Source organism: Sciurus vulgaris (genome assembly GCF_902686455.1).
Source record: "Sciurus vulgaris genome assembly, chromosome: 2".
In the NCBI taxonomy this organism is placed as follows: Eukaryota; Metazoa; Chordata; class Mammalia; order Rodentia; family Sciuridae; genus Sciurus; species Sciurus vulgaris.
The window spans coordinates 183,789,737-183,853,034 of NC_136462.1; the positions used below are offsets into that span (position 1 = coordinate 183,789,737).

At 56.6% G+C, this 63,298-nt stretch overlaps 1 protein-coding gene across 1 annotated transcript; it reads right to left on the reverse strand.

The window, feature by feature from the left end:
* Window positions 1-2,228: 2,228 nt before the first annotated feature.
* TGM2 (transglutaminase 2) lies at window positions 2,229-32,582 on the reverse strand. Its single transcript, XM_079128199.1, has 13 exons — window positions 32,425-32,582; window positions 28,508-28,687; window positions 24,036-24,278; window positions 20,529-20,647; window positions 17,992-18,120; window positions 17,033-17,210; window positions 14,013-14,148; window positions 13,305-13,408; window positions 11,758-12,000; window positions 10,089-10,370; window positions 5,798-5,958; window positions 4,529-4,665; window positions 2,229-3,958 (listed from the first exon to the last, which is right to left on the reverse strand). Exons 1-13 carry the CDS (start codon window positions 32,432-32,434, stop codon window positions 3,808-3,810), a joined length of 2,073 nt encoding a protein of 690 aa, XP_078984325.1. The 5' UTR covers window positions 32,435-32,582; the 3' UTR covers window positions 2,229-3,807.
* Window positions 32,583-63,298: the final 30,716 nt, after the last annotated feature.

Here is a 63,298-nt window from a genome sequence, read left to right on the forward strand (position 1 = left end):
GGCTAGGCTAGCCTGCTGAGAGCAGGCTGCCTGCGTCAAATCCCTGCGCTGCAGCCTACCAGCTGTGTGACTTTGGGCAACTTGCTTAACCCCTCTGTGTCTTCGCCCTCTTATCTATAGAATGAGGGAGAGGCTCTATTTCTCTGCTGTGTTATAAATCTTTTGGGTTTTGAGCAGGGAGTGGATGTGCTTTTGAACCATTTCTATCTTGAAGAGTTTATTTTTCCCACGCAAACAAGGTAGGTTTGGGGGCTGGGTCAGAAGAGAGCCCTGCATCTGCCTGGCTTTGGCAGACCTGGTGGGGAGCCCTACGCCTTCCTTTTAGTGGGGAGTCACTGGGGCCTGGAGCAGGAGCTGGCAGGCTTGAGCTTGCTCAGTGCCCCTTGCTGTCGTGTGCCGTGGCTCTTGACAGCCAGGGCCCTTGGACGCTTGATAGCATGGGGCAGCACACAGATGACCGCTTCCCGCCCGGGTTGCCAAGTGTTCGTTGGAAAGGGCTTTCTAAGCCCCGTGGTGGGGTCCCAGGGCCTGGAGCATTTGCTGCAGTCCAGGAAGGCTCCCCAGAGGAGGCCTCCTTGCTTTGAGACTGAGCAGGGTGGGGAAGGCTGAGCCGGAGTCCCTCGGGTGGGGACAATGTAGCAGTGTGGCAGCAGAGGGAGCGGGAGTGGGTGCCGCTGCCTCCGCCCCTGCCCCTGCCCCTGCCTGGCCGTCTCTCTTGGAAAGTAACATTTTCCAGAGCCTTTGCCAGTTGGTTTCTGGTGCGGATCTGCCAGGGGGAGAAGGCAGGAGGAGGAGAGGATGTGACCCGCCCCTGGTTCTGGGCACAGCCAACTTGCGCCTGCTGGACGTAGTTCCCAGCAGCTATGCTGGGCCCGCGCCACCGTGGCGTGCCTCCCCCATGGAGGTGGGACACCTCACAGCCAGCTCTCCGGCTTTCTGGGTCACACAGTCTCCTACAGCTGTTCCTCCCTGGACGCCTTTGGCATCAGCTTCCTTGTGAACTCCACGTCTGTCTGAAGTAGCCAAGTGGGCCGGGTCTGGCCCGTCACTAGGTGACACCATGCTCGGTGTTCAGGGAGCAGGATTCGGCCCCCGGAGAGTGACACTGGGTTCTTACTAAATTATGTTTTGTGTGTATGTCATGTCCTTCCACTTAAGGCCCGAGGGTGGGGACTGTTCCCACCCTCTGTCCCTCCAGCATTCATCTGCCTGGCGGGTGGGGAACAAGGCGAATCACAGTGGAGGCTCCAACGTGGTGGCCCCGGCCACCTGCAGCTGGTGAGCACTGGATGCAGCTAGTTCCAGTGGAGACGGGCTGGGCTGTCTGTGCAAAATACACACCGCATTTCAAAGATGCTAGTGTGAGAATCCGAAAGTTAAATATCTCACTGGTAATGTTTATATTGATGACAGGTTGCAAGACAATATTGAGTTCAGTAGAACATTGTTTAAACCGATTTCTCCTGTTCCTTTTCTACTCTTTAATGTGAAAAATTCTACTACAAAATGTTTTGTTTGTGTTTAAGAGATGGGGTCTGTGTTGTCCAAGCTGGTCCCAGACTCTTGGGCTCAAGGACATCCTCTGGCCTCAGCCTCCCTACAGACCTGCACCACCACATTCAGCTCTAGAAAATTTAAAGCTATGTACGTGGTTTACATTTGTCACATATGTTGTTTCTCTGGGGCAACACTGGTTTTGAAACACACCAATTTACCAGACCAGATCAGAGTGGTTATTTGTAAAGATCCTTGGTCCCTGCTTCGAGGACTTCAGATAAGCTGGGAAAGGGGATGGACATGCCAACATGGAACCAAAGTGCACTGTGATGAATACTGGAGTTGGTCCACATTGTGCAGGACACTGGAGGCCTGAGGAGAAATCAAGGAAGGCTTCACAGAAGAGGTGACTTTGGTATTGAACACTGTAGGATGAGTAGGAGTTTGCCGAACAGGAAAGGAAGAGGAAGGACTCTCCGGGCTCAGGCATCCACCATTACAAAAGCCGAGAGGTAGACGAGAGCACTGGTGTCCGTGGAAAAGGCCCAAACGAGAGGTGGCGGCGGAAGGACTGGAGATGGAGCAGGGCTCTGCAGATGCGGACGACGGTGAAATGGGCAGGCAGGGCTGGGGCTGGGGAGCGTCTCCCCTGCAGGAGGCCGTTGGTACCGCCGAGGGCAGCGCGCCGTACACCACCCTCAAAAGTTCATGAAACATGAGGCCAGTCTTCGTTTGAGTGTGAAAAATAGACTTTTATTTCGGTGCTTGCGCCTTGTGGTTGGAAAGCACGCCCGCTGCCTGCTTAGGACCCCAAGCTTTCATGGCACCGTAGAGAAGCAGAGCTGTATTCATACAGGACCCGCGGCAGCTCTTTGGCGAGTCTTCCCTTTGCAAAGCAAAAAGTTTTAAATACATCAGTGTGATTTCCCCCAAGTCCTTCTCTGGGATTTTGGGGGCCCTAGAGGCTGTGACCTCCCCTCCAGTAGAGACCCTTCCCCCTGAAGGAGGCCCAGTCATGGAGAAGCAGCCAAGATAAACCCTGAGGTGACGACTCATGGGCAAGCTTCCTCGGGGTGCTGGCCCTGCCAAGGGGCGGCTAAGGCACTGACTGGGCTGGTTAGTGGCCAGCATGGGCAGTTCAGGCTCCCTGGAGTCCAGGCGGGCAAGTTCATGGGTGGGGCAGGGCGGCCAGGATTCTTCTCTCCTAGAACTGGGACTTGGGCAGGTGGGGAACTAGGCTCAGAGAACAGGGCTGAGGACAGGATGGTAGCATGGTCAGAGACATCTGGGGCCTGGGCCTGAGCTTTGTGGGGCAGGGAGTGGCCCTTTGGTCATCCGCGAGGCAGGACCACGTGGGCATCCAATGCACAGGGCTCAGAGGCCCGTGGAGATGAGCTGTTCAGTTACTGATCAATGAGGAACCTGAGGCCCAGGAAGAGGAAGTCTAGCCAGACGAGCTTGAAATAAGGGCTCTGATCCCAGCTCCCTAGCCCCGGGGACCCTCCCCTCCTCCTCTCTCCACCTGGGCCCTTAGGATCGGTTCCCACGGAGCCCCACTGGCACTCCCGGGTCAGGGCTGGTGGCACCATGGGGTGCTGGGCTCCAAGTCACAGGACTCAGACTCTGGTCCAGGCCCCGCATCCCCAGCCTCACACGTGACCACGAGCTGGCCGGGACTGAGTGGACCACCTCCCTGTTGGACCCTCAGTCTCCTCATCCCGAAGGCAGCTCCCACTCTGCAGCTGCTCGTGGTGACTAAATGGGTGCTGGCCTCGTGGCACCAGGGAGCACAGAGCAGGTGCCTTGCGATGGGCATGCAGGACTGCGGGGTGTGGGCCTGGCCTGACTGTTCCCTGCCTGACCCCGGCTCTCCCAGGAGCCCTGGGAGCCTGGGTGCAGCCGGGGGAAGAGGGGCAGGACAGGAAGCCCAGTTCCTCGGTCCACCCGGCAGGCACACCATCCCTTTTTTGCCTGCTCCGAGAAACTAGGGAGTAGATCGAACAATATGGTGGGTGGTCAGTGACTTTCCAAAAGGCGTCTGGGTAGGGAGGTGCGAGACCCCCTCTCTCACTCCAGCTCCTCGGCCAGGCCAGGATTCCCACTGTGCTGGTGCAGAGCATCCCTCACAGCTAAGGGGAATGGGTGGGTGGGGACTAGGCTCAGAGGGACCAGGAGGGCCAGGCATACATTCCATTCCAGAAGCCCCACTGCGGCCGCCCTGCCCTAAGGGGCAAAGTTTGCTCATTAGCTTGGGACAGACAGTCAAGTTGAGGGCTCTCAGCAGGCTGAGGTGGGGCTGGGCAGGGGGCCCTAGGGGCCGCCAATGATGACATTCCGGTAGCCCTTCACGGCCTTCAGCTTGTCACACTGGAAGTTCACCACCAGCTTGTGAAGGCCCACGTCGATGGGCAGCAGGTCCACCCTCACCTTGACTACCTCCCCCGGTTCCACGGGGTCCGGGCTGCAGAGAGAGAAGAGGAGAGTGAGGAGAGGGTCCCTAGGCCTGCTCCCCCATGGTGGGGTCAGGTCAGGGTGACATGTGACTACTGAGCATATGCCAACACCACCGGGGCCCCCCCTGCTCTCTGCAGACCTGGGTCATCTGTGTGTGTGGTGTGTGTGCTCAGAGCTCCCGGTGCACTCTGGGGGTCACAGCAGGCAGGCCCGGGGGCGCCCGAGTGACAAAGCATTGAGCTGTACCTACAGGATTCAGGTGGTAAAAAGTAAAAGCCAAGCGGTGCCCTCCTGTGCAGGTGGGTGCGCAGATGGTACCTGGGAGGACACCCACACCTGCCTGTTTGCACGCTCGCGCCCAGACACTCAGTGAGCACCTGGGTGCCTGAAGGAGGTGGCACGCGCTCCTTGTGGGCGGCACGTGACGTGGCGCGATGACAGGCGGGGTGTCCTGGTTGAGGGCGCAGGTGTCGGGGGGAGACTGGGGGTTATGGGCGAGAGTGGCACCTGAGGACAGCCACCGCCCTCTGCACCCGCCCTCCTCCTGGGCCCTCCAGCTGTGGTGACCAGCACTTACACCTCCACAGACTTCTGCTGCTTCGTCAGGCCGGCCCCCTCCACGGTGAAGGTGCAGTCCAGCAGAGGCACGGTGAGCGGGTTCCTTAGGGACACCTCGGCCACCAGCTTGCGGTTCTGCTTGGGCTCTCCCAGGATCTGAAAGAAGGTATGGGCAGAGGTCATGGGCAGGCAGGGTCCAGGCTGGGCTGCCTCTGCATTCGCTCTAATCTGGCCCAGCGGTTGCTGAACGGAGCCATGCCTAGCTCCGCCTCTCACTTCCCACCTCTGGGCCTCGGTCTCCTCATCTGAAAAACACCTAAAGAGCCACTGACCCAGGTCTCTTTCAAGGAGCTGCTGTGAGAGCCCATGTGACCTTGGGGGTCGATGTACAGAGCCTCTTCCTTGTTCTAGGGTCTGGAGCAGATAGTTCACAGGCTTTGGAGCCAGATGGATCTCTGCCCCTTCTTCACTGTGTGACCCTGAGGAAGTTTCAACCCTCTCTGAGCCTTGGCTTGTTCACGGAAGGGAAACGCCTGCCTGAGGCCTCTCGTGAGCATTAATGAGCTAAGAAGTGCGAGTCTGGCACACGATGGTCACTGCCTGTCCCTCTGCTTATTAGTCATTTGTTTGCTACATTTGGGGGTCCCGGGCCCTGGCTCCCGTGCGGTGAGGGACACAGCTCATACGGAGCCCTCCCAGTGCTGTGTGTGGTTCTGGGTCCTTCCTGTGGAAGTGCACCCTGCACCTAGCAGCATTAACCCCGCCTTACAGATGAAGGAACCGAGGCACAGGTGGCTGGCCTTAATCTCAGGGCCACCCAGGCACACACCCTTCCTGTGCCCTTCGCCCTCCCTGCCCCCAGTATCACCAAGGGCCGGGCGGTCCAGTCTCAGGAATTTAAGGATTAAACTAGCAATTCAAGGATTCACGATTCCAGGATCCCTGAATCCCACGACCCTACAGCACTGGGATTCTAAGATTCCTTCCTAGAGGCTACCGGCCCGAATTCTTTCATCTTTGTGATGCTTTTCTTGGATGAGGCTAGGATTCCAGGACCCTGAGGCTCCAAGGCCTTGAGGTTGGGATGCAGGTGTGTGCGTGGGCCGTTGCCCTCTCTCCCGCCCTGGGCTGTCCTGGGACCAGCCCGTCCTTACGGGGATCTTTTTTTTTTGGTAGCATGCCTTTGTTTTGTTTGTTTATTTTTTTATGCGGTGCTGAGGATCAAACCCAGTGCCTCCCACATGCCAGGCAAGCGCTCTACCACCGAGCCACACCCGGCCCCGCTTACCCGGATCTTGATTTCTGGATTCTCCAGGTAGAGGTCCCTCTGGGCCAGCAGGTAGCTGTTGGCCGCGGGCTCGATGAGGAGGCCCTGCACCTTGATGAGGTTGGACTCGGTCAGGAAGTCCCGGTACTTCTCATACAGGATGGGCAGGGGGACGCTTTTCTCTGCAGGAGGGGACGGGAAGGGAGCATGTAAGGACTGGGTCACCACTGACTCTCCGAGCCCAGGGAGGGGAAGGAATGTGCCTGAGGTCACAGTCGATGCCAGGCCTTCCCCAACCGGCACGACTCCCAGGCTCCCAGGGAGGAGCGGGGGAGGGAGGCGGAGCAGCGGGGGGTGGGGGGGGCCCAGCGCCACCTCTGCCCCCTCGCTGGTGACCTGGGAGAGCACGGGGGTGGGGAGCAGAGCCACGTGGCGGTGGACGGTGGCCACTTTCTCAACGTTGTCCCATTCACCTTCCCCAAGAGGAAGTGCCCAGCTGACAGGAGGAGACGGGCTTGGGCAGGAGTCACACCGCCACAGGCCACGCAGCTAGGGGCCAGGCAGGGATCCGGAGCAACCATTTGGGTTGAGAGTCCCCAAGCCCAGCTTGCACCCTGAAGGCGCCACTCATGGCAATGGCGCCGTCCCCGCGAGGCCATGGGATCAGACCTATCTTACAGACGAGGAAGGCCTTTCCCAGCAAACGTCTGGGCCAGGAGGGCCACTCCCGACCCCGCTCATCCACTCACGCTGTGTGAGCCGGGGAAGATGAACTCTCCTCTCTGTTCCCGGGGATGTTCAGTACCTGCTACGCAGAGCTGTGACCAACAGTCACCTCACAGCAAAACCGCAAGGGGACAGGAAAGGAGCTGCAGGGCCGGCCCTTCCCACCACAGCGTCAAGTCGTGAGGCCGGGTCGAGGCCCGTGCCTCTGACAAGGACACTGAGGCCTGGCGCTGCAGGCCCTGCTGGCCATCACTCAGAGACCCCGGCCAATCCCTGGTGCTGCTGGGCCTCCCCTGTCAATGGGGTGCTGTGGGGCCACCCTCAGCCACCACCAGGTGCCCAGCCAGCTTCTTGTGTAGTCCGCCAGGCTGGAGCCAGCCAGAACCCTCCGTCCCCTCTGTCCCCTCGCCAGACCCATATGCACAAACATGCTCTCAACTTTTTGACTTTTTTTTTTTGCTTAGGGAAATTTTTTCATCATTAATTGCAGTAAACTAGTCTGACTTACCATAAGCAGAAAGTCACTTGGTAAAAATTAAAACAAGCAAACAAAAGTCAGAATTCCACTCTGACTAGATGCTGTTGACCTGCCTGGGGCTGAATCGCCTCTAAGGAGGAGAAGAGCAAGGGTTAGGGACCCAAAGCACCTCGGAAGCCTCTCCCTGAGGCCCTCTGGGGGACGGAGGGGACCCTGGAACACAGTCACACCCTGTGGGGTCGAGGTCCATGCCTGACCCTGCGGCTGGGGGGCCGAGAGCTGGGTGCCCTCTGGCAAGTGCCGCCCGGCTGGCCCTGCGCTCCCATCCCTGGCTGGATGTGTCCTTGTCATCAGATGACGTGATCCGGGGGCGCGAAGCAAACTCTGAGCCAAGGAGGACAAAAGGGAGTGGAGGGACTTCAAGGCCTGGTGGGGCAGCGCGGAGACTGACCAGCTCCACGGGAAATGAGGCACACACTGCCCTCCAGGACCCGGGGTGAAACCTGGGCTTTCCCAGGAGGCTGAGGCCAGGCAAGGGCTGGACCTGCGAGAGCCGCCAATCACAGGCCCATGGCCTCGGCCTGGCCTTGGGCCTCAGGCTGGCTGGGAGGAAGACGTGTTCATGGTCAGTCTCAACCATTCCTTGGACGATAGGCCCTGCTCTGGACGGTGTCCTGGGCATGGTCACCGAGGCCACACTGGCTACATTCCAGGTGACCCACTGGACGGGTGAGGGAGAGAAGGGTGGGGATATAGGGAGGGAAGAGGCACAGCAGAACAAGGAGGCAGGGCCGGGGCAGCGGGGCTGGCTCCATCCTGGGCCTGGCTTCCTGTCCATTAGCACATGGAAATCCCCGATCTTATCATCAAAGAGCAACGAACTGCTCCCCAAGCGTGGAGTGTGGGGCTCCGGGGGACAGTCCAGCTTAGGCTAACCTGACCTTGGAGGCCCCAAGGGGGCATCTTGGACGGGCTCCACCTTCCAGCCAGAGAACAACACGGGGCCTCTGCCCTCTCCCTGTCCCGGCAGGCGTGTCGGCCCCGGCCTCCAGCTGGAGGGCTGCCCGCTGTCCTGAGCACATGGTCAGGATGAAGAGCCCTTGGAACAATCCCGCACGCGCTGCGCTCGATGCTATCTAGGAGGCAGAGCGCAGAGGGTGACTGAGCCAGGCCTGGGAGGAACGCGCTTTGGCATTTGAGACCTGGCCTGCACTTCACCTCATGCCACACGTTCCGGGAGAGGCACTTCCTCCCCTCAGAAGGCTCTGAGCTGGGCTGGCCCTGCTGGGCGCGCCCTCAGGAAGAAGAGGCTGAGGACCCAAGAGGTGGGCCAGCCCCGCCTGGAGTGCAGAAGAGAAATGCCCAGGGCCGCAGCCAGCGGCAGACGGCAGGGACAGAACCTGGGTCCCGAGCACCCCTCGCGCCTATAGGAATGGAGCCTGCCCGATTCCTGGGGGTAGAGTCGGAGGTGACCGTGTCCCACACCACCGAGCGGCCCAACAGCAGAGGTCCTGGGGCTTCTCAGTCTCCCTGGCTCCTTCCCACTTCCTCCCAGTGGGGAGTGAGGGACAACATATGTCAACACGGGGTGCGCTTTCTAGATGTTTCTGGAGCACACCTCTTCCCGCCCCCCAGTCCTCACAGCTGCCCCATTTAGCAGGCAGGTGTGACCTGAGCTCCAAGCGCACCTGCCCCTCCCCGCAGGCCACTGCCTTTGGAATGTGTCTTTCGGCAGCACAGGGGTGGCCCACGGCTCTGCCCCAAAGGGCTGGGACCCTGCGGAGGCCCTGAGAGGTGGTGTTCGCTGAGCCAGTGGGCCCGGGGAGAAGAGCCACCCGGCGACTCCCAGTACGCAGAGCTTGGCGGGACTGGCAGGCTGAGGCCTGCATGCGGCCCTGGGTCAAGGGTGGGCAGAGGGAAGGGGGCCAGGGGAGGAGACAGGGAGGGCAGCGGACGGAGGCCATAAAGGCAGAGCGTCCCGCCTGGATCTCACCCTCTGGCCACCCTGTTGGACTGTCACACAGGCGCCAGGGCAGAGTCCGCTGCCGACAGTCAGGGTATGAGTCCCTTGGGCTGCGTGGAGACCCTGAGGTTTGGAGAGGAGGCCTTCACTCAGCGTCAGGGACAATGGTCCACGTGGTCACAGTGCCCCTCGGGATGGCCAGGCCTCACACCCAGCTCCCGGCCTCCCAGCTCCAAGACCCTCTGTCCTCCTTGCTATCTGCCAGGCTCTCACGGGAGAAAATGGCCTGGGCCTCCAGAGGAGGGCAGAGCCCCCGCCAGCCTGCCCCTCTGCCGCTGCCTCACAAGGGCCTCTGGGCCCTGGCACAGGGACACTGCGGGAGCCCAGGGGCCCAAGGGGACCACTGTGCAGAAGTCTGGCCCCAAGCCTGAGCCACACGGGCTCTGCCAGGGCCAAGACGGGCCTGTCCAGGGGCGGCCTCTGCCTGACAGGCAGGGGCGCTGAGCGGCTGGAGGCCAGGACGGGGCCGCTGTGTCAGACGTGCAGCTTCTGGGCACAGGCGCTACCTCACTTCCAATAACATCGGAAGTTCCCTTCTGCAGCTGCCGCGTTTCAAGCGCCCAGTGACCACATGGAGCTGACGGCCACCTCCTAGACAGCCCGGATGCAGATCTCCACCCTTGCTGAGAGTCCTATGGGCAGTGCTCACTGCAGCCTCCTCTCTCTGAGGCCAACAGCACCCAGGGCAATGGAGACCTTCGGTAGGGCAGCTGGAGGCTCCTGCCACTGGAGGCAGAGGCAAGAAAGTAGCTAGAAGAGGGGAACAGAGGGTCCCAGGAAGACAACAGGAAACAAAAAGAGAATAATACAGTAATAATACGGGTTCAAACTGTCCTCACTGTGTGACTTGGGAAAGTCACTCAACCTCTCTGTGCCTCCGTTTCCTCATCTGGAAAACAGGTGGCAATGATCAAACCTGCGTCCCTTTTGTCATAAGACTGGATGGGTGGACATTTATAAAGTGCTCAGGACAGGGTGCAACCAGAGTGGGAGCTTTGTGTCTGTGAGGTCAGTGACATATGCTAAGCACACAGGGTCCTACGGGGCACACCGGCTGCCAGTGGTCACTCGACACAGATCCTCACCTGAGAAGGGCTCCAGGGTCAGATCGGGCAGGTTCTTGGAGCCACACTCAGGCCCCAGGACCCCGTTGTAGCTGACCGTGCGGGCGCAGAGCAGGAGGCGGCACTCGCGGTTCTCGGGGGTGTTGTTGGTGATGTGGGCGAAGACGTCGAAGTCACTGCCCATGTTCATGCTCTGGCCCACGCGGATCCGCATGGCCACCTCGGTCTCCTTCGCCGCCTCCTTCTCGGCTAGTTTGTTCAGGTGGTTGGCCTTCGTGAAGGCTTCCCTCTCCTCTGGGGAGCCTGCAGGGATAGGGAAGGGAGCCCCAGTCCCAGCTGGAATTTCTTTGCCAGGAGAAAAGTGTCCTGTGTTCCATAACGAACTCCTACACATCCCTTAAAACCCAACACCCCACAACCCCTCCTCCAGGAAGTTTCTCTGGCCACTCCTTCCCCAGGCTGTTGATGTGCTTATCCCCTGGAGCTGACCAAGGCCGAATCTGGGTTTCAGATTTATCTTTATGTCATACCCAGGAACTGTAACGACTTGGTGCATCTCCGGCACAAACAGAATGCACATTTTCTCTCCTCCAATCATCTGCGTAAAGATTACTGCTCCCTGCAGTCCCGTCCCTCCTCTTCTCTACCTCGAGCTCCAGGGAAACGGCTGATCCTTTCTTTAGGTCCCACTTACCTCTCCCAGGTGGCTTTATTTCCCTCCCCCAGTCTCGCTGGGTGCCTATCTGTTTTTCTACCAAACCATCGGCTCTGAGCTTTTCAAAGGCCAGGGAAAGCACTTTTCCTGGTCTTACCCTCTCCGGTTAGAGCATGGCCATCTCACACCCACCTCGGTCAGCCCCAGAAAGTCAGTGGAGTCAGACCAGGGCAGGGACTGTAACTGCTGGGTCACCTCGGTGAGCCCTGCTGAGTCAGGCACAGGTGACACTTAGAAACAGCTCTGTCACATCGAGGTGGCAGGTGGAGGTGCCCAGAGCAGTTTCAACAAGTGCTTTATTCCCTACCGACTTAACTCGAGCAGCAGGAGACCCTCGTCCCGTGCTGGACAGAACCCACCTTGTCTTGGGGCTCCTCTCGGCCCACTTCTCCTGAACCTGCCCCGTCCTCCTCCCCGCCCTCTCTCCCAGCTGTCTGTCACCGTTCCAGGAGGCGATCCTCTGTGGCTGCTCAGGACCTTCAAGCCCCTCCAATACAAATGCACTGCAGCAAAAAAAGCATGGAAGTGTCCCGCTGTGGCTGGGGACCCTGCTCTTGATGTGATCACGTTGACACTAAGCAACACGGTGAGGTGTGTCCTCTGCTTCCCCGTGGAGATGCGTGCCTGGCCTTTGCCACCGCATCCCCTTCCAGGCCAGGGCTGGAGAGCACCCGGGTGCAGAGCACTTGCCTGGCACATGCAAGGTCCAAAAAAATAAAACCACAAAAATAAGAGTTGAACTGTTCAAAAAAGCAAGGCCACAAAAACAGAGGGAGTCGTTCTGCGGAATCCAGGGTTACAGAGCTATTTTCCTAAAGGAATTCTCCTTTCCTACTTGTTTCTAAGAAGGTTCTCAACGGAATGTGGCCACAGGTGGCTGCCAGGCGTAGGTGCTAAGGACAGCACAACGGGCGTGAGGCTGCCGGGCTGGTAAAGCCAGACGCTTATTTGCAAGGCTGCGATCAAGGCGCCTACCCTCTGGGTATTTGTAGGTGTGGGTGATGTCCTCCCGCTCGTCCCGGCCCACGCTCTTCGTGCTGATCTTCAGCCCCACCACCAAGGAATGGTTGACGGACTTGTGCAAGGACCCGTCTTCCTGCCGGATCCAGTCCACCACGTCGGCGTTGACCTCGGCAAAGACGAAAGGGGCGTCGTACTTGGTGTTCAGGTCACCCTCCTTGATGGCACGCACTGGGACGGGGCCGCAGCAGTACGTCCCTGTTTGGGGGCAGGAGGGAGGGAGAGGAGGGCTCAGAGCAAGGACACGAGAGCCCAGCACGCAGGGTCCCCAGCCCCGTTCGGCTCTGGTCAGCTTGTGGCTGTGCCAGTCATCGCGTCTCCAAGCTGCAGTTTCATTTTTAATATTTGCACTCGTGAGTGACACAGATGGACGGCCCTGGGCGCCCGCTGATTGCTGGGCAGGTGTCTGATGGAGGAGATGGAAACACATTCCAAGCATCCTGAGCCTACGCCAGACGGAGCCGGGGCAGAAGTCAGAGGGACGCGGCCGTCACCCTGCCTCTGCCGCTCAGAGCCCAAGGCAGAGTTGCCCACCCGCCCGGCAGGGTTGGCTGCCTGGACGGTGCCCACATTTGTGCCAGAGTGGTTTATAACCCCGCACACCAGCCACACCTAGATGTGGGCTCTAACAACATGTTAAAACGTGTCTGGGCGGACATGTTTCAGCACATCCACGTGATGAAACAGTAACGCTGAATTAAAATCCAAATCACAGAGGGAGAATGTCACAGAAACGGTGACAGCTGGACAGGCCTGGCTGTTGCTGGAGTCCCTGAGCCAGGTCCTCGGACCCCCAAGTGCTCGCAGCACAGCTCAGGGGGCCGGGAACTTGGATGTGGGGAAAAGGTCCTCTTTAACCCAACCCCCTTTGGCAGCACACCCTTCCACGGCAAGCAGGTGACGGAACTTGGTGACGCCTCACCCCTAAGAACCACAGACCTTCCCAAATCACCGTGGGTGGTCCCCGATCACAGCAGGGGGCGCGAGTCTCATCTCAGCTGTTGTGTGACGGAACTGACTGCCCTACCACTAGGTCTTCTGATACTAAAAAAGCAGTTATTATTATACCATAACTTTGTTTTTTCAGAAATTTTAATAACTTAGGTTTTCTTTGTAACCATATGCATCATAAAATATTGAGAGAGGGTCCATAATGCTTTGCCAAATCTCACGTCAGCACACTCTCTGCACGGTGCACACATGCAGGTATCTGATTTGAAACCGCCGGAAGCCACATGCAAAGGATGAGGGTGCCTATCTGGGGAGAGTATGAAGGTGTTCTTTGGCCTTTTCTCTGTGCTTTGTCATATTTCTGTTTCCCACAATGCTGTGCACATTACTTTTCAAATCATAAAAGAAGTCTATTGGGAGAAGGTCAGTGAGCCCCGCCCTTGCGTGGCCCAGTTGGTGGGCTTGGTGGGAACCCCAGCTCAGCTCGGTGCCCCCCACCCGAGGCCCGGCTCCCAAGCCCCTCCCGCCAGGGGGAGGCCGCGCCCACCCACCTTCGCTCTTCTCCTGGGGCGTCGGGTCCAGCGCCTGCCACCCCTCGTAGCCGGCCTCCAGGTCTGGCCTGGTCATCCACGACTCCACCCAGCAGTGGAAGTTCCTGGTGGGGACGGAGGTGGGAGTGGACAACCTCAGCACCGCTTCCCAGCATGGCCCAGAGGCACCCGCGCCTTGTCCCACTGAACCCAGCAAGTCCCTAGACCCGTCTGCGCCTGCTCCTGGGGTCTGAGCTGGGGGCACGCTGCTGTCCCTGGGGCCTCCTCGCCGCCTCCCTGCCCCTCCGCCTCCTCATTTCTTGCCTCTTTCCCTTCTTTTCCTGCCCAAAGGCTCCGCCCAGGTTCAGACCTCGTCACTGCCACGCGGACACCCCCTGCCCTGGGCACCCAAGCTCTGGCCTTCCCGCCTTCTGACTCCTGGTCCACAGCGGTCACGGCAGGCCCCTGGCACCCTGACGTTGCGAGCAACAACCCACTGCCCTTGGACACAGGCCTAGGCCCCTCTCCCTACGTCCCGACTCCCGGCCACCTTCCTGCATCCTCCTCCCTGACACCCCTTCCGGTGCTGTGGTCACCCCCGCCCAGGCCTCTGCACAGGCCGCCTTGTGCCCGCTTCCGCTGCCCCTGCTCCACTCTCAGGACCCAGCTCAACGCCCGCTCCCGAGGTGCCCCCAGGGCCGCCTGCAGGCCTCCCCGGCCGGGCCTCACCAGATCATCTCGCTCTTGTCACTCTCCAGCTCCCCGAACTCGTTGCGGAAGTACTCGATGAGCAGGTTGCTGTTCTGGTCGTGGGCTGAGTTGTAGTTGGTGACCACCCGGGTGGGGATGCCGAGGCAGCGCAGCACTGGGGACGCAGGGACACTCAGCAGGCCCGCCGGGCGGGGGCTGGCCTGCCCCAGGCCTCCAGGCCCCGTTCCCACGCCAGGGCACGGTGCACCCGCCGTCCAGGTGGGAGGGAGCACTCCAGCCCTTCGCCTGGAGGACGGGGCTCAGCTCACTGGCCACCCCGCATCCCCTGTGACCTCTCGGCATCGACCCTCCCCTGACAGGTCCTCAGTGGCTCCCCAAGGCCCTGAAGGCCAAGGCCAGACTCCCACCACTGGCCCTTGGCCCTGCACACCTTGGTCCAGCCACACCGACCTCCAGCCCCCGCTGGCTCGGGGCACCGGCACATGCTGTCCCCCTGGAGGGCCAGCCTGCCGGGCCTGGGGTGCCGCCTCTGGATCTGCATTCACAGCACGGCTGGGGTCCATCCCCATCGCCCAAACACAGACTGTGGCGGCAAGCGACCCGTAAAACAGCGTCACAGAGCAGGTCAGGGTCCTCAGCTTGCGGGAGGGCCTGCGTCCAGGCCAAAGCCCTGTCCACCGGGACAAGGGCTGAGGCTGCAGCGACCAGCTGAAGGGGCCGGGTATTAAGTGGCATCATCGGGCCAGCTGGACTGCAAGGCCCGGCAGGGGAGGAAGGCCCCACGCGGGTCCTGCCCAGAGGGTGGCGCTAGGCGCGGCCACGGGTGAGGTCACAGGTGCCCTTGCGCCCCGTTTCATTTAAGCAAGACTGTAGAAGTGACTGAAGGGAAGGACAGAAAGGTGAAAGGTGAAACGAAGCAGAAGCGAAGCAGGGTCGCCTGGGGACCTGGGCGTTACTTTTAGTTTTGGTTGAAGTTGAACGTTCGGGGGCGGGCAGGGATGTGACCTTTGCCCTGTGCCCAGTGGCCAGGCCGAGTGCTTCCCGGATGACCCTGGATTCCGGCCCAGGGGCGCTTGGGCACTCCGAGCAGGGAGCAGCTGTAACGCTGGACCTCTTGCCTGGTTCCCGCGCCCTGCGCTCTGGACGGAGGCCAGGCCTGCTGCTGCCCTGTCACCGCGGGTATCCCAACCTCGCAATGGATCTGAGCACAGAGGCTGGGGGAGGCCTGCCTCCGCTGCCAGGGAGCTGGCACCACTCCTGCCTCCGGGATCACGTCCCAAGAGGCCTCACTGTCACATCCTAAGGCCAGGCGGCTGCCCCAGAAGTAGGCCCATCTGGTCGGAGTCTGACTCCGCCATCATCAGCTGTGTGACCTTGGGAAAGCCACTTCCCCTCTCTGAACCTCCGTTTCCCGGGGTAAGAAGAGTTCAGAATAGCAGCTTGTCCGGATGTCATGGTGACTCAGAGAAAGGCCACGGCGTGGGCAGGCCTTGTCTGCCCAGTGCCCAGGGCAGGACCGAGGAGGCACTTGGGGACAGTGAAGTGTGTCACATGCTTCTCGAGGCAAACACCAGTCTGGTCGGTGTCCTCTGGCTCGCAGGCCTGGGGAAAAGGCCCAGGGAGCCACCGGAGAACATAGGACCAGCGTCCCTGCAAACCCAGACGCAGGCCTCGCCTGAGCCAGCGGCTGCGCTAAGTGACATCTCCCAGTCCCAGGAGCTACCAAGGGCCTAGGCCCATCGCCCTGTCTCCATCCTCCAGGTGACAAGACCGAGGCTTGGGGACACCAGCTCTCTTGCCCAAGTCCACCCGGCACTGAAGGCCAGCTGGAGTCACACTGCTCGGCCCAGCTCCAGAGCCCGTGGGCTCAACAGAGCCTCGCAGAGAGGACAGCGTGGGGACACCCGCTGCCAGACCTTTAGGTGACAATGGCAAGTGCAGGCGAGCCTGGGGACACAGGCCACCACTGTGGGGTTTCTCCAGGAAAATCCAGGGGGTGCACTGGGGAGATGCAGTCTCGTCTATCAGAAGGCGGGGTTTCCACGAGAAAGGGGAATTCAGAGGTCATGAGGGAAAAGGCTGAGGGGTCGGGGAGGCCAGGAGGCAGGGAGGTCAGGATTGGACGGGCCAGGCCAGGCCACCCCACCCAGCCTGCCGGTGTGGAGGACATGCTGGAGACCCTCATCTGGGCAAGAGCACTGGTTTTTGAGACAAAAAATCTGGGCACTGCATATCAGCCTGTTAGAGTCCCTGAGCCCAGTGAGATCAATAGTAATGAGCAGCAGCTCTATGTAAGTATTTGCTGTTATGTGCCTGGAATCCTTGGAGCACCTCACGCAGACTAACTCGTTTAACCCTGGCGGGTATCCCAGGATAAAGGTTCTATTTTTATGCACATTTTATGTATGATGAAACTGAGGCTCAGAGGAGTTAAGTGATTTCCCCAAGGACACACAGCTGGTGTGAAGTAGGCTGTGTTCTTAACCCGCATGTGATGCTATTGAGCCTCTTCTCTGACGCACCATCACAGCCTTAGAACAACCATCAACATTTTCTGGGCTTAAATCTTCAAAAGCTTTTAAAATCCATTTGACATTTTTGGTTTCCAATTGCTTGACCTTTCCCGTCTGTATCTGAGAACCTCTTTCTCTTTCTTGACATTGACCTTCCTTTCCTCATCGAGTTACCAGAAGCCCGCGTTTGCTGAGAGCTGCCCTGGGCCGGGTTCAGTGCTATGAGCTTTGCATCACCTCCACCCCAACTAGGTGGGTGGCGTTGTCCCCATTCCACACACGGGGACACCGGGGCTCGGCAAGAAGTCATTTGCCTGCAGATTTCTAACTCGGGTGCGCTGGGCACCAGGTCCACATTCTCAACCCTGAGCCCACGCTGACCCCCAGGGAACCCCCTTGAGCCTGGAAGCCACCAGAGGTATTCTGGGAAGGGGACCAGAGGGGCGGCCACCAGCTCCCGGCCGCTCTGCCTCCGACTCCCGCTCGGGCTCCCTGCCGTGCTCCCGGGCCCTGCGCGCGGCTCACCTGTGCAGGCCACGGCGGCGAAGACCCAGCACTGGCCGTACTTGACGTGCTGGCAGCCGTGGCTCTTCCAGCGCCGCAGGATGTCCACGCTGCCGATCCAGAACATGGGGCTGACGCCGTCCCCGTAGTTGTTATCCCAGCGTCCCAGAAGCACGCCCTGGTCATCATTGCAGTTGACCTGCAACCAGGGGGCATCATGGGGACGGAGCCTGGTGACCTGTGGGAGACGGCTGGGGCCTGGGGCCTCCGGGAGTGCGGGACATAGAAGAGGGAAGGGAGGAGGCGGGCGGGGCGGCCCTCAGTGGCGTCCTGGGGAGCCAGGGTTTGCTCCGACACACGGGGGTGAACTGAGCTTTACAAACACCTACTCTGGACCCCACCAAGACTTCGCCTTCTCCCCTCAAACCCCATTACCTGCAGCATAAAATGCAGCCTCCTGCCACGGCCCACCAGCCTGCTGCCTGACCCCCACCCACCTCGGCAGCTCCCAGCTCCCCTTTGCTCACTCTGTGCCAATCACACTGGTCTCTGTTCTGTTCAGGTCCTTCTCTCCTCAGGGCCTTTGCACAAGCTGTAGCCCCTTCTCCTAGCTATGACATCACCCTCTCTGTGGCTGGGCCCCGTGGTCACACACTCCAGGTCCTTCGGGTGTGCGTGGTAATTTATGCTTGTGCGCTCAGTCACGTGACATTGTGGTTACAGTCTGCCCACTGGAACGTAAGCTCTATGAAGCGAGGCACCATACCTGTTTTATACCCAGCTGCTGTATCCCCAGTGCCCAGGACATAGGTGGCCCTGGAGAGATATTTGCTGAATGAATGAGTTGCTCTGGGGTATCTGGTGGTATCGCCCTCATTTGTCTAAACCTTGTCTTCCTTGCAGCGATGTCCCCATGTCCTGGGCCCCTGGCACACAGCCTGGCCTGTGACATCACCGGGAGGGAGAAACCTGCCACTCACCATGCGGCTCACCACCCGGCCCACATAGACGGGGTTCTTCCGGCGCGAGCAGTCACGGCCGGCGTTCTTCAGGAACTTGGGGTTGATATCCAACAGCATCAGGCAGATGTCCAGGATCCCATCTTCAAACTGTCAGAGGAAACAAGAGAAGGATGAGGAGCCCAGAAGCCACCTCCTCCAGGAAGCTCGCCTTGAGGTCTCAGCGGCCACAGCCCCAGACCCCTTCTCTCACAGCAGATGAAGCTCCAGCTTGGGATGCCAGCTGCTCCTGACCCAGGAGGGACGGGTGTGGGGATACCAGCCAGATTCAAGGGTGTGAAGAGAGGGGCACCTGCAGCCGGGACCCGGCTGGGGAGATGGAGATCTGGAGTAGAGTCCCTGGCCTTGGAGTCCCCTCGCCCTGCCACTGCCTCCTTTCCCTCTGCTCTTCTGAATCTCCATTTCCCTGAGGGCCTGACTCACGCAGCAGACCCAGTGAGTCTCCTTCTCCCCCGAGCAGGCCCATACACTGCTGACTGGAACCGAGGTAGGTTACATTTCAGCCGCACCCAGAGTGAGATCCAGACTTCTCCCCGCAATCCCTGCACTCACCGACTGTCTGACCTCAGGTCTTGCCACTCCCACCCACGCTCGCTCCACCCACACTCGCTGCCTCAGGGCCTTTGCACTTGCCTTTTCATTTGCCTGGAATGCTCTTCCTGCCACTCTTTGTATGACTTACACTTTCTCCTTCTTGCAATTCGACTGTCACCTTTATCGGAAGCAGGACCTCCCCCTTGTCACCTTCCATGGACCACCCATCTGACACATCAGGGTTCCTCCTGCCTGCTCCCTGCTCCCCTTATTGTGTTCCTACTCTGGATCGGGCCTTGTCACGGGTCACCTTCCACACTGCAGAACAAGCCTGCTGTGGCCTGGACGAGGTGCCCCCAGAAGCTCCTGTGGGAATGCAGCACGTTCAGAGGCAGAGTGATCGGACTGTGAGCGCTGGAACCTACTCAGTCCGTCCTCGTTTGAATGACGGGGTGGTCACTGCAGGCAGGTGGAGTATGGCTGGAGGAGGCCACTGGGCGTGCCCTGGGAGGGCGCATCTGCCCTGCGGCCCCTGCCCTCTCTTTCCCTCCCTCTCTGCTTCCTGACCCCAGCAGGAGCTGAGTGCTTTCCTCCACTGGCCTTTCCCCTGACGAGCTGCCTCCCCTGGGCCCAGAGCCAGGGCCTCAGCCATCTCTGGACTGAACCTCAGGAACTCGGGGCCCCCAGTCAGCTTTCCCGCCTCTGAGCCGCGTGGCTCCCTGGCCTCCACTTCCCACGTGGCCGACTCCTAACTCTTCTTCCCTCCTTCCTCCTTCTAGGAGCCCCTCCTGACCCCCCCCCCGCCACCTCCCCCTCCTCCAGGGCCTTGTGTCCTGGCCCGTGACCCTTCCTGAAGCCACGGGGGACCATTTCTCACAGCCCAGCACAAGCCCTGGCATGGAACAGGACCTCAGGAAATTAAAAGGAAGGACTTGATTTGTTCTGTTTCTCAGGAGAGAATCAAAAGCCCTGGGAAACAGGAGCCCACTCATTTCCTGGCGTATTTTGTGCACCTCAGTCCACCATGGTCTCTTCACAGCCACAGCGGCCTACAAGGCTGCTGGGCAGATATTTTTGCAATGGTGATCCCTAATATTCAGAAGAGGAAATGGCCGTCAGCTCAAGACGGAGACCACAGGAGGACTTCCCATGGCCCCAGGGAAGGACTCTGCGGGCCTGGACACAGGGCCTGAGGCAGAGGCTGCTGGGAGAACAGCAGGGCGAACCCCACCCTGGGAGACCAACATCCTCTTGGACACCAGGAGGCTGAGTGTTAGGGGCGTCCTGGTTCTGGCTTTATGAATTTTCTCTGCAGGGTCTCAAGTTTTCACGGACAGCCGGCGACAGAGCCCTGGTTTGGAGAAGCAGCCCAGGCCGGGGAACGACAGGGCGCAGAGAAGCTGTGTACCCGAGCCCAGCCCTGCCCATGCTGGACAGCCCCGCCCAGCTGGACAGCGTCTCTGTTTCAGGCTTGCTACTGAGCAGCAGCGACTGGACACAGCGGTCAGTGCAGTCCTTCCGGCGTGGCCGCTGGACAGCAGCATGGGCATCTGAATTCTCCGCCCCCACCCACCAGCTGAGTCGGGGGGCGGGGCTCCCACTCTGCTTCTGCAGGGTCCCCAGGCGCCCTGTGTCCTCAAGCGTGAGACCCGCTGGCGGGGAGAAGGGCTCAAAGCCTTGTCCCGCACAGGCCCCATGCACGGCGAGCGTCCTCCGCTCCGGAACGCCAACCAACTTTACGGCCCCCTCCCCACCAGGCTCTCCTCATTCTTCTCCCAGGGCCACTCCTTTGCTGTGTGACCTCAGGCCTACTTTGGTCCTCTCTGGGCCTCCGGCCGTTCCAGGACCCTTGCACCCCTGAGAGGCCGCGGTGGCAACTCTGCAACCCACGCACACTTGGCACCTCCGCTGCCTCAGAGGCAAGGGGGCCGGAGGCGGTTGCGAGGGGCGGGGTGAGGCCCTACCTGCCCGAAGTTCCAGGGGACGCTCTTGATGAACTTGGCCGAGCCCTGGTAGATGAGGCCCTGCTGGGTCAGCACGTACTCCCGCCGCTCCTCCTCGGAGTCCAGGTAAACGGCGTCCGCTGCGGGCGGGAAGAGAGGGACCTCAGCTCTGGGTCTGGCAAGGCCCAGAGTCCCTGCAGACCTGGCAGCCAGGGTGCCAACTCGCCAGGCCAAGCCAGCATCTCAGCGGTCCTTCTACCTTCGGATTAGAAAACCCAACCATTCATCAACAACCCCACGTCAAGGAGACAGTGTTTTCAGTAGGTAACAACAAAGGCCGCCATTTACCCAACGCCCCGCGTCAGGGCCCGTGATGACTCTATGACGTGGATTGATTCTGTCACTCTCCCTAACAACCTGAGGTGGAAGGGACCCTCATAAGACCCATTTTAACAATGGTGAAACTGAGGCTCAAGAACGTTTCACAGTTGGGGAAAATGATGCTAAGAGACCAAGGAGCACTGGACCAGGAGCCAGGAAACCCTTGATGCGGGTCCCCTCTGGCCACGTGGCCCCGGACAGTCCCTGTGCCTTCTCTGCCCTCCTCAACTCCTCGCCGTCAGCCTGGGAGTCAAGTGTGGGTGCAGGTCTGAAAGGTGCTGTGGAAACGGAAGCCCTGAGCCGGCCCGAGGAAGGAGCATGGCTCCAGGTGCAGGAGCTCAGCGGAGAGGGGAAGGCCAAGGAAGGGCGATCACGGCCCGGGAGTGGGCTCCTGTCCAGCCCAGGCACTGGGAGGGCTCCCTGGAGGGGCATTAGGAACACTGCCTTCAGGAGGGACCAGCTTTTGTGCCTGGACCCTGGCCAGTGGCATTCTAAGCAGAGGACCAGAGAGAGCACGGCTTTGGCCACTGGAAAATGCAGGGCCGAGTCCCCACGGCTGGTGAGGGGGAGGAAGGAGGGGGAGGACGTGCAGGCCAGATGGCAGGAGCCCCAGGGCCGGGCTGCCTTTGAGATGCCCACTTCCCAGATGGAGAAACTGAGGCCTGGAAGGGGCCGCCCAGACTTTGGTGGGCCCTGGGCGTCTAGCGGGCCCTGGGCGTCCATCCTGCACGGATTCCTTCCTCCATTTAAAAAAAAACTGATTTTGTGACCGCACTGGTGGCCTTGACGTCACATATTAAAACCTGTCGCTTGACTTCAGCGTCCTTTCTTTTCTTCTGGCTTCAAGAGAAACTAAAGCGTCTTCGTGAACCTCTGAAGTCTGGTGGGCCCAGGCAGGGGGCCTCCTGCGCCTGTTGGAGAAGGCAGACTGGGGCAGCGCCCGGGTCCCGGAGCCGCGGGAGCGTGGCGGCCAGGTGGCGGCCAGGCCCGGGAGCCCCCCGCGCAGCGAGGGGGCAACGGTGAGGCGGCCGGTCTCCTCCACGCTGCTCTGTGGCTCTGGAGACTAAGCCAAGCCAGCGGGTGGCTGGGCGGTGTGGGACAGAGAAGGGACGTGTCGGCACGTGAGGGGCGGGAGCCGGGACCGTGCGTCCCCTGCTCAGGTTCATGTCCCCGCTCACGTCCAGTCGGGTGAAGACGGGGGACGGGAAGCCTTGCCTGTGACCGGCCTTCGCTCCTGTTCACCCTGGAACTCAGGGTCCCGCTCTGCAGGCAGACCCGGCCCTTTCCCCCACCAGAGCCGTTTCCTCCCCAGCACCCACCCCGAGCCCAGCCCCGCTCCCGGCCTCCTCAGACTCCTCCCGCCTGGGGTGCGGGTCATTCAGCCACTGCGCTGCTGACCAGCAGGGCAGGAGGGAGGGGACTTCCCCAGAGCTGTGCTCTCCCTCCCCTGAACCCTAGTGCCCTCAGGTTGGCGTGGGTGGGGACGCCTGCCTGCCTGCTTCAGGAGCTGGGCCGCCCACGCCGTCATCCTCTGCGGATCGACCAAGACACAAACCACGCCACAGCGGGGCCCAGCAAGGCCACTGCTGTCCCAGGAAATCGCTCCATGTGCCCAAGGAAAGGAGCACTGTGACACCCTTGTGACCGCTGGGGATGACCTCACGGCCAGTGGTGGGGCGCTGGACCTGGGCAAGGTACAGGCTATCAGGAGGAGGGAAGAGGCTACAGGCCAGTGTGGAGGGATCCCCGAGATGCACGTGGGGGAACCAAGCCGCAAGTTGACAAGCACCGTGGGACCCCGTCACGTCTGAGGGACAGAGATCCACGGGACACGTCAGGGCACACAGACGAGCCAGGAGACGGCCCTCCTGACGGAGCACGTGCGTCCTCGGAACCACCGCGGTTCCCTGCTCTGCTGGTGTCTCACTGTTAACATAGAAATCGGAGCCGAAACAGGCAGAAGAGAAGACGAAAAGGCTCCTGATGGTAAAATGCCCCAAAACAGGGGAGAAGACCCAGCGCAGTGACCCAGTGACAGGGAGGCTGCCAGGCCGGCCGCGGACACTTGGTTCCTGGCTGTCCCTCCAGGATTCCTCCCTGGCTCGCGGTGTCAGAGTGGGAAGGACAGAGGTCAGAGCCCTGGCTGGTCAGGTGGGGGCATGGCCACCCGGGAGGGCCGGCTGGGCCTGCTCCAGTGAGCCTGGACCCTGGCCCTCCTGCACAGCCCTCGACTTTCTCTTTGTCTGTCGTTGTCCCCTTACTTCCTGAAGGAGCTGCTAACAGCCACTTGACCTCTCTGAGCCTCAGCTTCCTGTCTGAGGAAGGAGGACGCCACCCGCCCCCTGGGGCTCCTTGAGAGGAGCAGCTGAGAGCCAGGAAGGGGCAGCTAGTGAGCAGCCACGCTCACTCTCCTTGCCGCCCCCTCGCCCGCACTCTGCCTCCCCAAGCCAGCCTGCGGTGTTTAAAGCAGGTCCTGGTGGAACAGAACAAGGACACCATGGTGCCCGGCACTGGGCATCGGCTGCGCACCCTGTTCCCGACCTGGGGCTTCTAAAAGACCCCACCATGCTCTGGGGCTGGGGTTTGAGTGGTCCCCAAGGTTCACGCGCTGGACGCCCAGGGCGACGCTGTGGGGGCGGGGCCACCTTGTTATCATGGAGTGGGCTCCTCATCATAATCGTGGAATTGTTTTAAAAGGTAGTCTGGCCCCTCGTGCTGTCTGTCCCTCTCATCACTCGATGCCTCTGCCACGTCACCATGTAGGAAGGAAGCTCTCACCACAGGTGGCCCCTTGATCCTGGACTTCCAGTCTCCAGAACCACCAGCCAAATTGACTCCTAAGGTTTATAAACCACCCTGTCTGGGGTATTCTGTGATAGCAGCAGAAAACACTAAGACACCTGGGTCACAGTGCGATGGGAACCTATGGACCTAGGACATGGTGAAATCCCTTGGTGGCTGGGTGGCCTGGGGCAGGTCATTTTGCTTCCAAGAGCCTGTCCCCTCAACTGTAGAGCAATTGTGGCCTGAGGCTGCAGCTCAGAGCTGGCACAGTGGGCCTCCCAGCCTCTGATGCTCTCCTGTCCTGTTCCTGCCATCCAGTGGCCTCCTTGGGTCTCACCCACCTGTGAATGGAGCGTGGCTCACCTGGGCACCAGGCGTTGAAAAGCAGGGTGAAGTGGCCTAGCACAAAGCTGGAGCCCTGGTAGCCGGTGGAGGCCTCCAGGCTGAGGCGGTACAGGCCGACGGGCGCGTTGGCCGGGGTGCTGAGGTGCAGAGAGAGGGTGCTGTCCCGCTGGTCCGCCACACAGGCCATCCAGGCCCCCTCCTCCAGGGCGTCGGACAGCTGGAAGCGGGCCTTGGTCCCTGCCTCCTCGCTGGGGTCGGGGCCTGTGGAGGGAGAACACAGCCCTGGTGAGCAGGGGCACCAGGGCTGGCCGGCCGGGCACACATCCGTGGACCCAGCCAGGTCCGAGGCTTAGTTGAGAGCCCTGTGGGCAAGAGGTTATTCCTCCCGGGCCTCGGGGGGATCAGAACCCCAACCTTGCAGGGGGACTAGGTCGGGACACATAAAAAGCCACAGGCACAGAGTAGGCCCGCGACCAGAGAGAGTCCTCCTGGGGGAAAGGATGGCACGGCCTGGGGCGGAGTCTCAGTGACCCTGCTCTTCTCTGCCCTGTGGTGACTTGGGGTGTGATCATGCCCTGCCCAGGCTCAGTTTGCTCATCTGTAACATGGGCAGGAATCAGGCAGGACGTGCCCCACCGTCCTCCATGCCTGCCCAAGCCCTTTACCTGCCACACGTGCTCTGAGCTGGTGGCGCCTGGTCCTCTGAGATCTGCCCACTGCAGGTTACCTGAGGGCATCCGTCTCCCAGGGCGCCCTGGACCCCCACAGGCTGCTCTGAGATGCTGCTCGTCACCTGCCACCCCATCTCTACCCCGCTTTATGATGATGCTGACACTTCCTGCTTCCTCTGGGACCCCTTGTACAGGTGGGAAAACTGAGGCCCAGAGAGAAGGAGAGCTCCTGCAGAGATCCCAGGAGGCGGTGGCAAGTTAGCAACTGAACCGGGGTCCCCAACCCTCGGGGGTCCCCCTCGCTGCTTCTCCTTCCGGAAGGGGATGCTTCTGAATGGGGTCTCAAGGGCGCAGGGATGCCAAGAGTCAGTCACGAACGGGGCTGCTTGCTTAGGTGAGGGGTGGCCCGGCCCACCAGACAGGGCTGAGTCACGGGGAGGGCGGGGAGCGGCTGGTCACTTTCTGGACATGGGCGGCAGAGAGAAGAAACAGAGAATGTTCTCTGCCCGGCTGGGCGACTGCCCAGGAGGGTTTATTTTTACTTCTCAGCTCCCGCCTGCAGCTCTGCCCACCGGCCGCTGACCGTGTTGGGACCTGCTCACCAAGGGGCTCCCTCCCAGCGCCGCCCCCTCCTCCCTGCTGGTCCACTCCACCCGCACCCAGGCCCAAATATAACCATGAAGTAACAGGCGTGTCACAGGCCTGGAGGCGACTGGACGCCTGGACGCTTCCTGACTTACAGAGCTACTGGGGGAAAGCCAGCCTTGGTCTAGTCACCCGCCCCTCCGCCCGAGGGTCCAGGCCCCAGGCCCAGTTTTTTCATCAATAAAGAAAACAGGGGCTGGGGTTATAGCTCAGTTGGTAGAGTGCATGCCTTGCAAGCACAAGGCCCTGGGTTCGATCCCCAGCACCGCAAAAAAGAAAGAAAGAAAGAAAAATAAAGAAAACAGACGAAGCCACAGGCCTGGCAAGGTCCGACTTCAGCTCTGAAACCTGTATGCAACCTTGGACCAGTTTTTGAGCTTCTCTGTGCTACAGTTTTCTCCTCTGTCAATGGAGCCAATCGCAGGACCTCCCCATAAGGTTGCAGAAGCTTTGTGGTGAGGTTGTAAAGCCTGGCACACAGTAAGTGCTCAATAAACACTGGTTATGACTGTATGCCATCGTCACCACAGCTCCTCGAGCCGTTCAGAGGGCTCAGTCCACAGAAAGCACCGAGAACCGGAGGAGCCGCTCAGCGAACATCCTCAGCCCCATCAAAAGGCACCGTCCAGTCAGATCACTGGAGATGAGGAAGCCGAGGCCGAGAGGCGTTGGGCTGGGGACCGGCCGTCACGGTCCCCTCAGGGTGGCTGCCTGCGGCCCCAGCACAAGCATGAATCCCGGCCCTTTCATTCCCAGCAAAGTCCATGTTTGCCTGATCAATTATCTGGTCACCGTGGCAACGGGCCGCAGCCACTGTGTCTGTTGACATACCGCCCTCGGGATGGGAAGCACGCTTTTCTCTCTATCTGGGGACAGCCGCGGGCGCACACACACGCCCCTTTCTTCCGAGAGGCCCTGAAGCGGGGCATGAAGACAGGCCGTCCCCTGGTGCCGCCGCTCACGTAAGCTGGCTTTACAAATTCCTTGGCTGCACTTCTCTGTGGTGCTCTGGGTGGGGCCAGGGTCACCGCGTTGACCACTCCAGGCCTGAATGACCCTAGGGACCCACGGGCTCCTGGCCACCCTCCCGGGCCGTGGTGGCAGGCGGGAGCACTGGCGAGCTTCCAGAGCAGAGGCTCCTGCTGGCCCTAGAAGGGCCCTCCTCCCCCCACTCCCCACCCCCGCCCTGGAGGAAAGCGGGGTGTTCGTCTGTGTCTGCACCCCAAACGGGCCTGTCAGGTCTCCCACCTTCTGGGGAAAATTCACAGCAACTGCCGCGAGCGGGGGCCTTCACCGAGCGGCCTGGGACGCTCTGCCTCTGTGGGCCTCGGTTTCCCTGAGGTGGTGGGACAGGCTGAGCACAAACTGAAATGTTCCAGCACGGGACAGCGTCCCCAGCCAGGTCCCAGGCTGGGCGCTGACCCAAGCCAGGCCTGGAGTGGGGGCCAGCTTCCTGGTATTGTCCCTCAGGCTTCCCCAGCCCCTGGGAGGGTCTTGGTCACTTGGACCCTGGACAGGGAAGCCAAGGCAGTGCAGAGGGGCTGTGGAAGTGACCGGGGCACGTTGGCTATGGTTGGAGATAAGTCGATGGAGACTGGAAAACAGAGATTAGCTGCTGGGTGGGAAGGTCGGCCGCCCCTCCCAGCACTGAGCTTGGGCCCTAATTACCTTCCGCTAAGCTGCCCCGACCAAGAGGAGGCAAAAGAAGAACGGGGACGCGTCGAGAAGGAAGAAGAAGGTGGGCGATCACGGGCCACCCAGCCGGTGGTCACCCACCAAACCCCTTCACGGGAACACGCTGAGGCCTGGCTGGTGCCGTGTGGGTAGGTGACATGCCTGCCATGGGTCAGGGACAAAAAATCCCAACCCACAGCAGGTTGGGATTGGAAGCCTGCGGTGTCCCGGACTCACTGTGTGATCTACCTGGGCAAGTGGCTTGGTCTTCCAGACCTCAGTTTCCCCATCTGCAAAACGGGGACACTTTCTGCTTCCATGCTGAGAGGACTGGGGGTGCCCGCCGGGGGCTTCATAGCTACTGGGCTTTGTGACCACCCTGAGCATGACCTCCTCAGGGGACCACACCCAGCCTTTAACTGCCAGGGACCCCAACCTTCCACTTTACAGAAGGGGAAACTGAGGCTGGAAGAGCTGAGACTGGCCAGGCCCCTCGGGCGTGTTAGGAAGGCCCCAGGGGTGCCGAGAGGGGAGGGGCAGGAGGAAAGGGATGGAGGGATATCCTGGCCAGCCTGCAGTTTCCGTGATAAGCCTTATCAAACGGCCTCGCAGGTAAGTGGGGCCCCAGCCAGGCGGGCACAGCTCCTGCCTCCACCTCCCTCTGCCCTCACAGACCTCAGAGAGACCTGGCCTCTCACACCCGAGGGCCAGAGTCCCACCAAGATGGCCCTTGGCTAACCCCAAGGGTGTGGTTTCCTCAGAAGCCTAACCAACTGATTGGGCATTCAAGGCCACTTTCCGAGGAACAGTTAACAAAAGAAGATTGGGTACTAGGCATCTGGGGACAGGCTGGCTGGGGCTCAATGTCCCTTCACCCACCCCTGGAGCCCTTGCAACGAGACAAGCAATAGCCACCCTTGTCTACAGGACACTCCCGCCAAGCCAGTCTTTCTCACTCAACTCTCCAATGTGGGTGCTATTCAGATGATGAAACTCAGGCTCAGAGAGGCTAAGTGACTTGCCCAATGTCACACAGCAGGTAGGCAGCCAGTCCACTCGGAGAGCTTGAGCCAGTTGGACCGTCTCCACTACTCAAATCTGATTTGGGCCTGATCGCAGAGGCCTGGGGATGGGGTGGGCAGGGTTGTATGGAATCCAGGAAGCAAGTGTTGATAAGAGATTGGAAAGTTGTTTTGGTGTGGGAAAGAACAGGGAGGGTCTAGACGGACTTTGTGACCTCAATGCCGGGATAACAGGTCTTTAGGAACCCAGGGATACAGGGATTCGCAAACAGCCTTGTTTATGAGCTGGGTGGCCTGGAGTGACATCTCCCTCTCCACTTTCTGGGCCTCGGTTTCCTCATCTGTACAATGGGGTTAGTGAGAGGCGGGAATCTCGTGGGGTGAGGAGTCATGTGTCTGTCAGAGGACAGAGGACAGCAGGCCCTAGGACCGGGCAGGGCGGGAAGCGGAGGAGGAAGCAGAGGCTGCAGGCGCTCACCCGTCACCGCGCTGAAGGTGAGGCTGTCCACTCCGGCCTCATAGCCGCGACCCTCAAAGTGCAGCGTCAGCCAGAAGGCCTGGCCCCGCCGCACCACCAGCCTCTCCTGGCACAGGTCAGCCGTGTGGTGGTCGCGGCCATTGGCCTCCAGCTCCAGGTCACATCTCTCCAGGACCAAATCTGCAGAAACGGAGGAAACAGGAGAGGCATGGACCACCATGTGTGACCCAGGGACACCTGTGCTCCCTTGCTCAGCAATGGCGACCCTCCCTCCACTCCCCACAAGCACAGCCCTGTCCCTGGCAGGAGCGGTCCCTCAGGGGCCGGCCGGGGTGACCCTCCTAATTCTGCTAAGGCCAAGGCTGCCCACTGTGGTGTGCCAGGAGAAGGCTCTGCCACCCCCCGCTGGGTGACCCTCTGCAGGTCGGTTTGTCTGGAGCCTCGGTTTCCTCATGTCCCAGGTGGGGTACAGACAGGATTGGCGCGTGCGAAGCCCGCTCCCCAGGGCACAAGCACAGAGCTGCTCCAGGGAGCAGCTCTGGAGGGCTCCTTGGGTGGAACAGTATTTGGCACACAGGTTATTTGCACAGGATTGGCCGCGGGTCTAACTTTCGATTTACAGGAAACACCCAGGCCTAAGGATCAGGCTAAACATAGAACGGGACCCAGCCAGCAGGATTCATTCTTTGGGAAACTGTAGGCAAGGGATCTGGTTTCATTAACAAATTGCAAGAAAAAAGAAAGATTGAACGGAGATCCTCTTGAGAGGAACTGGAGAGACTTTTCAATCATTGTGATGCGTGGATCTTATTCAGATCTTGACTTTAAATACTTCTTAAAAAATTTAGATTATGGCATTCGCTGGTAACTAGTTGGAACTGGTTATCAAGCTAAGTGAACTAAGCCAATCTCAAAAAACCAAAGGCCAGGATTCTCTTCAAAACCTTCACCAATCAGTAGTGGATTGGGGTTAATAATTAGCAGGGGCCTGGGGTGTAGAATTGTATTACATTTTGGTGAGTCTTTGTTAGGTTTAATAATATTTTTAACTTTTTTGGGGGGAATATTAGTAGTATTTGGATATACAACTACTATAACGACAGAAGACTATCTGGAGACTTGGGGTTCTAATGCTGTAATTTGAGGTGTGTTAGAATGTTCTCTCTGATATGCGGATGCTAACACACAATGGGGTGGGGAGAAGGAAGAATAGAAAGTCACTGGATTAGACAAAGGGGAATGAGGGGAAGGGAGGGGGCTGGGAGTGGGAAAGACAAGAGAATGAATCCCACGGAACGTTCCTATGTTCCTATATGAACACATCACCGTGTAACTCCACAGCGTGTTCAACCCCGAGAATGGGAAGCTACACTCCATGGATGTAGACTATGTCAAAGTGCACTCTACTGTCATGGATAACTAAAAAAAAACAAACAATTTTTTGAAAATGAGACAATTTAAACACTGATGGAAAAATGATGTGTTGTACTAAGGAATCTTGTCATTTGTTTGTACCTGCAAAGGAGAATCCTTATCCTTTAAAGATGTGTACTGGAATATTTAGATATGACATGATGTGATGCCTGGCATTTTTTGAGATTGGCCTTGTTCACTTAGCTTGATAGTCTTTAGTTGCGTCTATTTACAGGCAAATGCCATGATCTAAATTTTTAAAATAGTATTTAAAATTAAGATCTGAATAAGATCCGCACATCACAATGGATTGAAAGGTCTCTCCAGTTTCTCTCGAGAAGGTGTCAGAGGCAGGAAGAGCCAGGGCTGGGGATGGTCGGGCTGCGGGAGATCGGAGGGATTTATCGCGTTGTTTCCTCTATGTCCGTTCAGCAGTCTCAGTAATGAAGAGTTTAAAATGACAGAAGTCTTGGAGTCCTGTTGACCTGGGTTTTAGTGCTTCTGAACTGCGCTGCGACCCTGGACGAGCATGGCTCCCTCCGCTGCCTCCTTCCCCCAACCTTGAAGGGCGGCCATGAGGCCCGGGAGGATGTTTGGGGCCGGAGAGTGGCATGTGAAAGTTCTATTTGTAGTCTCAGAGGAGCTGGAGACCAGGGCGGGCACAAGGTAACGGGCGGGTGAGGGTCTCGGAAGCACAAAATCCATAAACATCGGCAAGTTCCAGGTGGGGATTGGGAAGCCTCGGGGTGGCGAAGTGGGCAAAGAGGACACTCAGAGTTGAGGGTCCACTGGAGGGAATGTGGTCCAACTGAGGGAGGGATTTGTCCAAAGTCCCTCAGCAAGTTGGTCCTTCCAGTGGAACACTGGTCCCAGGACTCCTGCCTCCTGCCCGGGAATATTCCAAAGTGAGGGGCAACAAGTGCCAAGAGGGTCCCCGTGGAAAACCTCCACCCGAACCTCACGAGACCCCTGGTCCACTTCCACAGGTGTGTCACCATCCCTGCTCTGCATGTGGTCCAGGTCGCTTAGCAGGAGGCTGCTCGGGGTCTGAATCAGGGCTGCAGGATTCAGAGCCTGTCTGGGGAGCCACCTTGCTGCAGCTCAGAGCCGCTCGCTGCTCCATCCCTCCCCTGTTCCTGGGTGGTTCTCCCCTGGGAAGAGAGTCCTCAGACCCCTCCCAGCAGGACCCCATCATTATCACAAGAGCAGACCTCAGCTGCCTCCGCAAGGAGAAACTTCCTGCCTGCCAGGAAATACAGTCTTTGAAGACTTCAGCTTAAGCAGGAAAGAGATCACTATTTCCCCCCAGAGACCTTGAGGATGGCCAGTCCCCTGTCGGAGGTGATGGGGCACTTTCTCAGCCTATTGCTGACACAAAGTTTCTCGAAATCATCCCAGCTCCAAAGTTGCCAAGCCCAAGAGTCCAGAGTTGCGGGTTTGACCAGTGGGACTCCTGTAGGAGGGAGCTACTGTAGCAATGGAGCGAGGGGCTCATCATAACCAGCATCTACAGGTCCCCTAGCCCTGCTGGGCCAGGCTTTTGGGGACAGTGTTGAGAAGTTGCACTGGGGACCAATGTCCACCTAGGTAACACATCATGTGGGGGAGCTGAGTCTCCAAGAAGGGGTGATCAAGATCACACAGTAGGTCAAGCAGGTCCACAGTTCCTCCCGCCCCTCCCTGCCCCACCTACCCCATGTCCCTCTCCAAATTCCCTCTCTATGCCCCCAGTTGGGATTCTGGGTTCCGCAGTGTTAGCTCAGGGACATCTTCCGTGGTAGAAGTCCCTGCCCGGGACCTAAGACTGGCACTGCCACTGTGTGCAGGGAGCAGGTAGGACATGAAGGGCCCCTTCTCCTGGCCTCTCAGCCCTCACAGGTGCGCTGAGGGCTGGCACTATTGTCCATCTTTTACAGAGGGGAAACTGAGACGGAGACTGAGGTCTGGGGTTAGCGCTCCAGGGCAGGAAGGACCCGAGGGAGCAAGACTGGCCTTGGCCTGCTCCCCACCACATGCCCAACTTCCTCTCCGGAATCAGCCAGGCCTGCCTCCCGAAACCAGGGACGCAACCAGGGACCAGGCACACCCCGTCCTGGCTGGCAGAGGCAAGCGAAGCGAGGCGTTCTGAAGCCAGGCCAGCAGCTCTGGACAGCCTCCGACCCGGGACCCGCAGGCACCCAGCTCCTATCGACGGCCCCGGGGAAAGGGACAGCCGTCTGCTTGGAGAGCGAGCCTCGGCTGGCCACAGCTTCACGCCGAATCCCTCGGCGGATCCGGGGCGGCAGAGCCGGTGGTTATGCCCGGGGAGGGGGCAACGGAGGCGCCCGCACCCAGACCCGGGAGCCAGGCACCCGCACCCAGCGCGGTCCACCTGTTGCTCTCCAAGTCCGGGACTTGGCGACCGCGCAGCAGCGGGTCCCGATCCCGCTACCCCGCGGGACCACGGAGACCCGAGAGGCAAGTCCGGGTCGCTGAGCGGCGGCGGCGCGGACGCGGACACTCACCCTCGGCCATGGTCAAGGCGCGGCGGCGGCTCCTCCAAGGTCACTCGGCGTCGGGACCCTGCGGTGCGGACCACTGCGGCGGGCACGCGGCCGCGTCAACTTATAGCCCGCGGCGGGGGCGGGGCGCGGCGGGAGGCGGGGGCCGTCGGGCCACCCAGCCCCCGAGCGGCCCGCGCGACCCGGGACCCAGCCCCGGAGGGAGCGTGGGCAAGGGCGCGCCCTGGCGGCCGGCGCGGCGCAGCGCGGGGACCGGGCCACAGGCCCGAGAGCGGGCCGCAGCCCACCTGGACGCACAGTGGGACCTGGGTTACAGACACCTGGACACACACACACACACACACACACACACACACTCAGATGCGACAGGGCAGAGCGGGGGCCGCTTCTCTCTCACACACACATATGGCCACACACACTCCAACGGACCCGACAAACTCAGACGCACAGACACGGTGACCTGGACAGGACGTCAGACTGGATCTCAGACACACGCCTGGCCACAGACACAACCGGGTCCATGAGCAGGTACACTCTAGGAGCCGCAGGCGGCCCCAGACAGGCAAATGAGCAGGTGGCCCCACGCGGGCCTCTCAGGCAGACACCGCCTCAGGTACAGACGCAGCCACGCCCGCCCTCCCCGCAGCAAAGCCGCCTAATCCTCCGTCTCACCTGCCCTGCATCCCCTCCGCGCTCACCCAACGTCACCGAAGTGCACCCACTTGTTCCTTCCCCACTTTCCCTCACCTCTCTCCATTCACCTACCCACTGGCCTTCCTCCAGGGCCCATTGTGTACCGGGCGGGAACACGGACAACCTTCCAGGGATGGCGTCTCAGACCCCATGCATCCAGCACCTGGGGACTCAGCTTCCACCCTGTCCCTCTGGCCCCAGCTTCCTGTGCTTCCTCACCCACCATGAGGGTCCCTGGAGAGATAGAGGCCTGCGAGTCTCCCCCAGCCCTTTTGCTGAAGTAAGTTAGACCTTACTGATGCACTGGGGCATTCCCGTGTGGCACGCGGCCTAGAGAGCACGGCTGTGTGTATGTGTCCAGGTCAAATGGGCTCTGCCTGGAGCCTTACTGAACAGCCCAAGAACAGGGCGGCGGGCCTCGCTTACCTGCAGAACAGCCCCTGTAATCGCCCCTGTTCCAGAGGCCACAGAAACCACTCCCTGCCGCCGGTGAAGGCCTAGCAGAGGGAGCAGGCTAAGTATGTGTTAGTCGAGAGGCCAGAGTCGCCAGGCGTGGTGGCACACGCCTGTGATCCCAGCTGCCTGGGAGGCCGAGGCAGGAAGATTCCAAGTTCAAGGCCAGCCTCAGCAACTTAGTCTGTCTCAGAATTAAAAAAATAAAAAGGATGTCGCTCGGCGGCAGAGCACTCCTGGGTTCAATTCCAAGAAACACACACAGAAACCAGGGTTTGAGTCCCCTCTGACAGCAGTGTGGCCATGGTGGGTATTTTGGCTCTCCAGGCCTCAGTGTCCTCCTCTGCAAAATGGCTGAATCCCACCCTCATAGGCCTGAAGGGGACTCAGTGAAAATGTCGGGCACTGGGGTCCCGGGCACATGGTGAGCCAGTGGGAACTGGGGCCTCTGAGCCTTGCACAGGGATATCGAGCATCCCAGAACCTGGCGCTGGGGACAGGGACCTTGAAGGGACAGCTGTGCAGAAAGGCGGGGTGTTTCCTCAGGTGTCAGCCCTGCCCCAGGCGGAGATGGGATTTTGCCCTTGTCCGACCCTTTCCACTGGAAAAGGACACACTCTTCTCCATGTGCTGTTGACCTTCCTCTCTGACAGCCACCCCGGGGACCTCCAGGAGGACAGGAACCCACTCGCGGTTTCTCACGCTTTCTTACTGGTGCCCATCACGGCCCGTGTGAAGGACGGTCCACTAGTCATCGGCCGCGTCCCTCTTTTCGTCAGGTTGTTCTCCCCACCAGGCCTGGGCTTGATCCACCCCACTCAGTGGGTGTGGCCAGCGGCCCTGGGTTGAAATGCCAGCTTCGGCAGGCGGAGTCTTGGGCACGTCACTCTACCTCTGTGCCTCGGTTTCCTCATCTGTAGAATGGGGTGACCGCAGTGCCCACCACGCAGGTGCGGTGAGGACTGAGTGAGCAGAGCACGGAGAGAACTTAGAGCAGCAGCCAGCAAACAGTTGGTGCTCAATGGATGCTGCTGTGAGAATACCCATCGGGTTGCTCCTGGTACTCAGCTGGGGCCTACAGCTGTGGGTCTTCGTGGGACCCTGCGCTGCCCGGCTTCCTTCCTCTCACTCTGCACAGAACCGGGCGCCATGGTGACTCAGCCTTGAGCAACCCTGATAGGATCAGCTGGGGTCGGGCTGGCTTCCAGGAAGGTGGCAGGCAGAGGTCAGCGCCTCCGCTGAGCCCAGAGACCTGGGTTCCAGTTCTGGTGACCTGGTGCCGCTGGGGGAACCTCTTCAGAGGGCCGGGTGGGTTCCGCTTTGTGTCACCTTGCTAGAGAAGAAAGAATTCAAAACTCTCCCTCGGTGAGGCCCGGAGAGCCCAGGACAGCAGGGGAGGAAGCCTTCGCCGTGCCTTGCTGGGGGTGTGCGGTGCAAGGTGAGAACAGGAGGGCATTGCCACGCTTGCTGTGTGACCCCAGGTATGTTATTAGGCCTCTCTGAGCTCCAGTTTCCACTTCCATAAAATGGGCAAAGTGAGTCCTCACCGCTGACGATTAGCGGTGCTGCCCACACAGTAAACACTCAACAGAACTTCTCCATGGAGCTACTGTCAGGAGCCAGGACTCCCCTCCCCCAGGTGGAGGTGAGGCAGGTGGCAGATCACCTAGAATATTTGGTGGGGGCGCTCAGGAGGACTCCTGCCTCCCGGTCTCTCCTGTGCGCCCAGGGTCACTGAGCCTGAAGCCCACCATCAGGGAGACTAGTCTCTTACTTCCGTAAGGGTTTTCAGGTCTCAAGGTGGAAACAAAGGTGGATCTTTATAAACCTGAATAACCCATTACCAGTCAAGTGTCCTGTTTAAATCTCACAATTGTCCCATCCCTGAAAATTATCTCATAGATGATTTTTATCATTTGTTAAGTGAGAAAGCTGGGACTCAGAGAGGTGAAGTGACTTACCCAAGGCCACACAGCCAGGAGGTAGGTTGCAGAGCCTGGGTTGACTCCAAAGCCTGGGCTTGCTCTTCCATAATTCAAAGGTCAATCCTTCTTCTTCCTGCCCCTACAGGGGACCCCTCGGGAACCTGGGTCATGTCCACATCCTCAGCAAGCGAGGTTTCTCAGGGCTGTGCTTCTGACTGTGGTATGAGGTACACAGTGGATGCTCAACAAGTGTTTTTGGCATGAGAGAGGGAGAGATGAGTTAAAGAGAGCTGAAGGAAAAACAGAAGGATGGAAAGAAAGGAGGAAGATTAAGGTTCAGAGAGGTTGGGCAAACTGTTTGAGGTCACACAGCATCATGGGGCTTCTAGGCTCAGGATCAGCACAGACATTCCCAAAGGAGTGATCATTTCCCTGGGCCAGAGACCACCCTGGACGGTTGAAGTGGGAGGGTGGGGTGGTAGTGGGTGGGACCATGATGGGGCACTGGAGGCCTCGGCTTTTCTGACAACGGGTGACTAAGGGGATGAGCAGCGTCTGGCGTGAGGGAGCCCAGGGCAGGCGGGACAGACAGAGGTGGGACGGGTGAGGTAGGGCTGTTGGGATGGGGACTGGCCTGGTCTCCTGCCCTCAGTGCCTCACCCGCCGGGCCTGCGCCCTGCACGTCGACCGGGCCTGGACGCTGCCTCCTCTGCCCAGCGGACCCCGTGGGGGCTCTCCTACCCTCGGAGCATCAGCTCCGTCCTGTGGACATGCAGACCCCACAGGACACTCCGCTCGTCTCCAGATCCACCCTGGGAACACAGTCCTCCGGGCCTGGGCTCCAGCAGCACCTTCTGCCTGGGATCCCCTCGCTGCCCACCCGCATAGCCTCCCCCAGGTTGGAGCCTCGTCCAGAGGCCCTTCCCGGGCCCCGAGACTCCCCTCTGGCTGCCCTGGCCCAGCACGCACGGGAGCTGGTCACGGCCTTCCTTGTGTGAGGACTTGTGTTGCTTGCTGTCCCCCTCTACCCACAGACTCCATGCGTGTTTGTTGAATGAATAAGAGACCCCAGCAAAGAGCAAGAGAACACAAGAGAGGGGGAGCTGTCTAAGCCCAGGCCAGCTAGTGCCTAGCTGCGGGTTCTTCTGGCAGCCTTTCTCGACAGCACTTGAGGTGCCAGCTGCTTCTGGCAGGACCCAGAGGCAGGGCATGGTGCCGGGGCCTCCCTCGATTCCTGTTGAGATGTCTGAGCCCAGGTACCCTCTGCCTTGTCACCTACTGTTGCAGAAGGCCACCGGGAGGAGCAGGGACAGATCTGAGTCTGGGAATGTTTGGGTAGCAGAGTAAGAACCACTATGGAGCCTCAGAGAGAACTGATGGCTTTTCCCAGGTTACACAGCAAGACAGAGCAGGGTTAGCGTGGGGCCTCCAAATACACAGAAATGTAGGTCCTGGCCCTGTGCCTCTGGCTCCAGCTTTGAGGTTGGAGAAACTGCTTTCACTTCACTTGCAAGTGGGAAGCCAGGCGATGGGCACAGGGCTCCTGCCTGGGCTCCTACTGCTGCGGGCCTCAGCCCTGGCTCAGTGGCCTCCAGCCTCAGCCTCCTCTTCCATAATCAGGAACTCAATACCCACCACCAGCGGGGCAGGCAAAGGAGGAGCTCAGAAGAGGAAGGTAGGGCCTCCCCAGGGGTCACTGGTCCTCTCATTGTGGTCATTACGAAGTGGCACATGGTGACTTTTAATTGATGCATAACAACTGTGTATTTACCGGGTGCGTCTATTATTTCTTTGTGCGTATTCACTGCGTAATGAGGGGATCAGGGTCATCGGCATGTCCACTGCTCAAACATTTATCCCTTCGTTGTACTGGGAACATTCGAAATCTTCTCCACCACCTACTTTGAAATGTACGCTCGCTGGGTAACGTTTCCCTGGAGACTGGGAACGCCAGGAGCGAGTCCTCTGGTCCAGCTGCAGCCCTGCCCCGCTCCCCGTCAGCTGCCCCAGGAGCGGGGGTTTTAGGACTGGGTTTACTTAAGGACATTTACTGACAAGGAATCGTCACTTGCTTGGCATAGAATCTGAGCGAGACTGTCACCCCCTAGAACGACCCCAGAGGCTAGAAGACATCTGGACTGGGCAGAAGCAACACCAGAGGCCCATGGAGGAGAGCCAGGGCAGGAGGGCCGGGGACCCGCAGGAGCAGGCTGGCAGCGCCAACCGAGCAGCAGCGACCCTCTGGGGAGAGCAGCCTGCTGGTTCTGCAGTCTCAGCAACGACAGCGACAGTGACCCAGAGGCTCCCTGTGAAGAGGGACTTGGTGGCCCGTGCCTGGCCCTCCAGCTACTGCTCCCTCCTGAGCATCGCAGCTCAGGAACAAGGACGCAGGCTTGGCGGGCTGGACAGACCTGGGTTCAAATCCAGTTCTGCCGTCTGTCCCCGCTTTCCTCTGTGATCTGGAGTGGGCTCCCTCCTTCCCAGGCTTCTGGGAGGGGAGCGCCATACTTAGTAGCATTAGGACTCAGAAAAGGTGGCTGGTTGTTTGTTCCAAAAAGGACTGACGTGCTGGAACAACCTCTAGAAAAATCTTCAGGACCATCAGGCTCAGTGGAAGAAACCAGCCACCAAGGACCGCATGTTCTGTGACTCCCTGTACCCGAAGCCCAGAAGGGGCAGGTCCTTAGAGACAGGAGAGGCTCCATGGTTGCCAGGAGCCCAGGAGAGCCAGGAACGAGCAGTGACTAATGAGAGTATAGGATTTCCTTTGTGTGAAGAGAATGTTCTAAAATAAGGTCATGGTGATGGTTGTGCCAATCTGTGAATATACGAACGACACTCGACATGGCTGACTTTTATGGGCAATGAATTGCCTTTAAATAAACATAGTTTTTAAAAAATGGTAGTTGATAAAAGAAAAAAAAAAAATCCAGGAATACAGCTGTGAGAGTCTCTGCGGACCTTGTTCTGTTCTCACAACAGAAACCCCAGGGAAACACAGTCATGTGGCCGAGGGATGCACGCAGGAGGGGCCTTCACAGCATTGCTTGTTAGGGCAAAACCCAGCCCCAACCGAAGTGCCCAGCAGAGGGGGATGCATAAATAAACCTTGCCCGGGAAACTACTGAGTGATGACAGGAAGAGGTCGTCTTCTGTGTGGGCCCATTCAGAACTCCAAGTCAAGCTCTGCGGGAAGAAAGGAAATTGTAGGATGTCATGTGGAGTATGAGACCCCAAGACAGTTCAGTGTCTGTGGGAACAGACAAGTAAACATGTGTACGACCTGTAAATATAAGCACAGAGAAGGCAGCCCGGAAAAATCCACTCTACATTGCTGATGGTGCGGGGGAGAGGGGAGACCGGTGTTGGGGGCCATGGCTGGAGGAGGGGTAGTGGTTCCCCTGGTCAGAACATTTTCAAGGAGAGGAACAATTTTAGGGGTCACTTAGGTAGAGATTAATTTTTTTTTTTAAAGGATAACCCTTTCTGCATTTAGAATAGAGCTTTCATGAAAATGGAAGTACTCCAAAATAAAGAAATTCTGGCAAAGGTGAAGAAAATACAGTCAGAGATAAAAGAGAAACTAAAGGTGCCAAAAAAACACCCACAATCAACCCAGAAAATACTTCGTCAATATTGACTCAATCTTACAAAACCAAACCCACTAGCAGAGCCTGAGAATAAAGAGGAGATTCAGGAGAGCGCCCACACCGGAGACCTGGAATTTCCAGAACTGTACACTGAGTCTCTGTTTACCTCGCAACCCTATTTATGTCTTAAAATGCTTCTGGTCCACCCCACGTCCCCAGGCCAAAGTCCAGGGAAGTGCCCCCAAACTCCTGGTGTAAAGGAAGGTTCAGAGAGAGGAACCGACTTGTCAGATCACACAGCCCAGGAGAGACAGCACAGGGGTGCTCAAGCCCGTTCTCGTAACCAATGCTGCTGGAGGATGATCCAGCCTGGGGTAGGTGCCTGGCCCAGCTCCCGAGGCCTGGTGGGGCTGCCAGGGACCTGGGGACACAGCGCCCGTGTTCTGCAGCATTTCCTTGCTCTTCCTTCCCCCGGGTTGAGTCATTGGCTCTGTCTGCCAGACACACCCAACCCAGTCAGTAAGAGTGAAGCACACTTTCTTTCATGGAAATAAGTGGCCTTCCAGGGCAGTGCTGAGCTTGTCCCACTGAATTGAATACATATTTCCAAACTGACCGCTCATTCCTCTGCCTCCGCTGGAGCTACTTGAGTGACGTCTGCCTGAACTGAATGCCTGCAGGCCTGGGGCGGTCCTCAGCCTGACCCCGTTCCTCTGAAACCTGACCTGCACCCCAGGAGGGGCTGCAGTCCCTACATCCCATCACGGGAGATGGGCAGTGGCCTCTTTGCTGGAAGGGCAGGGCTTGGTCTCCAGGACAATAGCCCCCAACACACACAGCCATCAGAGGTTGAAGTCGCCATCTTTGTAGACACAGCTGAGCCACTGTTGTGCCTTGGGTAACTTAGCCCTTCTCTGGAAGTTGGTGACCCTGTGCATCAGGTGGCCTCACCCTATTCTAGTTAAGACTGGGCCTGGGACCCAAATGCAGCCAGTCAGACTTTCTCCTGGGACTTGGAATCTTACAACTCCAAAACCAGTTCTAATAATCGTAAGAGCTGAGCCATTCCTAAAATGACTTGGGTTCTTGTCTTTTGTGAAGCCTGACTTTTTATAATTCTGTTTAACTCTTTTTTTTTTTTTTTTTTTTGGTATCAGGGATTGAACTCAGGGGCACGACCTCTGAGCCACATCCCCAACCCTATTTTGTATTTTATTTAGAAACAGGGTCTCACTGAGTTGCTTAGTGGCTCGATTTTGCTGAGGCTGGCTTTGAACCAGAGATCCTCCTGCCTCGGCCTCCAGAGCTACTGGGATTATAAGCATGCACCACCTCGCACAGCTTAACTTTTTTTAAAAGTCAGATTTATTGAGCTGTAATTTACGTACAATTCACCCATATCACATTACACATAGTGCAAGTCACCCGTATGATAACATACGTGGATGTCACGGTTTCACACCACAGTCGTGACCTCTAACAAATCCATCCCTCCCCAGACTGCCCTCCTGCCCTTTGGCAGGCACTTCTTTCCCTCTCCTTCCTTCCCCTGGCCACCACTGATCCTGCTGTTGCTCCTACGGTTCTCTTTTCTAGAATATCATGGAAATGGAATCCTATGGTGTGCAGCTGTCTGCGTCTGGCTTCCTTCCACTGGCCTGACGGACTTGGTGCCTCCATGAGGCTGCAGATACCAACAGCTCCTTCCTTTTTATTACTGAGTAGTCATTTCATTTAGAGAACATGCCACAGTTTATTTGTACTTTAACCAGCTGACGGACTTTGGGGTTGTTCTAGCTAATTATGAACAGAGCCCCTGTAGGCGTCCCTGTGGCTCTTTGTGGGGACAGACATGTGTCTTCTCTGAGTAAACACCTCGGAGCCGCCCCACGGCCTTCCAGTTGATCTTTGGGCTGTCATTAACTGCCCCGAGTCTGCCCGTTCACACAACCAAGGAGAGAATGGACCCGCCCACAGACCACTCATCTAATTCTCCCAGAGATCCCGAGGGTCTAGGGAGTCTTGTCCTCATTTTACCCAGGAACCAGAGGCTCAGCGAGCCTAAATAGCCTGTCCTGGGGCCACACATTTGATTGAGGACTTGAATGCAGATCAGACTCACAAAGGGAGCCTTAGAGCTCTTTCTAAGTTCCCAGTGGCCTGGTGGGAGGGGAGCAGCTCCCCAGTGAAGGGGTGAGGAATGTTCAGAGACCAAGCTGAACAGCTGATGGAATGGAAGCTTCCCTCCCTTGCTCTGGGCCACAGTTTCCCATTTCTAAAAAGATGGGACCAATCGACACATTTCTTTTCTGTGGTACTCAGGATTGAACCCTAGGGGCCCTTAGTGACGGAGCTCCATCCGCCCTCTCCTTTTTTTGTTTTTTTGTTTTGTTTTGTTTTGTTTTTGAGACAGGATCTCCCTCGGTTGCCCAGACTGGCTTTGAACTTGCGACCCTTCCTGCTCAGCCTCCCCAGTTGCTAGGATCACAGGCATGCACCCCTATGACCAGCTCAAACACTGAACTTCCGGTGGCCCTGGAGTCTGTGATTTAGGCATCCCTGACTCTGAGAGTGGACTCATCTCTGTCTCCTCCTCCTGGAAGGAATTCCAGGGGGGCCGCCGGAGTGGGGCAGTGCTCCTTCCCATCATCCCCTGCGGGCATCTCCCGAGCTGGCATCCAGGGCTGGTTGACCCCAGAAGAGCAATTTGCACTCCCCACCTTTTTGGATTAAAAAAAAAATAAAAGACACCCCTGTCACCCTGGATCAGCATCACTCTCTCCGCTGAGAAGCTGCCCCGGAAGCTGCCCTCTCTTTGCCTGGATTTTCAGAATGTTCCAGTTCCTAAACAAGACCTGACAAGTCGGATGGCTTTTTTTTTCTTTCCTTTTTAAGCCTTTTAAAATGAAATGGCTCGCCCTGCGTCCATTCTGGAGGCTCAGATTAGATCAACCCTGTCGTTTCCTCTGTGGTGGGGGGGCTGTGGGCATGGTTGGGCGGCGAGGTGGGAGGAGGGAGGTGACGGGGACCCTCTCCTCCCAGGTCGCTGCTCTCCCAGTGCTAATGGGTGGTGCCTGGGCTTCAGGGTCCCAGAGCTCTGGCCTTACGACCTTGGGAGGGTCTCCACACATCTCAGATCCTCAGTTTCCTTTCCCATGAGATTGACCAGCCTCGGGGAGGGCGGTGGGCTGGCACTGGGCAGAGCCGCGGGGATCTTGCTGGTCGGATTACTCTTATAATTATTCCTGAGAGCTTTGAGGACCTCACTCCCCGTTTGCTGCCTTGAATGGGCTCTGGGGAGTGGACGAGGGGGTGGCTGTTGTGCTCCTGCACCCCGTTCTGTGTGAGGGTGATGCGTGTTATTGCTGTTTGTTTGTTTACAGCTCCTTCTGGCCCCCTAGGTCCCTAAGTTCTCCTTCTCTAGGGTAGCTCTCTACCCAATTTCTAGAAGGAAAGACTGAGGTTCAGAATGAGCAAGAAACTTGCTGGTGGATGCCGGCGGAACTTCAGAGCTGGGATGGATGTGGGGCCTGTCGGGTGGGTCCTGTTCCTGCGTCCTGATGCATCCTGCCGCCAGCTGCCTCCCTGGTCTCCCCACACCCAACTGAACACAAGAAGCCCCCTCCCCTTCCCGCCCCTCTCCTGCCCCTTCCAAACTGTCCTCAGGTGGCCTGAGAAACTTGCCAGAGCTCAGCTGGGGGCCTCGCTGGACTTGGCCGCCTGGTCTTGGCCTTAATCCTCCCTCCAGGCCCACAGGGAGCTGGGCACAGTGGCCCTCTCAGTCTCCCATTGACTCCTGCTCAGCCTTTTGATGACCCTTTCCTTACAGGTGGGGAAACTGAGGCACTTGCCCAGGCCCAGGCCTGCCTGGCTCCACAGCCTTCCCTGTGACCTTCCTCTGCTGCGGGGGCAGTTGAGTGAGGTGTTGGAGGAGCTGGGAGGAGGCTGGAGGCTGGGCTGGGGGCTGGGGGAGGACCCTGCTCTCACCTTGGTGCCCTTGCCAGCGCTGTTTCCTTGTGCTTGTTTATCCTTCACGGCTTCACCCCAGGGTCCCCTGTCCCCGTGACAGCTGTCACGTCAATCTCAGGCCAGTGCTTCTCTGCCCAGTGCCTCCTATGCATGGGGGCCCTGCAGTCTCTCCGTCCAGTCCCCCATCCACCGCCTACCCTGGGGAGTCAGCATCTCCTGACCTGCAGCCTGTCCTGCGCCTCCCCTCCAGGTCCCAACTCTCCAGCTCGCCCTCACTCTGATATGTCAGGAAATCACGGTCACTCTGCCTTTGAAATAGCTCCAGAATCTGCTGCTTCTCACCAGCTCTGCCGCCACCACCCTGGTGCAAGCCACCAGAACCCGTCACCTGGACTGGGTCTCCCTGTTTCTCCCCCTGCCCCTTATCCCAGTCCGTGCTCCACACAGCAGCCAGAAAGACCTCTTTAAAACAAATTGGGTCATGCCATGCCTTTGCTCAAGAGCTTGCAATGGCTCCCCATTTCACTTTAATTAAAACCAAAGTTCACATCTTCAAGACCTGTGAGGTCTGACCCCTTTGTTCTTTGACCTCCTCTTCCATCACTGTTCCTGCTTACTTGACTCTGGCCATACTGGCCACCTGCCATTCCTTTAGCTTGCTGGGTACACTTTCAGCTGAGAGCTTTTGCACCAACTGTTCCCTCTGCCTGGGATGCTTTTCCCTGCCATTGTGCCATGTCTGAGTGGCAGGCTGCAGAGAGCTTGGAGAGAACTAGATGGTGGAGATTCAGCCACTCGTTAGATGCTGTGTGACCTTGGAGATCGCTTCACTTTCTGTGTCTCAGTGTTCTTTAGTGGAGCTCCACTGGAGTCCTGAGGAAGGCTTGGGACCTGAGGGAATCCAACTGAGAAAGGGACTCTGTCTGTCTGGCAGATCAGGGCAGGCGCTATGGAGGAGGCCACAATCTGGGTTTTGCAGTTTAAATAGGAGTTAGGCAGATAAGGCAAAAAGGAGCATTTCAGGCAAAGGGACATGCTTGTGCCTCCAGGAGTGAGTCAGGGAGGTGAGGAAGAGCTCAGAAAATACACGGGCTGGAGCGGCAGGGTCCTCGGAGGAATGTCCAAGCTGGACAGTTAGCGGAGCCCAGACCACAGAGGCCTTGTGCACCAGGCTCAGGTGGGCCACAGGAGCCAAAAGGCATTTGGGCCAGGAGGGGCATGGTCAGGCCTGAGTTTGGAAGGGAATAGGGACTCATTAACCATGGAGTTTCAGAGCTTAAATTCAGTGATGTCATCACCCCTGGGCTCTTTAAAAAGATGAGCACATTGAGGACAGCAGTGCCTCGGCTGGTCTGGTCGGGTCAGGAGCAAGTGCTTCCGCCCTGGTCTCTGCAGTGGGTGCCGGGCCTGAGGCCGGGGTAAGCTGCCCCGTGGGACCAGTCCCCAGCCCTGGCGATGTCCCTTGCCCCTCTTCTTTCCATCGGTCCTGCCCTGGCGTCTCAGAAGACCCGAGTGGGTTGTGGTAAACCTCTTCTTTCATTTTCTTGTTTTTATTATTTTGTGGTCTGGAGAGTGAACCCAGGGTTGTACTACCACTGAGCTACCTCTCAGGCCCTTTTTACTTGTTTATTTTTATCTTGAGGCAGGGTCTTGCGAACTTGCCCAGGCTGGCCTTGAACTTGTGACTCTGTGCCTCAGCCCCGAGTAGCTGGGACTACAGGCGTGCGCCACGGCACCCAGCAGCCCCTCTCCTCTTACAGGTTTCTTTTCCAGGCATGTGACCCTGGCTCTCTCCCTTCCCCCTGGAGCGTCCCACCTGATGGGTGTGATCAATGAAGCCCTGTCTGGTGCTGACCGTCAAGCCCCCAGGGTCTCCTCCGATCCCACGATGGTCCTGAGGAGGAGGGATGCCAGCTGTGACCTGTGCCCTGTCCACGGGCAGAGTGTGTGGGACAGCGGCTGAGTGCCTGTGAGATGGAGAAGCTGAGACCCATAATTCGCTGCCTCAGCCCAAGTGTGGGTGAGGGCGGCATGGAGCCTCCTGGGACGCGCCAGTCTTCTTCTGGTCCCTGCGCGCCTCTTCGCCTCAGCAGTTGTGCCGCGAAGGGAGTAGGAACCACTTCCCCTCTGAGGGCTTCAGGGCAGCCCTGAAGAAGCACCGGCCACCCTTCCCCAGGGTCCCAAGAAACCGTGGCCTGACTGAGGACAACTGGTGGCAGTGATGTCAGGCCTGGCTTGGTGGCCAAGGCAGCAATGGCCCCGGGGCCTGACGGGTGCGCAGGAGGGGCATGGCTGAGTCACTAATCCTGCCCTTAAAAGCCCTTGAACATGACCTCACTCAGCCTCAGAAGCACTCAGACCCGTACTTGGGAAGGGTCCCATGGCTTTGGCACATGACCAATTTTAGACAGAAGGCAGCACTACTGTGAGGGAATCAGGATCACCTTAGGATCTCAGCTCCACTCTCAGGTTCCCAGAGAAGCACCCAGGAATACCTCAGGCAGCAAATGGCAGCTCACTGGCTGGATCGGCAGGCGTGGAGCAGTGCGCACTCTGGGCCCAGCTCGGTACCAGGCCCCACGGGAGACAGAAATGAGCTCAGCCAGCATGTTTTCCTTCCGTGGCTCTAACAGAACATCTGTGGCTTCCCCCTAATTGATATTATTGATGCATGCTCACTGTTGGACATTTATAAAATACATTAGAGCCCAAAGAGGAGAGTGGAAGTCACTCCAAACATCACCAACAGAGAGAGCAACTGTTCACGTCTTCTGCGTCTCCTCAGCGTTGCTGGGTCACATTTGAGTATCCGTGTTTATGTAAACTTCTCTAAATATGCATTTGATTTCCAAAACTGGACTCACTCCATCCCAGGAATGTTCATCACCTGTGCCAACTAGGTGCCAGCAGCGGATGAGACAGACGTGGTTCCTCCTCTCAGAAAGTTGTCCGGAAAATACTCGTTTGTCACTTGTCCTTTTTCAGTGTGTGTCTAACATTTTTCAAGTTCCTACAAGTATTTCTACAACATACTTGTCAAATAGATGAACCCTAATTTAGCATCAATTCCCTTTTGTTGTACATTTAGATTGCTTCCCAATTTTTTAAACTATTGTTAAACAGTAAGGTTGCTGCAGCCAGTGGCTCATGTGGTGGGGTGGCTCCCTGGACATCCATTTCAACTTTCTCCTGTGTGCCTCCCCGCACTGCCGGGCTGGAAGAATGAAGGTGGCATTTCCCAGACTCCCTTGCAGCTAGAGTCTGGAGACCAGTGAGGTCATGCCCACTACATGCACTGGCATGAGATTTTAAAGGCAGAGATACGGTGATCACCTTTCTCCTGCTTTTGAAGTTGTGGAGGCATTGAGACTTTCTGCAGCAGAGTCTCAGTGCCCAGTCACCAGCTCCTGGGTGTCCAGTGAGGGTGGGACATCAGCAATGTCTGACCTCCAGGTTAACACGAAGGTGACAAATTCTTGAAAACAGTAGTTCCCAGGCTCCCAGACTGTACCAGTCAGCAGCTTCTCTGGGCAGCTTGGTTTTGTGGAGACATTGAGAGTCATTCCTGGAGAATGAGGCTACTTCTCTAGGTCTTTTAATGATTTTGCAAGAACCCAACTTCCTATTTTGAATCCCTTTCTGCTTAAAGTAGTAAATACAGCTTTCTGTGTTCTGCAACAAAAGCCTAAGTAATAATATAAGCTAGGTCTTTGAAACTGTTTGCAATAGTTTCCTCAGAATAAATTTCTAACCAAGGATCTTTTAGGCCCAGGATTCACTCTTTGCTTGCTTGGTTTAATTGAGATATAATGAACATGCCCCAATATTCACCCATTTAAATTATACAATTTAATGGCTTTTAGTATATTTGAAGAGTTTTGGATCCATCATTGTTATCTACTTTTAGGACATTTTCTTCATCTCAAAAATAAAATTCATCTCCATTGGCCTCACTCCCCACTCCCCTCCTCAATCCTAGGCAACCATTAAATTGCTCTCATTACTTCGATTTGCCTACTGTGGATATTTCAAATAACCAAATTATAAAATATGCAATCTTTTGTAACCAGCATGTCTCAGTTAATGCTTTCAGGGTTCATCCACGTTGTGGCCTGTATCAGAATTTCATTCCTGTTTATTGTTGGATAATGATATACAGTGTGGATAGACCACATTTTATTTGTGCATTCATCAGTTGGTAGACATCTGGGTTGTTTCTACTTTCAGGCTCTTGTGACTAATGCCACTGTGAACCTGTATGCATGTTTTTGTGTGGATGTAGGTTTCATTTTCTTTTGGCTATACATGAAGAAGTGAAATTGCTGGATTGCATGGTGACACCGTCTTTAGCTTTTTGAGCAGGTGCCAAACTGTTCTCCAAGATTGTGGTACCATTTCATTCCCATCAGCAATGCCTGCATTTCCAGTTTTCCCACACTCTCTGGAACACCTAATATTGCCTCTCTGCTTTGCTATAAACTTTCTTGTGGGTTTAAAGACATCAAGTGGTGTCTCAGTTTTGATTTGCATTTCCCTAATGGCTAATGATGCTGAACATCTTTTCATCTCCTTACCTTTTGCAGAGAAATGCCTATTCAGATCCTTTGTCCATACTTAGGTTGAGTTATTTGACTTTTTATTATTAAAGTCAATAAAAAAACATATATAAGGGCTCCATATATATTGTGGATATAAATACCTTAAGAAGGTTTGTGATTTTTCAAATATTTTCTCCCATTTTGTGAATTGTCTTTTCACTTTCTTGTTGTTTTTTTTGTTGTTGTTGTTGTTTTTGTTTTTTGTTTTTTGGGTTTTTTTTGTAGCTAAAAGCTTTTGATTGTGAAATCCAATCTACTTTTTCTTTTGCTGTTTCTGCTTTTGGCTGATATATCTAAAGCTTTTATAAACCCAAGGGCATGAAGGTCTACTCCTGCATTTTCTTCTAGGAGTTTTATTGCTTGAATTTCTATACTGAGGTCTATGATCTTCTTTGAATTGATTTTTGTATCTGATGGCCGTATATATTCAGTTGTCCTAACTCCATCTATTAAAAGACTATTCTTTCCTCTGTTGAGTGGTCTTGGTATCCTTGTTGAAAGTTGACTATAAATTGACTATCAATTGACTATAAATGTAGAAGTTTCTTTCTGGGCTTTCAATTCTATTCTCTTAACTTGCATGTCTGTCCTTAAGCCAGTAAGGATTACTGTCTTGATTACTTTTGCTTTATAGTTAGTTTTGAAATTAAGAAGTGTAAATCTTCCAATTTTTCTGTTTTTACTAGGTAGGGTTCCTTGCAATTCCATATGAAATTTAGGATCATCTTATTAATTTCTGTGGGGAAAAAAGGAGCCAGCTGGAATTATGACAGATTGCATTGAATCTTTAGAGTCTTGCTATCTTAACAATATGAAGTTTTGATTTATGAACATGGTATGGCTCTCCATTTATTTAGATCTTTTATTTCTTTCAAGAGTGCTTTGTAGTTTTCAATGCACGAATCCAGCACATTAAATTATACGAGTCTTTCATTAAGTTTGTTCCTACGTATTTTACTCTGAAGTGCTATTGTAAATTGAATTGTTTTCTTAATTCCATTTCAGATTGTTCATTACTAGTGTATAGAAGTACAACAGATTTTTGTATTGGTCTGGTATCCTGCCACCTACCTGAATAATTTTGTTCCAACAATTTTCTAGTTGATTCCTTAGCATTTTTAATATGTAAGATTATGTCATCTGCAACGAGAGATCGTTTTGCTTTTTTTTCAATCTGGATGACTTTTCTTTTCTTTTCTTAATTGCTTTGGTTAGAACCTCCAATGAAATGTTGAACAGAAGTGGCAAGAATGGAGGTCACCATCTTGTTTCTGGTCTGTGGGAGAAAAACATCTAGCATTTTGCCAGAAGTATGATACTAGTCGTGGGTTTTCATAGGTGCCCTTTGTCAGGTTGAGGTCGCATCCAGTTTTAGGGTTTGGATTCGGCTGTGTGAATCCTGCCCTTGGACATGCAGAGCATTCCTCCTTGGCTGCATCATTCCAATGACAAGCTGGGTCACTGTGAAGGTGTAGCCTCCAGAAATGACCCACACTCTCCAGGTGATGACTGGACACAGTGCAGGGGAGTGTCCAGTAGACTCTCCCTTCATCAAGCTGTGACACTCCTGCTCATGAAACCAGATTTAGATCTGGCTCTTCCCAACTGAGATCATTGTGGATCCTTTTATGATCTTCTTCTACCTTAGTGTTCTAAACCCTATCAATCCAAAGCTCCCTCCTTTAATAACTTTTTTACTGAGGTATAGCACAATGAAGGTTAATTTTATGTGTCCACTCAGCTAGATCGTGACACCCAGGTATCACGGTTCTAGATGTTTCTGTGAAGGCTTTTTATTTTTTCAGATGAGATTAACATTTAAATCAGTAGACTTTGAATAAAGCAGGTTAGATGACCCTCCATAACTTTGGTGGGCCTCGTCCAGTTAGTTTAAGGCCTTAACAGAAAAAGATTGACCACCCACAAGGAAGGAAAACATTTTCTCACAGACAGCTTCAGACACACTGCGACCTCAGCTCTTCCCTGGGTCCCCAGCCTGCTGTCCCCCTGGCAGGTTTGGAACTTGTCAGTCTCCCCAATCATGTAAGTCAAATGTTGAAAATAAGCCAGTCTCCGTTTCTCTGGTGAGTTCTGATGCACACACTCACACACACATGCACACATACACATTCATACACACACACGTATATGCACACACACATGTGTACATGTATACAGTTGAGTGCACTTAAGTAATAAATTTATGTGTACACACGTGTCAATACAGTGCTCAGTCTGCAGTACAAAGGAGACATAAAGGGGAAGTAATTTACAAGAAATGATGTGCATTTCAATATGTTCTTGGGAACAACTGCCCGGGAAGGCAGTAGGGAAATGTCAGATCCACATCGATGCATAATGAGTAAGCTTGGATTCCGGGGACGTAAGCAGACCAGTCACCATGACACACGAGAAGTGCAAGAAAATGGAAGGGCCAGCAAGGGTGCCCTTCCGGGAAGGGTGCAGGTGAAAATGACAATAAAACCTGCTGTTAGGGCGAGACATGACAGAGCTCACTTACTTGAATGTGATAAGAGGAAGAGAAAGACCCTTAACTGACGTAGGAGCCCATGCCAGCACGCACTGCAGCCTGTCAGATGGAGAAGGAAGGCGAGTCTAGGGGCCGACCAGTGATGAGTGACTCCCGGTTGCTCACAGGCTGGGATGGCCGGGTGGTCACACAGAAAGAGCATCGTCCTTGACAGCCCACCCGCCAGCGCCAGCGAGAGATGCCTCTGCCTTAGACGGCAGCCCTTTCTGACCACGTCCCTCATTAGGCAGAGGCGACAGCGGACCATCACCAAAAGACACTTTTCCCAACACCGTGGAGACACCATGTCGTGCCCTGATGGTGACAATTCCTGAGTCAGATTGAAAAACAACAGGTGAGCCCCAAGCAAATCATCCCAACACGCAGTTTTCACAGCACAGAATCAAAATGACCCTCCTTCAAGAAACACAATGACAGCTCTGTAGCTCTACTATGTTGCTAAGAGCTGGCACCAAAAAGCAGAGTCCTGTCTCCCCCTTCAAATACTGGCAGCTGGTCCTGCTGTGTTGCGGTAACTGCATCCACCCCTGCATCCACCCCTCGAAGGCTTCCTGTAAATCTGTAGCTGGAGGAGGCCTAATGTGTAGACCAGACAGGCTGTGTGGAGGGAGAAAACCATAGGATAATTGGGTGACTGTTCATATTCCTTTAACACTTCCCTGTCAATTACAACCGTCCCCAAGTTGAGTTCTTCCCATAACTTCTTACATAAACCTTAAAGGGCTGCAGTGTACTAAAGTCTGACCTGTGTATATTTGTCGTGAATTTTCTCTGGTGGACATTTGAACGTTGCAGAGGACTTGGGGCAAATATCTGTTGCATGAGACTGTTCTATGCATGGCTGGATGCCCAGGTTCCCCATCTTGCACCCAAAATGTCACTAGAGCCCCTAAAGATTATGGCAGCCAAAAATGACTTTATAATTTATAAAATATCCCTTAGAGAACAAAGTGGATTTCAACCCACGTTGAATCCTGTTCTCTCTGCACAAAACCAGTGGTTAGTGTTTGAGACTAAGTATGATATTGACAGATCCTCACTCTACTAAGTCTCACCTTCTTATATTCAGTCTATATTCAGTCTTATATTCTTCTTATATTCAGTCCTGCTGGCCAAGGTCTCTGGACAGCCTGGCTCTGGTGTCCCCTGTCTTATTGTTCCTCCCAGCCATTTCCACCTTAAAGTGATTGACAGACAAGTTGAAAGGATGGGCCTGGGAACCAAGCCCTGCAGTGTTCCAAAGGGCCCTGGACCTTCCAAAGGCCAGGGGTGAGCTGACGCTTGGTATCTTCTGGCTTCTGGCTCTGTGTTGACCTCACAGGATGCACTTGCATTCCGTCGGCTTGTTCTTAGGATGCTTCAATGTCAGGAGCACAGAAGGATAGGAAGGGTGCAACCCAGAACAGGGAAGTGACTTGCCCAGGATCCCTAGGTGAGTCAGTCAAAGCCAGACATCACAGTCTGCCCCAGCGCTGACCCCCGATTCAGGCCCCAGGGGTTTCAAATTCCTCTGATGGAGACTCAGCAGCTCAGAGTAGACCACGCTCTAATCTGGCCTAAAAAGGGGTGGAATCCAGGGGCCTGCCCCCGCCAAGCCTGCAGTAGCCACAAGCCTATTTTGGCATCTGGCTTGATGCCAAAGAATGGGCAGGGAGCCAGTGATTTGTGGAGAGGGCAGGGTGAGTGGCCTTCTCTGATTAGCAGCTGCTCACTCAGGCATCTGGGATAGAGTGGTGGCCACAGCTGCAGATGGACTGACCTCCTATGCTCCAAGGCAAGCACTTCTCTTCTGTCCTCTAGGGCCTCAGTTTTCCTATCTGTAAAGTGGGAGGGATCACTTCTCCCCTGATCACTTCCCAGAGACATTATAAGGGTCCCACAAGCAAGACTAGACTTTTAGGCTTTCTAGAACATTCCAAAGACATTGTATTGTTCTGAGACGGAGCGTGAACAGAGAAGAGAGGTAGTCTGCCTTGGGTTTTAGCAGTATGTTCCCAAAGCTGTGTGGGAAATGGATGCATTGAGGGGAGTCTCGAAGCTGATGGAGAAGAGAGGGTGCTACTGCAATAACCCAGGCACGCGGTAATGGCGGGGTTTGGGAGGTAGTGAGATTCCCTCAAGACTGAGCGTGGGTGTGAGAGAGAGCCACGGCTGATGAACGAAGGGTGTCGCCCCGAGCAGGCCGAGGTCGTCATGGTCAGAGTGGTCATGGCCGGGAAGGCTGCAGGAGGCGCTGGTTTAGCTTGGGACATGTGAAGTGAGTTGCCTCAGATGTCCAAGTGGGAATGTCAAATGTCAAGTGGGTCATCATCAAATAAATGAGCCCTGCTGCCACTCCCTGCTTAGCCTGTGACGTGACGGATGCACTGGTCAAACATGAGTGTGTGGGCCTCTGGGACACTCTTCTCTCTTTACTCGTTTTTTTTTTTTTTTTTTTTTTTTTTTGTAGTGGGGATCGAACCCCCAGGGTACTTTACCACAGAGATACATCCCCAGTCCTTTTTATTTTTTATTTTGAGGCAGGGCCTTGTTGAGTTGCTGAGGCTGGCCTTGAACTTTCCATCCTCCTGCCTCAGCCTCCTGAGTCACTGGGATTACAGATGTGTGCCACCACACTCTCTGCTGAGCTTCTTAGTATTCCCACCTCATCTCCCAGTGCCTCGCGTCATGCCTCACAGTTCCAGCCCCACTCCGTGACAGCTGCTTTTGTCCTGAGATACTCTGGGTAGAGCTGGAAGTACTCAAGGCAGCCTATATCTAAACTCAGGTAATCCCGTACATCCCTCCCTAGTGAGCCAAAATCCATCTGGTTGCTTTTGTGTAATGCTATGACAGGAGTGGTTCTCTTTAAGTGGATTTTTAGGCATGCATGAGGCTCTGGAACCATGGCTGCTGCTGAAAGGTGAGGAATTATTTGTAAGTCGGTCTCTAAGTCTGTACAATGGGCATCAGATCCTTCCTTCCTGAACTAACGGGAAGAGATGAGTTGAGGGAGCTCAGAGCTGCAGCTTCCTGCCTCTGGCTTGGAGGTGGGGGCCCCTGAGCTGGTTTCTGGACCCGCTCCCAACTTCAGGTGTGCAGGAACCACGCTGGCCCTGGTCCTCCACAGGAACACATCTCTTAAAGCAGCCCAGCCCCTCCGCCCAGCCAAGTGCAAACCCTTCCGCCCCCGCCAGGCTCCTTTGCCTGGGAGCCTCCCTCTTCTCCTCCCTCCCTCCTGCACTTTCTGTCTGTCTGTCCTGCCACCCATCTTCCTGGCTTGACGCAGGTCCTTATAAACCAGACCTGGGAGGTCTGGACTTCTGGTCCCTGCAGGCGCATGGACCTGAGTGTGAGGCACAGGCGGTGTGCCGTGCCAAGTACTGTCACTCACGAATGACCACTGATCCAGCCCCGCCAGCAGCCTTCCCTCAGAGACACTGTTATTTGCCCATTTTACAGACAAGTACACTGAGGCCCAGACAGGTTACAAAGCCAACCTCGGAGTCAAAAAAGCAGCCGTCAAACCCTTACCACCATGCCCTGTTTGTAAATCTTGCACCGTGACAGTTAATTTCTAGGGTCACTGTTACAGGCAGCACCCCAGGTTGAAACCAAAGCACATTTCTGGTCCAGGAAAGCCAGGCCTTTTGGGATGGCTTCTGGGGGAGGTATGTCCAGGCAGAAAGCAGGGGAGGACAAAGTGGGGCCAGGTTGGTGTCAGACAGGGTGACTGGGCCAGGCCAGGGTCACCCGCTGGTAACTCCCACCCCAGCTGAGGCTTGGCTGGGCCAGGGATGGGATGAAGCCCTGTGGGCCAAGGAGGGGCTGCCCCCAGAGACAGCCAGGCCCTGGAAAGCAGGCCTCCTCCCTTGGCCAGCTCAGCCTGCCCGGCCCTGCAAGGGCCTTGGGGGCAAAGCCACTGTCCCCCAGCTGGGCTTATGAGGACTTTCAGCCCCACGAACATGTGTCCCCCAGCCCTGCTCCTGATGAGAGCCCCTTGTTTTCTCTCTAATCACACTTTTTGACTCTTCGTTTTCCCCAGAGGAAAGAAACAGGAACAGCACCCCAGAATGCCTGTCATTTAACACCTGGGGGAACCCAGGCACCGAGCAGGGAAGTCACTTATCCAGGGTCAGCCAATGAGCCAAGGGGTAGCTCTGGGACTAGAACTCTGTCAGACCCTCGGTCCCCCTCCGCACAGCACCACGCGTGCTGGGGCTCCCCCAGAAATGGGAGGGCGTCCGTCCCTCGCTCTCTGGCCCTGCCAGACGCTCCCACGAATCCAGAGCCCACACTTCCTGCATAATGGGCGGTCTGCCACAGGGCCCCTTAGCACTAAGACCATTTTCTTAGGTAAGGGAGAACAAAGAGAAAACCAAACAGACAAGCCCAGGCAAGCAGGCATCCCCACCCACTGACAATTGAGCCACAAACTTAGGCGGGAAATCCAAGGCGACCTGGTGTCTTAATCCATCCGTTCCTTGTTCATTCCTTTGTTCATCCGTTTAACCACCTGTGGGGTGTCTGCTGGGTCCTCCCTTTGCTGGGTGATCAGGTTTCAGCTGTGTCCTGGTTCTCCAGGAGACATGAGCTCTGTGCTGGGGTGGGAAGAAATGTGAGCACCCAAGGGGGCAAGGGGCCCAACCTGGGGAACAGCCTGGTCAGGGAGGGCTTCCAGGAGGAGGTGACTCTGTGTCTGCTCTGAAGCCTGTGTAGGAGTCACCCAGGTGGGCAAGTGGGAATGACAAGAACAGAAAGTGTGTCTCCCCAGGGAACGGAAGGGGTCATCACCCCAAAGGAGGCTTGGGGGAGAGGAAGCATGCAGCGTGTGGGTCTGCTGGCTACCCAGCCCCCAGTGCTGAGGTTTCTGCTCTGAAGGATCAGGAGGAGGCCACCAGGATAGCGGGAAATGGGCCAAGAAACTCGGCAGAGATGGAGAAATGAAGGCCAGGCCGTTTTTTGGAATTTCCTGGATCAGACCCCCAAGTTCCTGGCACATCCGCCACTCAGAGTCCGGGCTGCTTCTCTGGAGGCTCCACAGGCGCTGGGACCCAGGGTCTTAGAGTCAGAACGCAGTGATAATGGCGACCTGGCGCACCCCCGGGGCCTGGCCCGGATCACGCCTCACAAACATGGTTCTGGTTCCTGCCGCACTGTCTGCAAAGGAGGCTGGGGAGGCGGATGAAATTTTGCCCAGGTGGTACAGTTGGTCAGAAGTGGAACTGGGCTGGGATCCAGGGGTGTCTCTCTGGAGCCTTAGCCAGGCGAGGATGGGGTCCGGCATCCCCAAGCAGACCTGAAGCAGGATGTGGGTGAAAGGGGTTTACTAGGGAGCGCTCCCGGGAAGCACCGCAGACAAGGGGCTAGTGAGACAGGGAAGGCAGGGAGGCCACGCCCAGGGGTGCCAGCCAGGCAAGAGCTCTGGCAGGGCAGAGGGTGCAGAGCGGGCGTCCCTAGGGGCTGGGGAGGGGCACTTCCAGCTCCCTCCTCACACAGGCAAAAGGACTTCCAGCAGCCTGGGCAGCCTGTGACAGACACCAGTGGGGGCTTCTGTGACACATGGTGTGCTGGAAACCCGGAGGGGTCCGGGGATCCACAGGCACCCAGAGGAGCTGAGCAACCATTCCGGCCCTCGGCCAGTCTTCATAGTCCCCTTGTGGTGTGCAAAGTGCCTCTGCACGGCCCCACGTGCGCACTTCTGTGCGTGCCACGCACGTTCTCTGAAGCAATGGTCCTCCCTGCACACCTGCCTGGGAGCCAGGCTCAGCGCCTGGGAGTGCGGGCCAGACCTGGCACGGGTCCTCCTCAGGGGAGCAGAGAGCCCGAGTGGGAGACTGACGTTGGGTTATTGCTGGGAAGAGAGGTGGGCACTGAAGGGAAAGAGCATGGTTTTCTGAGAACAGAGGAACTTGACCTAAATGAGGGCACCAAGCACTGCTTGAGGAGGAAGTGAAGTCTGAGCTGGGAGCGAGAAGAGGAAGAGGCGCAGCACCGGCGGTGGGAACAGCCAGCAGCCCAGGACTTCCCTGGTGGCCTCTTGGCCCCAGAAACTCCCATTCAGGATACCTGCACCGAGCCTCGGTTTCCTCATCTGTACAAGATGCAGAGGGAGCTCAGACTCCCAGCTCCAACCTTGTCTCAAAACCTCCATTGAGAAGTGAGAGGAGCAACCGTGGCAGAACTCTCTGGGACCTCCGTCCCTGCGACCTCAGAGCCTTCCTCTCTTGACCTCTGTGGTCAGACTGTGACCTCTTGACTTATCGGCCTGTCCCCTAGGGCCCCACTCGTAGTGTCTGGGTTGCAAAACTGCCACCAGTTCCTGAAAGGGCTGCCAGCTCCGGCTCCCTCCAGTCCAGACGGCCTTTCTCATCTGCTTAGAAAACATCAGCCCACAGGGACACTGGCCTGGGGTCAGTGCTTTGAGGGTGTTCCAGAAAGAGTCTCATTTCTGGAGAATAGCTGACCTTGGGGACAGAAAGACGGGTGCGGGCGCTGAACTCAGGCTGCCAGCACCATTCGGAATGTCCTTGGACAGCCTGGCGTGCCACGGTCACTATTCCTTATCCACCTGAGGCCTTTACACCTTCAGCGTCTGAAGAGATTGTTAATTTGACAAATGTTTTTTGAGCGCCTATTACATGGCGGGCCGGGAGCTCTGGGAGACTGCAGAAGCCCTCCCTGCCAGGGGCTGACATTCTGCTCAAACAAACAGACAGACAGACAAACAAAAACATGTCCAACAACTTACACAATAAAGTTGGATGTTGACCAGTAAGTCACAGAAAAACCCAGAGGGTGAGCGGGCTCAAGGGCAGGGAGGTCAAGGAAGGAGGTCAAGAGGCCGCGTGTAGGAAGGACCTGGGGACGTGGGAGGGGGACCGACTCATCCAGCTGGGGAAGTGTGTCCCCGGCAGAGGGAACAGGGCCCCTGGTGGCACTGTGTTTAAGGTGTGTGACTGGAGCCCGGCCATGAAAATGGAGTCAGGCCTCTCAGGGCTGCACCCCGAGGAGCGTGTGCATGTGTGCGTGTGTGTGTGTCTGTCTGTGTATGTTTGTGTGTGTGTGCATGTGTGTGTGTGTGTGTGTGTCAGAGAGAGAAAGGAACAGCCCCCCCCTTCTCTTCTTTTGCGGTCACCCCTCTCCCTGGCATCCTGAAGAGGGGAAAAAGCACAGATGATCAAATGATTTAAATGTGTAAGATAACACCTCAGTGAGCACATTATGCAAATCTTCAATTAACATCACAAATGAGGTGAAGCCCCCAGGGTGGAGGAGCTAATTTCTCTGGGGGTTCCAGCTCCACTCTTGCCCCTCCCTGAATGTCAGAAACTTCCGGAGGGCCTTCATGCTGGGGCCTGGGCCTACAAGTTCCTAAGACAGACAAAAAGTTGATGTCGCCCCCGGCCACTAGCAGGAGCAGGAAAAGTTACTGCCCTATTTTGCAGAAGAGAAAACTGAGGCCTGGAGACGGGAGAAGATTAGGACCCAGGTCTCCTTACGGTTTGTTGCTGGAAAACATTCACCCTGGTCCCTGGGGAGGCTGGAGCTGCCAGGAGGGCTGCAGTTGCCCACAGCCTTCCAACAGCCTCTAGGGCCGCATTGGCGGGTGGAGGGGGGAGTTGAATCTTTTCTTCAAGGGCCAGACTGTAGTTATTCAGACCAGGCTCCACTCTGCCCTTGTAGTTTGAAAATAGCTACAGATGATATGTAAATGCGTGAGGGTGACCCTGTTATAATAAAACCTTGTTTCTAAAAGCAGGTTACAGACCTGTCACCAGAAGAGGTCTGAGGAGCTCCAGGAGAGGGGGACCTCAACTCAGGAAAAGTGGGGTGTTTGGTGCAGGTGACAGAAAAGAATCTTAGTGCACATCAATCAGAGGCACAGAAGCTTATTTAGGACGGCAGACACAGTCAAGGGAGAGGGTGGGCGATCTCAAGAGAGACGCCTTTTAGGGTAAAGCAAAGGAGACGTAGTCAAGGGAGAACGGAGGTCAGCTCAAGAGCAAGAGGCACTTTGGGGTTCTCAGGCCGGGGCAGGTATGTGAGGATGACGGTAGTCTTGTCATCCTCGGGACCCTTAGGCTGAAGGGGTCTCCAGGATCTGATCAATAGATAACAGGAAAAGTTCCCTCAAATTCTTAAAACGTCCCCTCTCTGCCTAATCTCTTTATTGCACGAGCTGATTGACAGCACACAGGGTGATTTTCCTAAGTAGATATATTTAGGGGGGCTTGAAGATTTACAGATTTCCCAGAAATGTAGGAAGGACTGACCTGGGAAAGGAACAGGCCTCGGAGAGCCAGCCTGGAAATGCCCGCAGAAACCACTTAAAACGCTCTGTCCTTCCTTTGGTCTCCCTCTTTTTTAAATTTCCTCCAGCCTCCTACAGGCGGCAGGCTGCTGAGGGCTGTCGGGAATCTGACCCCTCTGAGGCTCAGAGGTTCCTGGGCTGCAGGGCACTGTGGCCCTGAGGGCTGTGTGGCCTGGGCAGGTCCTGCACCCAGGGAACCTGTTTTTATCTGAACAGTGAGGGAATGTCTGAGAGGGCCGGGATGATACGATGCTGGAGGGCGGGGAAGCCACCCACAGTGGAGCAGGGCTGGGAGCTGTGGGCGGGCGGGGCAGCCCAGGCAAGGCCCTGGGACCCGGTCCCCCTGTTGCAGGGCAACCTCATGGTGCGAAACCAGCACGGGTTCTGTGAGTCAGGAATCACCAGAGGCAGGGCGTCCTGGCCCTGAGGTCAGCAGGGAGCACTTGCCGGCTGAGTCCATGGCTGGAGGCTGGGATTATCCCCAAGCATCGGAAGCAACACACCGTCAGGGGCAGATCTGGCGACTGATGCCGGCTGACATGGGAAGCTCTCCGGGCGGTTGGCCAGAGCACTTCCTCGTGGCCCACAGGGTGGCCTCTCTGGGTGTGAGTTTGAGCTTCCCCACAGCATGGTGGTCAGGTTCCAGGAGAGCAAAATGAAAAGTGACCTCGCCTTGGAAGCTGCGGTATCATTTCTGTCACTCTATTGTCAAACAGTCACCAAGGGAAGGGATCAAGATCCCCACTGCTCAACAGGAGAGTCAAGGTCACACTGCAAGAAAAGCACGTGGGCTGGGCGACAGGATCCCAGCCATCTTTGGAAGGTACGCTCTGCCCCTGGGGTGGGAGAGCCCCTGAGAGGCATTGGGGCCCAGGGCCTCGCTTCCCTGGTTCACAGCAGCAACCGTCCTGTCACCAGGAACCTCCTCCAGACTCAGGCGAGCCTCCTGTGTCCAAGTCGCCAGGCTTGGTCCTGGGCTTCCTTGCAGAGCGGATCCTGGGCCGTCCTGTGCGATGCCACGTTCGTGAGACTGGTTAAGCCTTTTCCTAACAAACAACGAAGGAAACGAACGAAGCAAACAGCCCCCACCCACACAACTTCCCCGTGACCCCAGCCGTGGCAGGAGCGTTGCCAAGCAGATGGGGAAATGGTGAGAAAGGCCAGCTGGGAAAGGCCTCCCAAGCCAGAGGAGGCGGTTGTGTGTTAAGGGCTGAGGGTGGAGCCAGCGGCCTGGCCTGGCCCCCAGAGCAGGGACCCTCGGAGACTATCGGATGGAAACATGGCCCTGCTAGAGGCCGGGGCACACCCGGGTCACACAGCTGCAAGCAGACTGCAGTGTGGAAGGAATCCTTGGGATCAGGGTTGCTGAGCCTCTGGGGGGAGATGTGACAGGCTGACCAGCCCCAGTTTGATTACCAATGGCTCCCTGACCCAGCTCCTTCCAGAACTCCTCTTCCTCTGCCTTCCGATCCTCTCCCTAGCAATAGCAGTGAACCTGAGGGCTCAGGGGCTTGCCTGGGGACTCAGAGAGGCAGTGGCAGAACTCGACTTGAGCTGGGGCCCTGACCTGCATTTTTCCATGGAGGTGGTCCAGCAGAGGCCTCTGGAGGCTCAGAACCCCTGGTCAATGGGTCCAGTTATTAATAATCATGGCACCTCCCATTGGGGCCTTTCGTGGGCTGAGCAATGCACGTGTGACCTCGCCCAATCCCACAGCCCTGCAGGCCAAGACTCTTGCTGTCTCTCTGCGAGTCAGAGGAAGAAATGTGCCTCACACAAGGAACAGCTGAACTGGGGTGAGCCCTGAAGCCTGGCGTGCATGCTCAGTGGCATATGCGGTAGGCCCTCGCTGAGGGTCCTGGGGACGCAGGAACTTCCCAGCCCCTGTTCAGAGACATTGAAACTTCCAGACCATTGACAACGAGGACTCCCAGGGACCCTACCCAGATGAAGCTGCCTTGGAGGCAGGTGGGCCCTGCAGGCATCCCATCCTGAGTCAACCTGGCAGGGAGAGCCAGGACAATCATCCCCACTTAACAGATGGGCAAATCAAGGCCAGAGAGGAAACCAGGTCACCCTCCTTTGGCAGAGCTGTGGGTGGGGAGCGGCTGCAGCTGGGCGCTAGCTGGCTGGTGTCCTGCCCACGGCTCCGTCCCCAGGGTGAACTGGATGTGTGGGAACCACAAGCATCGGGGAACAGCCAGCAGCTCCTCCCTGCAGATTTCAGCTGGTCAGACAGCCATGACTCATCCCCATATCCCAGTGGCCCTAAGGCTGCCCAGGCCTCTACCTCCCTGGCCCCAGCCTTGCTCTTTGGCAGTGAGGAAGGCACCAGGTCACCCCCCAATGCCCAGGGAAACATTGTTCTTCAATACACGTACCAGATGGGTAGAGTGGCCATGTCAGTTGCTGGCCAAACTGGAATATTATGGGGAGTGGGTGGCTTAATGATTATACAGGGCAGCAGGCATCGCCAGCACTGTCCATGGCAAACAGATATCTGGTCACCTTACTGCATAGTCATTGTTTAACTGAAAGAAGTAGAAAAACTACTGTCTGATATACAGGCATCAGCCACAGATCAGGGTCAAAGAGTTCAGGGGCAGGTACTGTTAGGTCAGAATTTAGGCGACTGTAGGGGGCAGAGCAGAGCAGCTGAAACAAAGGTCAGCCCGCCAAATGGTGACCCATCAAGTGGGCTAGAAAATCCCACTGACCCTTAACATCTACCCGTCACTCAGCAGGACCCCCTCCCATTTCGGCCTATAAAAACCCTGGGCAGCCACGCGTGATTTTCTCCGGGTCCCTACTTGAGATGCACCCCGGGGGTCTGAGAATTTTGCCCGAGAGCCAAATTCCAATAAAGCTTGCTTCGGCCACTTTCTGTCCGATTTTATTTGGCCGCTAACCATGTCCCCGAGCTTACAGGTACATTTTAGAGAAATCCTCAAGTCATGAGGGCCCTGAGGGGGATCCAAGTTATGTGCAGAGGTAGAAATGAGACCATGTGGGCTCACACCCTGGCTGCCCCACTCATGGGCTGTGTGTGCTCAGGTATGTTACTTAACTTCTCTGACCCTCAGCTTCCTCATTCATAAAACAGGTAGTTTTATGAATGACTGTAATAAAGAGGAAATGAGAAAACACAAGGAAACTACCCACAACACTACATGCTCAGCAAATAAGAGACCCTTACCATTTTGTATTAATTGACTATTATCAGTTAACTACGCTGGGTGCTGAGAAGGGTGAACCCCAAGTTTCCTGCCAGGGTCCTGCCCTCGGGTTATTGACAGTGCCACGAGCGAAGGCCAGGTCAAAGGAACGAGAGCTGGGCATGGAGGAGACACGAGGCCTGTGGACCTGAGTCCTAGGAGGCCTTTCTCACTTGGGTAGGGGCCGCAGGGTGGGCTTCCTGGAGGAGATGGCCTCTGGGCGGGGTCTAGTCGAGGCCCTTGGAAGACTGATGTTCCTGTTTTGTTTTTTGTTTGCTTTATGTGGTTCTGGGGATGGAATCCAGGGTCAGGCACATGCCAGGCAAGCACTTTACGCTGAGCTACAGCCACAGGCTGGACTCTCCTGCTTCTAAAGAGTCTATGGTTTTCTTTTTCTTTTTCTTCCAGTACTGGGGATAGAACCCAGGGGCTCCTAGATGCCAGGCAAGTGCTCTACCACTGAGCCACGACGTCCCTGGCCCCGCTAAAGAGTTTTCGATGCTCTTGATCTTGAGGACTCAGATATGTTTTTTTCCCAAAAGTTCCTTTGGAGTCCTTGAGCCCTGTGTCATCTGCCTGTTGTTTGGTCCAGGTTGCAAGGACAAACAAAAGGGGGAGGGCAGAGAGGCCGAGGGGTGAGACGGTGGTGAGTGGTGGGACCAGGTGAGCGGAGCAGCTTGCGTCAGGAGCGGCAAGGAGGAGTCAACGAGAGTAAATGTGGTCCAAAATCAGTTGGCTTTATTTGATGCTGATCACACACTTATTGTAGTTATTCTAACTTCAGTCACACCAATACCACACCTAACTTCATCACTAAATTATGATAAGCCCCGAATAAGCAAGACTCACTCCTCACTGAGACCCGTTCCTAAGGTCCACTCCTGTGTGACGTGTCTTGAGTCCAAGGGCAGCGACTCCCAGAGGTCAGTCAGGAAGGCAGCTCAGGAGGTCTCGCGGGGAGCTCCCTCCGGCCGGAGTCCTGATCGGCGAGGACGGTTGGGAGGCGAAGGAGGGCGGCGAGGTCACCGCAGGCAGGTCGGGGGAGACGTCCCAGGCAGGATGCACACGGGCAGCTCTGCTGTCCTGGAAGACAAGGCAGCTCCGCGGTCACTTCCACAGGAACGCCTCGGTCACCATCAGGACGACGGATGTTCCAGCAAGCAACGAGCAAGCCAGCGAGTCTCCTCCAGGCTGGGCGCAGCACTGGCATCATTGGTGTAAACCAGAGACTGGAGCTGGGCTCAACTGAGTCCTTTTAAATCCTTTTTATCAGACCCTGCCAGCCGGTCTGGGTCAGGGGGACGTCAGTTATCTTACTCAGGGTCAGTTGCACATGTCTCCAACTTGGGGCAACGTCAATCTTATTTTGGGGCAACACCACATCATTACCTCATTACAGCACAGAGCACTCAAGTTACTTTTTGCAAGTTACACAGCACACAGAATGTCACACATTTAATTTTGCTCCTTACAGCCTGGGCCCAGGGCCAGGGCTCCTGCTGCCTCCAGTTCTCCTGAGTCTGACTCTGAGCCTGTCAGCTTTAGTCCTTCACCAATTCTATAGTGTCCCCCCAAAGTCTCATGTGTTGC

Coding starts and splice junctions, on each gene's coding strand:
- TGM2 (XM_079128199.1), bottom strand. Junction 20,648..24,035: donor TTTCAACGCCTGGTGCCCAG/GTGAGCCACGCT, acceptor TCCCGCCCGCAG/CGGACGCCGTTTACCTGGAC. Junction 5,959..10,088: donor GACCCTGGAGCCCTTCTCAG/GTGAGGATCTGT, acceptor CCCCTCCTGCAG/AGAAAAGCGTCCCCCTGCCC.